The sequence below is a fragment of the Oncorhynchus nerka genome, linkage group LG25 (assembly GCF_034236695.1).
Source record: "Oncorhynchus nerka isolate Pitt River linkage group LG25, Oner_Uvic_2.0, whole genome shotgun sequence".
In the NCBI taxonomy this organism is placed as follows: Eukaryota; Metazoa; Chordata; class Actinopteri; order Salmoniformes; family Salmonidae; genus Oncorhynchus; species Oncorhynchus nerka.
The window spans coordinates 38,768,659-38,840,747 of record NC_088420.1 but is presented as its reverse complement, the minus strand read 5'-3'; the positions used below and the strand labels follow the sequence as shown (position 1 = coordinate 38,840,747).

Below are 72,089 nucleotides of genomic sequence, written 5' to 3'. Positions count from 1 at the left end.
ACTGGACAACACCAGCTACAGTACTACAGCACCACTGGACAACACCAGCTACAGTACTACAGCACCACTGGACAACACCAGCTACAGTACTACAGCACCACTGGACAACACCAGTTACAGTACTACATCACCACTGGACAACAACAGCTACAGTACTACAGTACCACAGCACCACTGGACAACAACAGCTACAGTACTACAGCACCGCTGGACAACAACAGCTACAGTACTACAGCACCACTGGACAACAGCTACAGTACTACAGCACCACTGGACAACAACAGCTACAGTACTACAGCACCACTGGACAACAACAGCTACAGTACTACAGCACCACTGGACAACAACAGCTACAGTACTATAGCACCACTGGACAACAACAGCTACAGTACTACAGCACCACTGGACAACAACAGCTACAGTACTACAGCACCACTGGCTTCATGCTGGTTTAGTATCACCTCTACAGGTACACAGCAGTGGGCGACACAGAGGACAGATGTCACAAAACAGGGTATCTGTCACCTCATGGAACAATAACAGATGTGCTATTCAGTTTTTTAAACTGGGCCTCAAACATTTTACTTAGTACAGGGGGTAAGTCAACTAATCTTCAGTTTGTAGTCCAAGCCGTAGGAAACAGTCATACATGCATTAACTGATCATAGTTCCCATCATATTCTATGGGAAGAGTTTCTTGTAGGGAACTCAGTGTCACTCCACCTCTGAGAGTCAGTGGGTTCTCCAGTCATTCCACCGCAGCAATAGACTCTGTGTGAGTTGGATAAGTATTGTTCCACAATCCACAAAACATTTTCTGTGGCAGACATGGACAGGCCTAATTAAACACCAATACAGTAATCATGCGCAGGGGATGGATAAAGAAAGAGGGGGAGAGAGAGAACGAAAGAAAGACAAATAGAGGGGTGGTGAGAGAGGAGAGAATGAAAAGGAGCACAAGAGGGAGGGATACAAAAGCAGAGGAATAATCCTAATCAAAACACAAACAAACGTTGAAAGGTGATGCATTTGAGAGTGGTGTGGATACATGTCTGTATGCATTTCTTTGTCAGTATAGTATGTAAGTGTAGTACTGAGTGATTGTGTGTGTTTCAAATTTCAAGTTGCACAACTGCAGTGAAATGCCTTTCTTGCAAGCTCTTTCCCAACAATGCAGCAATCAATATCAGTATACTATTAAAACAAGTCAAGTAGAAGAAGAAAACATAAGAAATAGAAATAAGAACACAAGAATGCAAGTAAGCTACAGTACAGTATATACAGGGTCAGTAGCTATATATAGGGTCAGTTCCAGGGTCATTGCCAATACAATATTTACAATGTGCAGGGATACTGGAGAGGTACGGTTAGATATGTATAGGGATAAGGTGACTAGGCATCAGCATATATGATAAACAGAGTAGCAGCAGTGTATATGATGATCGTATGTAAGTGTGTGTGCGTGTGTGTAGAGTCAGTATGAATGTGTGTGTGTTGGAGTGTCAGTGTGCATAGAGCGAGAGAGTGTGAATAATCAGTGCAAAAAATAACATTGAAAGGTCAATTCAGATGGTCCGTGTTGCCATTTAGTTAACTTTTTAGCAGTCTTATGTCTTGGGGATAGAAGCTTTTCAGGAGCCTGTTGGTGTCAGACGTGTTGCTCCGGTATCGCTTGCCGAGCGGAAGTAGAGAGTCTATGGCTTGGGTGGCTGGAGTCTTAAACAATTTTCTGGGCCTTCCTTTCACATCCCCTGATATAGATGTCCTGGATGACGGGGAGCTCAGCTCCAGTGATGTACTGGGCTGACCGCACCACCCTCTGTAGCGCCATGCGATCGAGACCAAGCTGTGATGCAGCCAGTCAAGATGCTCTCAATGGTGCAGCTGTAGAACTGTTTGAGGATTTGAGGGCCCATGACAAATATATTGATGGGGAAGAGCCACTGTCGCGCCTTCTTCACAACTGTTAATGTATGTTCGGACAATTTTAAGTCCTTAGAGATTTGGACACCGAGGAACTTAGTGTGTGTGCAAGTGTGCGTGAGTGTGTGTGCTGAACAAAGTGTGTGTCGGTGTCCCGTCTGAGGTTGCCTGCGGTTGAGTCAGTCACGATGCCTGGTCCAGAAATAGCATCAGTGGCAATGCAGAGCTATTTATACTCCACACACATTCTGCCCTGCCTTCAAGCTCCCCTGTATCCCCACTGTGTGTGTGTGACGACCGACTGAGCTCATTTTAATTTCAGCCTAGCCTCGCTCTACTGCTCAAAGCTGAGTCATTCACACACACATCAATATTTCCTCTCTCCTCTCCCTCCATGCCCCCCCCCCCCCCACACACACACATTAAACTTGATTCTCTCTACCTCTCGCTCTCTCTCATACTATTACCACTATACATGCTCCCAAAGACAAGTTGTCCAGCTTTTTTCTTCTCTTAACATCTCTCTCTCTCTCTCTCTCTCACTCGCACACAAACACACACAGGAGAGAAAGGTGACAAGAGACTTACTGAGGGGGTTGTTAAAAAACTCTCCTCTCTCCTGCAGAAACACAACAAAGGAACCAGCAGAGAGCTGAGACACTGGGAGATGGCCATCTGCCGATATGCATTCACACAGAGAGAGAGCCAGCAGAGAGCTGAGACACTGGGAGATGGCCATCTGCCGATATGCATTCACACAGAGAGAGAGCCAGCAGAGAGCTGAGACACTGGGAGATGGCCATCTGCCGATATGCATTCACACAGAGAGAGAGCCAGCAGAGAGCTGAGACACTGGGAGATGGCCATCTGCCGATATGCATTCACACAGAGAGAGAGCCAGCAGAGAGCTGAGACACTGGGAGATGGCCATCTGCCGATATGCATTCACACAGAGAGAGAGCCAGCAGAGAGCTGAGACACTGGGAGATGGCCATCTGCCGATATGCATTCACACAGAGAGAGAGCCAGCAGAGAGCTGAGACACTGGGAGATGGCCATCTGCCGATATGCATTCACACAGAGAGAGAGCCAGCAGAGAGCTGAGACACTGGGAGATGGCCATCTGCCGATATGCATTCACACAGAGAGAGAGCCAGCAGAGAGCTGAGACACTGGGAGATGGCCATCTGCCGATATGCATTCACACAGAGAGAGAGCCAGCAGCATACCACCCTGCATTCCACTGCTGGCTTGTTTCTGAAGCTAAGCAGGGTTGGTCCTTGTCAGTCCCTGGATTGGAGACCAGATGCTGCTGGAAGTGGTGTTGGAGGGCCAATAGGAGGCACTCTTTCCTCTGGTCTAAAAAAAAATATCCCAATGCCCCAGTGCAGTGATTGGGGACATTGCCCTGTGTAGGGTCCTGTCTTTCATATGGGCCATTATACAGGTGTCCTGACTCTGTGGTCACTAAAGATCCCATGGCATTTATCGTAAGAGTAGGGGTGTTAACCCCAGTGTTCTGGCCATCATGGTCACCTAATCATCCTCAGCTTCCAATGGTCTCATTCATCCCCCTTCCTCTCCCCTGTAACTATTCCCCAGGTTGTTGCTGTAAATGAGAATGTGTTCAGTCAACTTACCTGGTAAAATGAGGGTGTGTGTGTGCTGTAAGAATACTAAGAACAAATTAGATGTATATACACAGTAATGTATCATTACAAACAGAAAATATTACAGATGTGTGGAGCTGCTGTGGGTGGCCAGCAGGCATATGATTTTGTGTGTATGTACAGGGAGAATTCCAATATCCAAAGTGCAGTTAATAGATTTGGAGCCCTCCACGCTTTACTGAACCTCTTTTCAACATGCTTTAATAGAGAGAGAGAGCACACACACACACAAACACAAACATTTGGGATGCAAGTCTCAAGGATATTCAACTATATATCCCAGAATTCAGTGAACATCATTTGTTAATTAATTGCCAGATAAAGCAGCATATATGACACTAATAGCTCTCATCTTACCACAAGTATAGGAAAAGGAGAAGGGAGGAGGAATAGAAAGAGATATATTAGGAGGTGAGGAGAGTGAAGGGGGAATGAAGAAACAATGGAGGAGCGGAGTAGACCCCAGAGGCACAGAGGAGTTTAGATGAAGGAGGGAGTGAATAAGTGAATGGAGGGAAGGATAGTCACGCTTCCCTGAGACTGGGGCCCTGTTTGTTTGTGTGTGTGTGTGTGTGTGTGTGTCTGCGTGTCTGTGTGTGTGTCAGAGAGGGCTGGGGAGTGGCGCAGTCCCTTCCTCATCTGTATTCAACACAAACCCACAGTAAGGGAGGGAAAGAGAGAGTGAGTGAGTGATAAGACGATTCAGTCGAGGAAGAGAGAGAGTGTATGAAAAAGGGATCTTTATATATATATTAATGACAGCGAAGTCAGGTATAGAATGAGAGCAGGTGGAGCAGAAGAAGGGACCGGCAGGTAGCCTAGTGGGTAAGAGTGTTGGGCCAGTAAACAAAAGGCCACTGGTTCAAATCCTGAGCAAACTAGGTGAAATATATGTCATTGTGCCCTTGAGCAAGACACTTAACCTTTACTCCTGTAAGTCCCTCTGGATAAGAGCATCTGCTTAATGACTAAGGTGTGAGAGTAGTGGGGGAGGAAAACTCCAACTATGACTCAGAGGGATCCCAACCTTGAAGGGATAAGCAAAACTCTTTTGGTTTCATTCTCTCCCTCTATTTAATTTATTCTCTTTCTTCTTCTCCTTCTCCCCATTTCTATAGGCCCCCAGGTGAAGACAAAAATAGACCAGGCGGGCTACCTAATAACTCTTACCTTTCCTGTCTATTGTTCACCTTAATACACTCACAAGCTCATTCGATGTGGCTGTACCTTCTTGCTGCACAGCCTGGCTGTGGATTTATTTTTTAAATGAACCCCTTCATAAGGTCAGGTTTAAAAGACCAGATAGAGATTGAGTGTTGAGTGATTACGTATTGACCGTTAATATCACTGACAGAATGTTTGTTGATCAGTCATAGATCTGTGTGTGTGTGTGTGTGTGTGTGTGTGTGTGTGTGTGTGTGTGTGTGTGTGTGTGTGTGTGTGGGTGGTTGTTAGTAGGTGTTGATTAATGGTGTTTACTCCGTGATACAGGACCTTAATGAGCAAGACCGTTGCCCACAGTAAACACACATACTGAAATTGACTGTCAGTAATAGTGATGGGGCAAAAATCGATACATTTACATATCAGGATTTTATTTTTGACCACATATCGCAATATTATTTTTGACCACATATCGCAATATTATTTTTGACCACATTTCGCAATATTATTTTTGACCACATATCGCAATATTATTTTTGACCACATATCGCAACATTACTTTTGACGACATATTGCAATATTATTTTTGACCACATTTCGCAATATTATTTTTGCGCTAGTCAGCTGTACCTGCACCAAAACTTCAGTATTTTAAAATAGTGAGCCAATTAGCTTTCTGTACGTTTATTTCCTTGACTGAATAAAACTAGTTCTCATGGCTTCATCTTGTCCCTCTGCAGCAGACATAGGGTGAGCAATATGTTTGGAACATCAAATCGTAGTACATGTAGAATTGTGAGAATCGCAACACATCGTATCAGCACATGTGTGACGTGTGTGTGTGCATCTCATACACATATTCAATGATACACAGTGTCACAGTAACAGTGGCAGGGCAGGGCTGACACAGGGCAAGACCATACGGAGACACTACAGGATCTCACAGTCCCACTGTGTCCATCTGGAGGGTAGGAGCGTTGGGCCAGAAACCGAAAGGTTGCTGGATCAAATCCCTGAGCTGACAAGGTAAAAATCTGTTGTTCTGCCCCTGAACAAGGCAGTTAACCCACTGTTCCCTGGGCGCAGATGCCGTGGGGGGTGTCGATTAAGGAAGCCCCCCGCACTTCTCTGATTCAGAGGGGTTGGGTTAAATGCAGAAGACACATTTCAGTTGAATGCATTCTGTTGTAGAACTGACTAGGTATCCCCTGTCCTTGATACGGCTCACTATCTGGGCATGAATACACACACAGCAGGCACTGAGGCTTAAACAAGGTAGAGTTCACCCTCTGAAAAAACTAGGTAGAGTACACCCTCTGACAAAACTAGGTAGAGTACACCCTCTGACAAAACTAGGTAGAGTACACCCTCTGACAAAACTAGGTAGAGTACACCCTCTGAAGGAACACATGTGAAATGCAAGGATCCAGACACACACACACACACACACACACACACACACACACACACACACACACACGGTACACTGTACAAACACACACACACAAACTGTACACTGTACACTGTACACACAAACACACTCTGTACAAACACACACACAAACTGTACACTCTGCACACACACACACACACACACACACACACACACACAAACTGTACACTCTGTACAAACACACACAATCTGTACCTAATGGTTATGGAGCAATCTTGTATGTCAGGAAGCTTTCACTCTAGTTCCTGATCTGTATTCATAATAATTATTGACTGCTGGTTCTGCTGTGTTTATTATTAGCTGTGTGTGTGTGTATGTGTGTGTATGTGTATGTGTGTGTGTGTGTGTGTGTGTGTGTGTGTGTGTGTGTGTGTGTGTGTGTGTGTGCGATAGAGGGACAGATGGTGTGGTCTGCAGGGTGCAGGTGTGGGCGTGGCCGGGTTTTTGCTACCTGCTGCGTCTCTGATTGGAGAGCTGTCACACTCTCGTCCTTCCCCCAGGCCACTGACCCAACTGACACACACACACACACACACACACACACACACACACACACACACACACACACACACACAAATCTTAATAAGGTCTTAATAAACTTTATCCCCTCAGGTCACTATGACCACTCTACCCTGTCACTTTGTAATTTCTCTAGAGGCACACACACAATCACACACACACAATCACACATTCTCCGATCCTTACTCCCTACCACCCCCTTCTCAGGTCTCATAATGCAGGATGAATTGCTTCCTAGTATGAGAGAGGAAGTGTGGATGTTGTAGCCGTCATAAACTGTATGTGACAGGTTTCAGATCGAAGATCTATTTCAAAATGAGTACATTACAATGGACTACATTTTTGGAGAACACGCTTGAAAATACACTACCCACTACAATCTGACTGTATTCTGGCCATTCAATGTCACCAACAGTGTCAAAAGCAGAGGTAGGCCTATAAGTAACTTTTGAGGTTATACAATCCAAATGTGTTTTTTTTTTATGTCAGGATTTTAAAAAACTGATAAATGTGCTTTTGTTACTCATGAAAATCGAGTATTTAACTTTTGCTCTGTTGTGTTCAGCACCTGTTGCTTGGTTACAGACAGTTGCATTCTGGTCTCAGAAACAGCTACATCTGTGTCCTCAAAATTGGAATACAACACTGGTTGTGTGTGTGTGCGTGCGTGCGCGTGTGTGCGTGTCATCACAATGCTGCATTCAAATTATCTATTGTGCATCTCTGAGAGCCCATTACAGCACTCAGTCCTAGACTTACAACACACCCTCACCCACACACACACACAGATTTGGGCCTCTGTGCCAACATGATAGAGAAGCCCTAAGCCATAAAGGGCCCAGGTTTACCAAGCATTAGCACCAGTGGAAGGTTTGAGCCTGGAATTGTATGTCTGCAGTAATGGTTAAATCACACTTAATTCCCCTTCAGATCATTAGTAATGCCTTTTTTTTGTCCGTGTGTGTGTGTGTCTACCGGCTTGTGTGTGTGTGCTCCAGGTATCCTCTACTGGCCATAGCAATGTTAATATTCCACACACACTGGGCGTGGCCTGAGACCGTTAATCATGTTTGTGAATGTCTAATCTCAATGTTATTTGTGCCGGTTAGATTTTCATGGCTGTCTGGAAGATTTACAATGGCATGCAGACGAGAGGTGTGTGTGCTTGTGTGTGTGTGTGTTGAGAAGTAATAACTTTTAATTGAATATGTTGGTGTGTGTTTGTACTTTATGTGTGTTAAGATGGTACAATGTGTGAGGTGAGTGTAGGGCTGTTACGGTGACCATTTTACTGGCATTCATGTGTCATGACGACAGTTAAATTCCACGTGACCGTGAAGTCATGGTTATTAGGCTTCTCCAAAACTGTGCTCTGATGCCACTGATGGTCATTAGTAGCCTACCAAACTTGTTAATGGCCAATGGCTTCGATAATGGCCTGGTACTCAGCACTCTAATCAATCTGACATGAATGAAAATGCAATCAAAAAATCTAATCAAACACTACTTGAGAGCCCATAAACCCATGTTGCGCAAGATTTCTATAGGCTATGCAGTTGCGTGAGAAAACAGAGTTGATGGCCTCTATTAAAAAGAGGAGGATCCCATCTTTCTATAGGCTAACTCTACTATATATATTTCTAAACATTCCTAATATTAAGCACATTGCTTCGCTTTACAACCGGAGTAGCCTGCCTGCCTGGCTGGCTGGCATGAAAATGAACCGCGGGGAAAGTGTCCTCCATTCGTTATTTAAGTGGATATGGGTTACATGCATTTTTTCCCCTGCCCCTGTTCCCGACAGGAGCATGATAATGTCCCATTTTATATCCAAACTGATTTCACACAGTATTTAGCATATGTAAAGACAAAATTGAGAAAAGTCTGATGTGTAAGAATATTATCAAGCGCTTGTCAAACTGTGAATGAGAGACTGACTCAGTGTGTGCAGACTGCACAAGGAACAGCAGAGCTCATGTCTTTCATGCCACTTTTTTCAAATCATCATTAGAGTTGAATCATGCAGCTTTAGAATGAATAATTTGTTATATATATATATATATATATATAGTCTAATGTTTGTATCACAACTAAAGTGTCATAAATAACTGTAAATGAAGCATATAGGAGGGCCTGCTTCTTTGTTAACCTCTCAACACAAAATGGCCACATGTGTTCACTCCCTCAGATCGCTTGTGGAAATATCCTTTCTAATTTATTCAGCTATGTTCAATTGTATTCTTCTTACTATTTATTGTGATGGCCTAGGCTATGTTAAATGGATTTATTAGACTTTAAAATGTAGATGTTCCAAAGGTCTGCATCAGTGGCTTGTAGGCTATGCGTGGAAGCTAAGAGATACTAAACGTGCTTATGTTAATTAAAGGTCAGTTACCGTGAGACCGGCAGTTATTTACATGACAATCCCCAGCTGACAAAATGTCATGACCGCCACAGCCCTAGGTGAGTGCATGTGTTTGTGCGTGTGTGTGTGCGTGCGTGTGAATGAGTGTGTGCTCTAAGGGCTTGACCACGTTTCAGGAGAAGTGTTTCTAGCCGTTTCCATAGTGACAGCAAGTGGCCTAAGAGGTGTTCATCCTGGTGATGCTATCTGAGTACATCAGAGAGGAGAGAGAGAGAGAGAGAGAGAGAGAGAGAGAGAGAGAGAGAGGTGGTGGGAATGGAAGGCCCCCTGGGGTATTGTCAACACTAACATATCCAATGGATCGAGACCCCCGCCACACACACACACACAGTGGTGGAGGTACACACACATATAGGAAGGCTACAATAGACTATCTGTGCATCAGTGGGCTATTGTCACTATCCTTCTGTAGACTAAATTATGGAGAGGAATGGAATTTACCTAGCTATTCTTCATCAGATTGGGAGTCAGCTACACAGCATTTTTGAGTAGAGGGAAGATACAATACATATAAAAGAGTAACAACGGGTGAAAGACAATAAAACCAAGACAGACAATGAAAGCTAGAAAATGTGACATCGTGGACTATGCAAAAACTACACTGAAGGATGTACAAACTTCACTGAAGGATGCACAAAGCTGTGCATACACTTAAACGTTATAGTAGAACTACAACAGGTCACACACCAACTACAACACAGTGTAACCATGACTGTCCTCTACCACAATGCCTAAACATTAAGGACCGGTTTTCAGGACACAGATGAAGCCTAGTTGTGGAATAAACTTAATCTGTGACTAGGAAACCATCTCTAAGGGTTACTATTGTACAGTAGATATCCCAGGGTTTGTAGCGTTATACAGCTGTGTTTACCTTCCGATCCCTGAAAAACACCGTTCTCTACAGGACAGAGAGGAAGACAAGACCACATTAATGCATACAATCTGTTGTATTACAGCCCTGGTCTAAGGACTACATAAAATACCAGCTCAACTGAACCTATACACCAAACACCTGACTAGGTTAACCTAGCCACAATACTAATCCACAGGGTGCAGGCTAGCTAGCTACAGTATGCTAACAAACACACAGTAGGCTATGAGAGGAGAGTTAGAATGCAGGCCTGCTGGTTTCACCCCCTCTCAGTTCCTCATACAGGTGTTCCTCTGTTGTCACAGGATAAAGGGATGGAAAAGTGACAAGAGAAGAATATGGGTATGACACAAGGGAGAAGAGCTGTGACTGAGTTAATGGAGGTTCACAACAACAAAGTATGTCAGGGACACCATCCTACAAAACCAGGCCCTTACAAATAAAGCTGGTTGAAGTAGGACGTTGATGTTGAAAATGTATAGTACTCTTACTACCTTATCATTGTAAAAGATAGAAGGCGACCTTCTTTATTCTTACAAAGGATGTGGTTGGTGGGGGGGGGGGGGGGGGATTCTCCTATCCTTTCATGGCATACCGTCACATCTACTGGCCATGTGCTCTGGCTTCTGTCAAAGTTTTTCTCCCCAAGAATATGGCACGGCACGGTGGAGAAGCTTAATCTCTTGCCCTCTCCTCTTTTCTCCTTCCTCCCCTCACCTCCTCTCTTCCCCCAGTGTAAATGAGGCCTGTAACTATTAGCAACTCATCCATTCATGAATGCAGATGAGATGGAATGTATTATGTATCAAAGTGGAGATCATCCATCCACAGAGACGGCCTCTCCCAGTCCCAAACCCCCTCTATGCACTGTGAGGCGGACTGGTCACTGCAGGCTAGCAACAACAAGACTAGCTGGGAACTAGCAAAACTGAAGAGTGAAAAAATATATTTTTGCCTTCTAATTGGCATTCGATACAGCTTATACCCATGAACTACAGTGGACAGGGAAGTGGAAAGTACAGTTAGTCATGTTGGTTAGTATCAGACAACACTGCCAGATGACTCGGTTGGCTTGAGTGTGGTGCTGGCAACCTCAACGCTCAACGTTGTAGGTTCAATTCTAGCATGAGCCATAAGACTGTAAAGTGAGAGCATATGCCACGTATATCGTCATGTTTTTAATTCACACCTGCAGTATTCAGCATAGCGTCCACTGGTGTGAACGTTTCATATAGCCTTGCCACTGTAGGACTGCTGTTCCATTAACATGGACACCATAGTGTCCATTTCTCAGTACCGTCATGGAACACCATGTTTTAGACACAATATACACTATTACTTCTGACGTTTGTGGTTATACGAATAACCTTGAACAATGCATGGTAAGGAGGACAAATGCATAACATTGTGTGTAGGTGTGTGTGTTCGTTCCTCTGAAATGGAAGGTTCTGTGGGTGATAACATCTGTGTCAACGTTATACATATCAGTTCTCATATCAGACTGGGTCACTGAGTTCCTCTATTCATAGTCATGACTCACGACGCAGTTGTTTGGCACAACATCTGCCTAGGTATCATAAACAACAACACTTTTCATCACACACACACACACACACACACACACACACACACACACACACACACACACACACACACACACACACACACACACACACACACACACACACACACACACACACACACACACACACACACACACAGGGTGGGAGTGTATCAGACCATATAGCAAAGGGGTACGTGTAGCATCCGTGCCTGTCGGGGAGAGGTGTATGTGTCTAAGAGCCTGTAGGAGAGTAAACAGTGACAAACATTTCATCCTGTAGGCATGCATAGAAGAGGGAAGATAAACTACGTCGCACTCAGGAAGAATCACTCTGAAGAGGAAGTACGAAGTGAGTGTATGCTCTTGCCCAAACTTTATTTAGCCCCTAACCCCTATGCACTTGTTGAGATCTGTCAGGCTTTGAGAGGTGTAAGTGTAAAAGGACATCGCACTGCTGGCTTAGCATGTACCGCTTCCTCCTGAATCATCTCACACCCAGGCTCGAACCCAGGACCTCTGCCTCGCAAACACACGTGACTGCCCTCCTGAAACATTATACCCAGTCGCTAGCTATTCGGCAGCGCAGACACTTCAGGCTGAGGAGTGACTTTCACAGATCTTCATCTGCTACATAAGCAATATGGTGGCACATTCAGTGGAGCTGTTACCATATTGCCTCCACCTATATAACATCCTATCAAATGTGCATAAGGGGTAGGAGTCAATTTGGGATTGGGCAATAGAGGACCATGCACTTACATAGGCAGCAACTCATGTAGAATACACACACTCCCTCCTCAACCAACAACCAAGCACTAGAGTTGTCTGGGGAAGGAGAGGGGTGGGTTTGGATATAGAGGTGATTGGGAGAGAGAGAGACAGGCTGACAGTCATGTTGAAGAATGTTGTAGCATTTTACCTTCTAGGTCATTAGAGTCGTAGTCTGGAGTGAGGCATGGATGGAGAACAGAAGACACACACATGACACCGTAACCACAGCACCATTAGGATTATGAGTCAGAATATATAGACATCCTGTAGGGCTGAATCCTAGCTCGAGATATGCACACGTAACACATAACTCAAAATCATTGCGGCATTTATACGTAGACATCACACGTTAGTTAGGATTCAACCCATGACAATGCTGGTGAAGTAGCACTAAAACAGAGAAACATTGTTCATGTCAGACTGACTTTGACAACACTTCAGATGCATTAGATGACAAATGTACCACATTCCAGTGGTGAAGTGACATTACAGAGGCATGAATGGAACGAAAACAGTGGAGTGTCCTTTATCTATGTACTGTACTGCATAATGTATGCATGACCCATCCTTTTAGTGTTGTACTGCCTCTACAGTTAAACACACCTTCTGTCACATCCATTTACACCTGTGACAAGAGTGACACACTCTTGTGATGGCTGACCTTGCCTGAGACTACAGACTAGACCCAGACTTACTCAGCACATAGTTATCACATTCTATAGACGCAATACAAGTTTGTGATCCCAAGGCAAGTTTCTGGTGTCCTAGTGGGTTCCTGGTTTCCTAGAATGAGATATGTCATTTACATCTTTCTAGGTTCCTTCCCAAATCTGAGACCTGTCAAGTTTCATAATACACCTGTCAAAAGAGGTCAAACCACTTTATGAACAGTCATAGTGTACTAACCTTTGACCCTCTCTCCACGGTTCAGCTGGATCTCTCCCTCGCCCTGTGGCGTGTACGGTTTGACCACAATGAAGGTGCGTCCTGGCACGGCACTGTAGAGTTTCCGCTTGGGCCCGCTGGCACCGGTAATGGCAGGGGGGGTGTGGGTGGGGGGCTTGGGTCCCGCTGTACCGTGCCCGGGCTGTAAACAAACACATAGGTTACAGTGGTGATGCCAGGCAGCTGGTAGCTGAAGCCTGTGGTCACCGACATGGTCGGGTCGCCAAGGGGACAGTAACCCAGCAACAACCTGACACAGGTTGTAAGATAAGTGCCACTGTCTGTCCAATCGGCCAACAGTCAAAGATCCCAAAGCAAACCCTGAAGGAAAGTCATGGGACGAGAGATCGCTCTTCCTACCCTCCACCTCTAAATCCTTCTGTCTTTTCCTCTGTTACAGCAAACACAAAGTCCCCCTGTCCCCCTCCCTTCACCCCTCTTTTCCTCTCCTCCTCGTCCTCTCCAAGGCAGGAGCAGTAGTGTTAACGGTTAGAGGTAACGGAATCTTCCCCGTTGCTGTCTCTCAGATCCGTCTGGCAGTCCCCCTGAGTCACACATATCCTGAGCTCCCGCTCCCACCGAACAGCCCTCCAGAGAGGGGGAGAGAGCTCCCCAGCTTCCAGTGCTCCAGGCTGGGCTACAGATCCACCTAGTCCCCTGGCTCTGGAGGTCCAGGTCCTGCTGTGGAGGAGAGGGAGAGAGGCTGGCTCTACACCCCGACCAAGACTCCTTCTCCTGGGAGTCCCTCTCCGCTCCCCTCCACCCCTCACACACACACGCCCACTCACACACACTCACACACACACTGGCGACGATGCTGCTGCTAGCCCTGCTGCTGTTACCGCTACTGCGCTTGGAGGCTCCCCTCCCCTCTGACGACTCACACACACAGCTCTCTCTGAGCATTCTAACCAACACACATACTCTCCCAGACACACACAAGCAGGCTGCCCCCTCCGCTGCTGCTAATGCTACATCTCCGCAAGCACAACATACGCCAGCGACACCATGTCACAAACACACTGAACCGACATATACACGCACACACACGCACACACACGCCCCCGGGCACCATTGATCTCCTCCTGCCTGTCTGCCTGCGTGTGTGTGTGCATGTGCCACTGATACCCGGGACAGGTTGGTGCGTGAGTGGGGGGGCAGGAATGAAGCACCGGCCCATTTGGCTTAATTGTCGCTGGCACTCCAACTCCTCTTCGCCTTGAATCACTTTATCTTTTTCCCCCTTTCTGCCTCCATCTCTCTCTCTCCATTCCTTCCATTTCTCTGATGGAGGTGGCTGGTGAATTCTAATAGAGCCAAATCACAGCTTCTCCTGGTCTTCATTCATCACTACTGCTGCAGCATTGTGTGTGTGTGGATCACACTGCTGCCTGTTTGTCTGTGTCCTCAACACTCACTCTCCCATCCTTCTAACAGCTGCTTTTCTCCTTACTTCCTCCACCCCTCTCCCCTGCTCTCTGTTCTCTCTTTGTTCCTGCAAAATCATGGAAACTATACAGTGATTCAAATATCAATGTGTTTTTATATTGCCTCTGTGTGTTAATGTATGTGTGTCTGAATTTACGTGTGTGTACATTATGGGTATCACGTCAAGTGTGTCTGTGAGTACACCCCTCATTCTCTATCTACCCCTTCCCTCTCTCCTCTCTCCCTCCCTCTCTGTCTGTGCCATCTCAATTACTTGGAACCCTTATTTCATTCGTTCATTCTCCATCTTTCCCCCTCCCTTCTGTTTATCGCTTCCTTAAGAGGAAAGGAGGAAAGAGGCTGGGATGGCTGCCTGCCGCATGTTAATGTTTGAGCCCAGGACACTCCACCCTCCGCAAGCGGAACACAACACAGAGAGGGAGGGAGTGAGGGATGGAAGGGTGGAGCGAGGGAGCAAGAGAGGAGAGCAGAGAGATGGATGGAGGAAGGAGGAGAGAGAGAGGGGGTGGGTAAAAGGGGAGAAAGAGCGAGGGACAAGAGAGATGAAAGGAGCAGCTAGAGTGGGCAGGAGAGACAGGGATACAGGCAGATTGAGATGAAGAGAGAGATATGAGGCTAAAAGAGGACAGAATAGGGTAAACAAGGATATAGGGATTCTGCTTTAATTAAGCCTAAAGCTAAACTAATTCAGCTTCAGTTAATGCAGCGTTAGTGGATACAAATCCCAAATCACATAATTCTGTACATACATTCACAGTCATTTACTACTGCCATCAGTTTTATAACAGACAATAAAACTACATATCTCAATGTTGCTACAAGCTGGTCTGGAACATCCATATTTGCACCGACACATGCGTGCGCACGCACGCACGCACGCACGCACGCACACACACACACACATACACACACAGAGCTGTAATGGTATGTTAGATGGTCTGACCTCTGTGGTGGCAGATGCCCTGATTGCTCCTTGCAGGTGGTCTGGAGGAGGATGTTGCTGGTGTGTGTATGTGTCCCTGTACACTCCAGATTGATCTCTCTTCCTCCCCTTTAATGAACTGTGTTTATAATGCCACGATGGCCCCCTCTCATTGTGTGCGCGTGTGTGTGTCTGTTTCCTAGGACACCGCTTCTGTAACCGTGGTAACTGTCTATACCAGAAAATAGAAAATACACTACATGCTCGTAGAACATCTCATTCCAAAATCATGGGCATTAATATGGAGTTGGTCCCCCCTTTGCTGCTATAACACCCTCCACTCTTCTGGGAAGGCTTTTCATTCTTGATGTTGGAACGTTGCTGCGGGGACTTGCTTCCATTCAGCCACAAGAGCATTAGTGAGATCAGGCACTGATGTTGGGCAATTAGGCCTGGCTCTCAGTCGGTATTCCAATTAATCCCAAAAGTGTTTGATGGGCTTGAGGTCAGGGCTCTGTGCAGGCCAGTCAAATTCTTCCACACAGATCTCAACAAACTATTTCTATATGGTCCTCACTTTTTGCACGGGGTCATTTTCATGCTGAAACTGGAAATGGCCTTCCCCAAATTGTTGCCACAATGTTGGAAGCACAGAATCGTCTAGAATGCCATTGTATGCTGTAGCATTAAGATTTCCCTTCACTGTAACTAAGGGGCCTAGCCCGTAACATGTTAAACAGCCCATCCACCAAACTTTACAGTTGGCACCAATGTTCCCGCTAAGCTGCGTGCATAAGTGGCATTCACTTCCCCGGGACTGCCATGCAGAAGAAATATCAGCACATGCAGAGAAGCACGAGATTGAACATCACTCAACTTTCTAGTTTTCCATGTTAGCTAACGCTATCAACGTTTACCTTTACTGTGGGAATTGTAATCGAATCAACGGAATATTAGCCACTTTCAAAGCAAAACTAACTACGCAAGACTTATTTGATAGAATAGCGCCGGAGGAGATGGCTGCTGTTTCTGCCACCGTCTCTTAGGACAGAAAAGAGATTCTGGATACCAAAACAGCGATTATTCCAGAGTTGCCTCTTTCAGGGAGCGGACGCTTATAAGAAATCCCGGACGACTGTGTGATCACGCTCTTCGTAGCCGATGTGAGTAAGTCCGTTAAACTGGTCAACATTCACAAGGCCGCAGGGCCAGACGGATTACCAAGGCAGGAGCTATTCCTCCTGGGGTCCAGCAAAATTAGGCAGTTTTTAAATGTTTATAAAATATTACAATATGCCCCCTTGAGCCCAGACGTCACATTAGTTGTCATGGACCACACTTTTCTACTGAAACGTATAAGACCCACTCCTGATGAAGTTCACACCAGACCACGCAAACCCCGGTGTAAGCTAAGGTTGCAAATGGTTGAATTTCTAAGACCAAAACATGCCGGGTGACGCTGGTGTGTGAAGTAGTTTAAACTACAACTCTACCAAAGGGCAAGACTATACCACGTGGAGCATTGGCTACACGGCTGGAAATGGTTCAACTCTGAGACTATTGATCCCTACAGAATAAGAGCAAATCTTAGACATATAATTACTATTCTGCAGCTAGAAATGACGTAAACCTAGGATGAGAATACAGACAAACGCCAAAACATCTATTCTATGAGAAGATTTCCGAATGGTACTCTAAAGTATCCAATCTAACAACCACAAAATAGTTTGATCTTTGGGGAAACGCAACCAGAGAGATCCTGATGAACTCTCCAGCAGATGGACCGGATTCCAACAGAGAAGACAATAATGACATACGGGCGTAAATATAAATTGCAATTTATTTTCATATGAGCGGTCGTTCATGTAAAGTATTAGCAATTTCTACGAGTGTACTAATCCTCTGAGTTTCGTGCTCTTGAACCACCCTCCCCTTTCTTTTGTCTTGGTAGCTGTCATATCGGTTTCGTTCGCTAGGGACTTTTCTTTGTATCATGTAGCAACCCAATCTATAATATCTACTGTTTGTTTGTTATGTATGTATTTCTGTGATTTGATTAGTTAGTAAATAAATAATTAAGCCAATTTGTATATCGCTGATTCAAAATTTATGCTAGGGTTCGTGCAGATAACCAATAATTTTACGACATTCAGATGAGACTGATAGAAGGTAAATAATAATTAGTGACTGACTGCAATTGATATAAAAAATCTTCAGATCTTTAAGAGTGGATTTGGGAGATAGCTGCTCTATATAAACTAATGCTTCCGTGGTGCCCCGAATTCCTAATGAGTTAGTTATTGCCTGATTATTTTTTGTATTGTATTGTAGAAATGTGGTAGTAGAGTAGTGGCATGAGGGCACACACTTAATGAGTTGTGAAAAGTGTTATGAAATGTAATGTCATGTAATATTTTTAAATGTACTATATATAACTGCCTAAATGTTGCTGGACCCCAGGAAGATAAGCTGCTGCCTTGGTACCAGCTAAAGGGGATCCTTAATAAATACAAATACACATTTAAGTGAAGCATTTGTGACACGCTACAGGTTGGCAGGAGTGCTCAGTATTTTAACACCACATCAACAACAACACTTCAACATGCCTATACAGTTTGCATGTAGGCTGTATAAAATTACATTAAAAAAATGATGACTTAGAATTAAAAAGTAAAGACATGAAAAATGCCTTGTTAGGCTGTACAGTCATTAGGCTATACCGTGCCTTTGAATTTACTTTTAGAAACACGGGTTTGGCCAGTATTTGGTGTGAGGACCATGTGTTGAGCTATGCTTGCCTAGTTTGTTAATTTAGCCCAGCATATGCTCTTCTATTCCCATGCCCTAATTCCCATGCGCTAACAGACAACACAAATCTACTTTGTAACAAAAGTATCATGGAATAAATTAGAAAATGATAGTTTGCGAATGAAAACAAGTTACAAGTGTATTTAGGCCTACCTGATGATATGGGGCTCCTGTGTTAAAAAACAAATGGCTTTTTCTCGAATTCATTGATGATCAAATACTTGTCACGTCTCTCGTCGAAAGGCATGGACCAAAGCGCAGCGTGGTAAGTGTTCATGATTTTTATTGATCAAAACACTCCAACAAAATAACAAAGTGAAAAAGTTCTGTAAGGCAAATAAACTATACAGAAAACAACTACCCACAAAATACAGGTGGGAAAAAGGCTGCAAAAGTATGATTCCCAATCAGAGACAACTATAGACAGCTGCCTCTGATTGAGAACCATACTCTGCCAAAGACAAAGAAATAGAAATCATAGAAATAAAGAAACTAGAATGCCAACCCTAGTCACACCCTGGCCTAACCAAAATAGAGAATAAAAGCCTCTATGGCCAGGGCGTGACAGTACCCCATAGGTGCGGACTCCGGCCGCAAAACCTGACTCTAAAGGGGAGGGTCTGGGTGGGCATCTCTTCACGGCGGGGGCTCCGGTGCTGGACGTAGACCCCCTCCGCCCACAGGTCCCTTCGCTTTGGTGGCGGCCCTGGTGCATGGACCTTCACTGGAGGAACTGCGCCGCAGATCATCGCCTGAGGAACCAGACCTCCGATCACCGCCAGAGGCGCCGGACTGTCGCTGGAGGCTGCGCACCGAAGGCATGTTGTGCAGAACCGGATAACACGGTGCTTGACCAGTCATTCGCTCCCCACAGTAACCACAGGGAGTTGGCTCAGGTCTGAACCCTGACTCTGCCAATCTCCCCGTGTGCCTCCCCCCAAAAACTTTTTTGGGGCTGCCTCTCGTGCTTGCCTTGTTGAGCCAACTCCTCGTAACGTCGCGTTCTGCCTTAGCTGCCTCCATCTCCTCCTTCGGATGGCGATACTCTCCAGCCTGCGCCCAGGGTCCTTTCCCATCTAAGATCTCCTCCCAGGTCCATTTCTCCTGACCACGCTGCTTGGTCCTTTGGTGGTGGGTAGTTCTGTCACGTCTCTTGTCGGAAGGCATGGACCAAAGCCCAGTGTGGTAATTGTTCATGATTTTTATTGATCAAAACACTCCAACAAAATAACAAAGTGAAAAAAAAAAACAGTTCTGTAAGGAAAATAAACTGCACAGAAAACAACTACCCACAAAACACTGGTGTGAAAAAGGCTGCCTAAGTATGATTCCCAATCAGAGACAATGATAGACAGCTGCCTCTGATTGAGAACCACACTCGGCCAAAAACAAAGAAATAGAAAACATAGAAATAAAGAAACTAGAATGCCCACCCTAGTCACACCCTGGCCTAACCAAAATAGAGAATAAAAGCCTCTCTAAAGCCTCTCTATGTGACAATACAGTTGTAACTGCTTCTGTTGAGCACCATTTTTACAGTTGATAGACAACTTTAGCACTGTTCCAAACTTAGACTACCCTCTTTTTTAACAATAGGCTTCATAGATATCCAAACCGCTCTGGTGCTACAGCATGAACTCATTCATTGTCATGTTCTTTTGTGGTATTAAAATATTCTGCTTGGCCTCCCAAGGCACTGCATCGTAGTGTTGTGGCGCCACTACAGCCTGGGCTGTGTCACAACCGGCTGTGACCGGGAGTCCCATAGGGCGGAGCACAATTGGCCCAGCGTCTTCCGAGTTAGGGGAGGGTTTGGCCAGGGGTGCTTTACTCGGCTCAATGCACTCTAGCAACTCCTTGTGGCAGGCCAGGCGCCTGCAGTCGTCAGTCGTCAGTTGAATGGTGTTTCCTCCGGCACATTGGTGCAGCGAGCGGGTGTTAAGAAGCATGGCTTGGCGGGTCATGTTTTGAAGGACTCATGACTCTACCTTCACCTCTCCCGAGCCCGTTGAGATGGTTTGGGATAAGTTGGACCGCAGAGTGAAGGAAAAGCAGCCAACAAGTGCTCAGCATATGTGGGAACTCCTTCAAGACTGTTGGAAAAGCATTCCAAGTGAAGCTGGTTGAGAGAATGCCAAGAGTGTTCAAAGCTGTCATCAAGGCAAAGGGAGGCTACTTTGAAGACTCTCAAACATAAAATATATTTTGATTTGTTAAACACTTTTTTGGTTACTACATGATCCCGTATGTGTTATTTCATAGTTTTGATGTTTTACTATTATTCTACAATGTAGAAAATAATAAAAAATAAAGGAAAACCCTTGAATGAGTAGGTGTCCCAAACTTTCGACTGGTACTGTATATGATTATGATTGTCTCCAATCATATAAAATATGTAGAATTGCATGATATGCATTTATAAAAGGTGATTTTTTCTCAGACTGCAAATAATATTATAGATTCATGCAGTGCTTTTAATATAATGGAATTTTCCCTTCCCTTCCGCATTGGAATGTGAACCCACAACCTTCTGACCACCTGCTGGCTGATGTCCTAGGAGTGAGGGTAAATGGTGCATTAGGCATGTTCTCTGCTATCCACAATGTTTACATTTTTATTTTGTGTATGGGGGGGGGGCACCTGTTTAGTGTTTTCAAGCGTTCAGAGGGGTCAGGTGACCATTTATGTTATTGGTCTGTCTGTGTGTGTGTGTGTGCATGTGTGTGTGTGGCCAGACAGTGTTCCAAACAAAGCGAGGGATTAGCAGCCAAACGGACCAATGAACTGTCACCTTTTGATGATGTGGATTATGCTGTGTAAGGATTGATGTTGGTTCCGCCATGTACTCCTTTGATGTGGATTCTCCACGCTGGATTCACACCGGGCGAAAAGGGTCCATATCAGGGAATATGTTTACATGACACTTTTACATATTCTAGAGCAGTGGTTCCCAAACTTTTTTATAGTCCTGTATCCCTTCAAACATTCAACCTCCAGCTGCGTACCCCTTGCAGCACCAGGGTCAGCACACTCTCAAATTCTATTTTCTGCCTGACACACACACACACTATACAATACATGTATTTAACATAAGAATGAGTGTGAGTTTGTCACAACCCGGCTCGTGGTAAGTGACAAAGAGCTCTTATAGGACCAGGGCACAAATAATAATATAATGATAATAAAAAGTTAATTAAAAAAATCCCTTTATTTAACCATCTTACATATAAAACCTTATTTGTTAATCAAATATTGTGAATAACTCACCACAGGTCAATGAAAAGAGTATGCTTGAAAGGATGCACCAATGTTGGGTTGTATTGGAGAGAGGCTCAGTCATTTTACACAAACAGTCTGTGCTTGTATTTAGTTTTCATGGTAGTGAGGGCCGAGAATCCACTCTCACATGGTTGCAAAGGGCATCAGTGTTTTAACAGCGCGATTTGCCAAGGAAGGATACTCTGAGGGCAGCCCAATCCAGAAATATATCAGTGGCTTCTGATTAAATGACATTTTCACAGAACCGCTTGCTGCAATTTTGATGAGGGTCTCTTGTTCAGATGTCGGTAAGTGGACTGGAGGCAGGGCATGAAATGGATAACGAATCCAGTTGTTTGTGTCATCCATTTTGTGAAAGTACCTGTGTAATTGCGCACCAAGCTCACTCAGGTGCTTCGCTACATCACATGACATTGTCCGTAAGCTTGAGTTCATTTGCGCACAAAAAAAATCATACAATGATGGAAAGACCTGTGTGTTGTCCTTGTTAATGCAAACAGAGAAGAGCTCCAACTTCTTAATCATAGCCTCAATTTTGTTCAGCACATTGAATATAGTTGCGGAGAGTCCCTGTAATCCTAGATTCAGATCATTCAGGTGAGAAAAAACATCACCCAGATAGGCCAGTCTTGTGAGAAACTCATCATCATTGAGACGGTCAGACAAGAGAATATTATGGTCAGTAAAGAAAACTAAGCTCGACTCTCAATTCAAAAACACGTGTCAATACTTTCCCCTTGATAACTAGCACACTTCTGTATCTTGTAAAAACGTTACATGGTTGCTGCCCATATCACTGCATAGTGCAGAAAATACACGAGAGTTCAGGGGCCTTGCTTTAACAAAGTTAACAATTTTCACTGTAGTGTACAAAACGTATTTTAAGCGGTCAGGCATTCCCTTGGCAGCCAGAGCCTCTCGGTGGATGCTGCACGGTACCCAAGTGGCATCGGGAGCAACAGCTTGCACGTGCGTTACCACTCCACTATGTCTCCCTGTCATGGCATTTGCACCATCAGTACAGATACCAACATGAGCAGCAGCTACGTTTGGCTACATACGGACCATTAGTGGAATTCCCACGATAGAGTAACAGTTAATGTGATTGGATGTTAATTATTTGACAAGGCTACCTGTATTTGACATTGTGTTGCTATTTCGCTAGATGTTTTAAATGGATTTTTGGCAGTGAAACGTGGCTAATCAGGCGAGAAAAGCTCACTCAAATGTATAACCCCGTTGGAAAATGTTTGAAAACGTGAATTTTTTTTTTTATATAAAAAATGACAGAAAAACAAGTATTTTCCTGTGGCCGGATATGGACTCATTTAATATCCTGAGATACAGTTGAAGTCGGAAGTTTACATACTCATAGGGTGGACTAATTAAAACTCTCAAGCTCTCCACAAATTTCTTGTTAAAAAACTATAGTTTGGGCAAGTCGGTTAGGACTTCTACTTTGTGCATGACACAAGTAATTTCTCCAACATTTACAGACAGATTATTTAACTTATAATTCACTGTATCACAATTCCAGGGGGTCAGAAGTTTACATACACTAAGCTGACTGTGCCTTTAAACCGCTTGGAAAATTCCAGAAAATTATGTCATGGCTTTAGAACCTCGGATAGGCTAATTGACAAAATTTGAGGCAATTGGAGGTGTACCTGTGGATTTATTTCAAGAACTACCTTCGAAGTCAGTGCCTCCTTGCTTGACATCAAGGGAAAATCAAAAGAAATCAGCCAAGACCTCAGAGAAAAATTGTAGACCTCCACAAGTCTGGTTTATTTTTGGGAGCAATTTCCAAACGCCTAAAGGTACGACGTTCATCTGTACAAACAACAGTACGCAAGTATGAACACCATGGGACATCACAGCTGTCATACCGCTCAGGAAGGAGACTCATTCTGTCTTCTAGAGATAAATGTACTTTGGTGCGAAAAGTTCAAATAAATCCCAGAACAACAGCAAAGGACCTTGTGAATATGCTGGAGGAAACAGGTACAAAATATCTATATCCACAGCAAAACGAGTATTATATCGACATAACCTGAAAATCCGCTCAGCAAGGAAGAAGCCACTGCTCCAAAACTGCCATAAAAAAGCCAGACTACGGTGTGCAACGGCACATGGGGACAAAGATCGTACCTTTTGGAGAAATGTCCTCTGGTCTGATGAAACAAAAATAGAACTGCTTGGCCATAATGACCATTGTTATGTTTGGAGGAAAAGGTGGGATGCTTGCAAGCCGAGGAACACCATCCCAACCGTGAAGCACGGGGATGGCAGCGTCATGTTGTGGGGGTGATTTGCTGCAGGAGGGATTGGTTCACTTCACAAAATAGATGGCATCATGGGTATGGAAAATTATGTGGATGGAAAATTACGTGGATATATTGTAGCAACATCTCAAGACATAAGTCAGGAAGTTAAAGCTTGGTCACAAATGGGTCTTCCAAATGGACAATGACCCAAAGCATACTTCCAATAAAGGTATTGGAGTGGTCATCACACAGCCCTGACCTGAATCCTATGGAACATTTGTGGAAAGAATTGAAAAAGCGTGTGCGAGCAAGGCCTACAAACCTGACTCAGTTACACCAGCTCTGTCAGGAGGAATGGGCCACAATTCACCCAACTTATTGTCGGAATCTTGTGGAAGGCTACCCGAAACGTTTGACCCAAGTTAATCAATTTTAAGGCTATTCTACCAAGTACTAATTGAGTGTATGTAAACTTCTGACCCACTCGGAATTTGATGAAAATCACTCTCTACTATCATTCTGACATTTCACATTCTTAAAATAAAGTGGTGATCCTAACTGACCTAAGACAGGGAATTTTTACTAGGATTAAATGTCAGGAATTGTGAAAAACTGAGTTTAAATGTATTTGGCTGAGTTGTATGTGAACTTCTGACTTCAACTGCATATATATATATATCCATTGATTGTTGAAGAATATAACTTAACTTCAACTGTATGTGACATCCTATTTTCTCTCTTCATGTTGACAAATACTGACTGCATACATCGCATATCTGTGTTTTCTCAGCACATTCAAAGCAATATTGATTCCAGATAGCCCATGCTTCTCTTGGCTGAAGTCCATATCTGGATCTTGATATGCTTTTTGATATGCTGAAAATAGGATGATGGATTTCTGAGTTTTAAGAACATGGTCAATAATTTGACAAATACAAAATCCATATTTTATTTTATGCACAGATCATTTTGGGATTCCCTCTGGATATCATACATGGCATGGCTGGATATTGAGTCATTACATATCCTGAGATAGGACTATGTGGACATGTTATTTTCTCTATACGATGACAAAGACTGACAGTTGGCATAAATAGTATATTTTCTCAGCACGTACAATGCATATGCTCCATATCAGACCCATATCAGGATCTTGAAATGTTTTTTGATATGCTAAATAATCGCACTTCCTGATTATTATTTGATTTTTGAGGACATCTTTCATAATTTGACAAATATTAAATTCATATCATTCTTTCAGACACTAGCTATAATTTGTTGAATTCCCTCTGGATAAAGGTGTGCCAAACCACAAGCTAAAAGCACAGTAACTGGTAGCCTAGCAACAAGAATCATGTATTTTCTGCTGTGGAATTTCAAATGTCATTTTTTAATTTGGGCGCCACAAATGAACGTGTCAACAGTGTGTGGTCGAATTGACAAAAGGAGAAACAAAGTAGTGAGACGCTATTGAGAAAATGATTCAAAGAAGTTAAAGGTGCAATATGCAGAAATCGCTCTGCTATTTCCTGTTTGCTAAAATTCGAATAGTTTGAGTAATGTTTGTTCGTGACAAAACAAGCAGGCAATAGTGTGGAGAATCATTGTACCATCTAAACCGCTGTCAAATAGATTTTCAATAACCTTCATGTGTAGAAGCAATCATTTTTGGCACCTGAACAGGTAAAATTATTTGGGCGTTGGACATTTGTGACTTGTTTCAGGAAACTAGGCATATGTCACGGGTCACTACCTCACAAAAGAGCCATTTGAACTAAAACTTTTAAATGTTTTATCAAAATTAGTTGTTTTTTTTCAGAAATGCTTTCTGGAACATGTGAACTTTCATGTGCCATCATAATGATATTTTATGCCATCTGTAAATACAAATACAATTGTTCAATTATGAGCCTAGTTGGTTTAGCCACAGAAAAAGTGACAGCAACCTTCCCCCTAGCCATGATTGGCTGAGATAATGAGTGGGCTTGACATGCTGAGAGATGAGTTTGGATTGGCCTGCCATAATTCACGCTTCTGTCTATTTGAGCTGGTCAGTATGTCTAGGTAATACCGTCTAACACGGCTTTAATATATATATATATATATATATATATATATATATATTGCATTGTAGATCTTCACTTTCTGGAGGACCGAGTTTTGAAATCAGTGGAATTAGAGTATGATAGCTAAGTGTAACCGATGTGAAATGGCTAGCTAGTTAGCGGGGTGCGCGCTAATAGCATTTCAATCTGTGATGTCACTCGCTCTGAGACATTGAAGTAGTTGTTCCCCTTGGCTTGAAGTAGTTGTTCCCCGCGGGTTTTGTAGAGCGATGGGTAACGATGCTTCAAGGGTGGCTGTTGTTTATGTGTGCAGAGGTTAGTTCGAGCCCAGGTAGGGGCGAGGAGAGGGACGGAAGCTAAACTGTTACATAAGGAGATGGAGAAAACACCAGTCTCTGGATTACATCTTCAATCTAAGGAAAACCATGGCATCTGTGACAGGGAAAAGCGTCCATTCCGTGTATATGTGTAAGATATCCTAGCTAGCTTCATTTTCAGATATTACGCATTTCTAATTTTGACAAAGTCATTTTCAATTCAAGTTCAAGTGTACTGTTAGCTAGTAGTAAAATACTCCATTTCAATAGAATGTCACTGCAACAACTGTTGATAGACATAGCTGGGAAATTCACTCTGGCTATCTACTCCAATTTCAGATCACTCTCGTCTGAGTGTACCAGAGCGCAGAATAACTGGCACATTTACAAACGCTCAACACCCGTTGAATATGGCCAGTGTCAGTAAAAGTTCTCAAAAAAGCGCAAATTGTTGCCAGCAGCACAGTTGCAGTCACCAACGCTCTGGATAACATAAAAACAGCTGAACCAGCTCTGCTAGGGCGAGTAAAATGGTCAGTTCTCTCATTTGTGTCTGGAAGTAGCTAGCAAGTTAGCCAACATTAGCCAGTTAGCTTGGGTGCTTGACTGCTGCTGTTAGCACAGAACGCTCAGATGGTTGGGGCTAAAGCTTAAGAGTGTGTGAACGATGCTGAATGGGTGTAGACAAAGAAGAGCTCTCCAGTAGCTACCAAAACATTCAAAGTGAGGTTAGAAGTTTATCTACATTACTTTCACATTGTTCCTCAAATATGCAGTGTATGATATACCATTTTTTAGATCTGAGTCTCTACTTATCCAATATAAAAAAAACACAATTAAAAGTGTTGCTACATAAGACCTATATGAACCGGTCGGTCACATTTCATGACTTAAATTAAATTTATAGACCATTTTCCATCAGACTTACAGTACAAGGATGATACAGTAGCAGGGAGATTTCTGAGTTCCGGATTGGATGCATGTAGAAACTGTCCAATTATGGAGAATATCCTAGCTCCGTATATGACATTAAAGACATGCGTATCTGGAGATTGGCTACTCCTTATACCTAATAAAATGTCAGATATCCAGCAATATATAGATATCCCCTGATATTGACTGTTTTCGCCCAGTATCAGGAGATTTTCTCTCTTTCTTTCCCTCTCTCAGCCCTTTGGAAAACCATGGATAATCTACACTCCAACAGACCCTGCAGTTAGAGAATGAAGGAAGATATCAAGACAGAGAGGAGTGGGGGGGGGGAGAGGGAGAACAGGAGGTGACTGGAGAAGAAATGAAAGAGAGGATGTGCGAAATAGAGAGAAAGGTGAACGAAAGGTGAGAAAGAGAATGACAGAAAATTTGTAGGGGGACAGATGGAGACAGCAGAGAAATGAAGGAACAAGGCCTATTGCATTACCAACCTCTATAACCAATAGTGTTATATTGGTTTTCTATGGTATAGATAACTCACTCACACACAACCATTCCATGTGTCCAAATTCCAACCTTTTCTCAACCATTCCCAGTTTCCTCCTAGAAACAGTGTTTCTGCCCACTCTGGTTTGAGAGGAAGTGATGGCATGTTCCACGGGAAGTGGTTATATTGGCCATAGGGGCGGGCCACTGACCGGCCAAACTAATTTCACACTCCCCTTGTGCTCAGAATGCCCTGGGAGCTACCACAGGGCAGACAGATGGTCACAGAGAGAGAGAGAGGTAGTGGCCAATGAGAGAGAGAGAGAGAGAGAGAGAGAGTCCAGTAGTGGCCAACAACAGGGAGGGAGAGAAGTAGGGAGGTAAGGATAGGAGGGAGGGGGGCAGGTTGTGTAAAGGTGTTTCTAATGTTTTCCTTGCACCATGTCATTTGAGGACAGTCACTCTCTCCCTCAAGAGTCCTCAGGCCTTTACAGTTGTGTCAATAACATGAGCAATTTACAGACCTGTCACTTCTTACACAGGTTAACCTCTTCAACCTATGGGGGCGCTATGTCATTATTGGATAAAAAAACGTGCCCGTTTTAAGCGCAATATTTTGTCACGAAAAGATGCTCGACTATGCATATAATTGGCAGCTTTGGAAAGAAAACACTCTGACGTTTTCAAAACTGCAAAGATATTATCTGTGAGTGCCCCAGAAATGATGCTACAGGCGAAACCAAGATGTAACCTCAAACAGGAAATGAGCTGAATTTTTGAAGCTCTGTTTTACTATCGTCTCCTTATATGGCTGTGAATGTGCTGTGAACGAGCTTATGCTCTCTGCCGTTCGTCCAAGATGTCTGCAGCATTGTGACGTATTTGTAGGCATATCATTGGAAGATTGGCCATAAGAGACTACATTTGCCAGGTGTCCGCCCGGTGTCCTTTGTCTAAATTGGTGCGCAATTGTCAGTGGCATTCATTTTACCATGCGATACAGAAGGAGAAGCACACTTCCAGGAACGATACATCATTGAAGAGATATGTAGAAAAACACCTTGAGGATTGATTCTAAACAACGTTTGCCATGTTTCAGTCGATATTATGGAGTTATTTTGGAAAAAGTTCGGCGTTTTTATAACTGAATTTTCGTTTTTTTTTGGTAGCCAAACATGACGCAGAAAACGGACCGATTTCTCCTGCACAAATAATCTTTCAGGAAAACTGAACATTTGCTATCTAACTGAGAGTCTCCTCATTGAAAACATCCGAAGTTCTTCAAAGGTAAATTATTTATTGAATGTTTTTGCTGGTTTTTGTGAAAATGTTGCCTGGTGATGCTAACGCTAAATGCTAATTCTAAATGCTAATGCTAAATGCTAAATGCTAGTTTTGCTATGGTAGAGAAGCATATTTTTGAAAATCTGAGATGACAGTGTTGTTAACAAAAGGCTAAGCATGAGAGCTAGCATATTGATTTCATTTCATTTGCGATTTTCATGAATAGTTAACGTTGCGTTATGGTAATGGCCTTGAGGCTGTAGTCATGATCCCGGATCCGGGTTGGCTCGACGCAAGAAGTTAACATGCTAATTACAGCAGAAAAAGAAACAGTAGAAGAACACAGGCGGGCATCTAGGACAGAACACAGTAGGGAAACTACCCCTCCCTCCCTCTAGCGAGTCCTTTCATTATCCCTCGTTGGTAATACTTTACCCAGCATCATAACACATTATGACACAGTCATAACCATGCCACAATATGTCGTAACAGCTGCCATAACTGTCAAAACCTGTTTTAATATGGTCTTAACACTGTCATGTCACACAGTATATTCAGACCTGTTGTGATATATATTGTGTTATGTTATGGCTGGTTATGGCACCTACATAAGAGTGTAAAAACTCACAAAACCTGCCACAGAAGTTATTTTATGGCACATTAAATTAACATTGCAATTACGCACACATTGATGTCTGTAACGGTTCTCTTGTGGTGAAGGAGAGTCGGACCAAAATGCAGCGTGTAGATTGCGATCCATGTTTAATAAACAAACGTAAAACACGAATCAATTATAAACACTACAAAACAAAGAACGTAATTAACGTAACGAAATCCGAAACAGCCTATACTTGTGTAAACTAACACAGAGACAGGAACAAGGACACTAAGGACAATCACCCACGAAACACTCAAATAATATGGCTGCCTAAATATGGTTCCCAATCAGAGACAACGATAAACACCTGCCTCTGATTGAGAACCACCTCAGACAGCCATAGACACCCCACTAAGCTACAATCCCAATACATACACACCACATACAAAAACCCATGCCACACCCTGGCCTGACCAAATAAATGAAGATAAACACAAAATACTTCGACCAGGGTGTGACAATGTCAGACATGCACCTACCCCAATGCTCTGTTGCTGATGACTGGGAATAAAGCAGGAGCAGATTTCAGGAGCAGGACAACACACCCTCTTTTTGACGGATATAATGGCATGTACGTGATAGGCCTATCTGGCTTATATGTTTATGATGGTAGTAATGCTTATTGACAGTGTCAAAGTGTATTTTCTTAGCTCAAGTAAAGTGACACAGGATGGTCATAATATTTCATGACAGTGTCATGAAGTGTCTTTTCTTCAAGTTATTCAAAATATTCTGAAAAAAACATAACCGTAAAGATTTAATTACAACTACAAACGATTTAAGAATCACACTTTCGAAAGAAAGGGAACTTCTTCTCAGTTTCCTTTCTTTATATAGGTGTCATAACCAGCCATAAAGTAATTACATATATGTCACAACAGGTGTAAATACATGGGTCATGACAGTGATATGACATATTATGACATGGCTATGACCTTGTCATAATGTGTTATGAAACTGGGTGTCAAGTAAAATGTAACCCCCCTCTTTCTGTACAGTCTCAATACTACTGATGCAGGACAGAGTGTCACTGAGCATCTCATATGAACTGAAAACTAAGGTATCACTGTACCTCTTTGTGGAGACCTAGGTACGCTCGCATATATGGAAGCTACACTACCGATACCACCCTATTTTAAGCACACTGATGCTGCTTGACTACCATGGCCTTCTTTTAAGACAGAGTGAAGGGAGGGAAGAAGAGACAGAGCGAGCGAGAAAGAGAGAGTGAGGTCTGAGAAGCAGCCTGTGTGATGGATGGAGTGAAGAGACAGTATAGAGCATTACAGAGGAAGAGAGGGCTCGAGTCTTGTCTGTATTGCAATTGCCCTGTCAGACATGAAACTGCTGCTGCTTCTGGAGAATATCGGTAAGTACAGTATTTAGACCCCTTTACTTTTTCCAAATTTTGTGACGTTACAGCCTTATTCTAAAATGGATTAAATATGACATTTTCTTCATCAATCTACACACAATACACCATAATGACAAAGCAAAAACAGATTATAATTATTTTGTTGCAAAAACAGAAATACCTTATTTATTCAGTATTCAGACCCTTTGCTATGAGACTCGAAATTGGGCTCTGATGCATCCTGTTTCCATTGATCATCCTTGAGATGTTTCTACAACATGATTGGAGTCCACCTGTGGTAAATTCAATTGATTGGACATGATTTGGAAAGGCACACACCTGTCTATATAAGGTCCCACAGTTGACAGTGGATGTCAGGGCAAAAACCAAGTCATGAGGTCGAAGGAATTATCCATAGAGATCCGAGACAGGATTGTGTCGAGGCACAGATCTGGAGAAGGGTACCAAAACATTTCTGCAACACTGAAGGTCCCCAAGAAAACAGTGGCCTACATCATTCTTAAATGGAAGACGTTGGGAACCACCAAGACTCTTCCTAGAGCTGGCCACCCAGCCAAACTGAGCAATTGGGGGAGAAGGGCCTTGGTCAGGGAGGTGACCAAGAACCCGATGGTCACTGACAGAGCTCCAGAGTTCTTCTGTGGAGACGGGAGAACCTTTCAGAAGGACAACCATCTCTGCAGCACTCCATCAATCACTCCTTTATGGTAGTTTGGCCAGATGGAAAAGGCACCTAAAGACTCTCAGACCATGAGAAACAAGATTCTCTGGTCTGATTACATCAAGATTGAACACTTTGGCCTGAATACCAAGCGTCACGTCTGGAGGAAACCTGGCTCCATCCCTACGGTGAAGAATGGGGTTAGCAGCATCATGCTTTGGGGATGTTTTCAAGGGCAGGGACTGCGAGACTAATCAGGATTGAGGGAAAGATGAACGGAGCAAAGTACAGAGAGATCCTTGATGAAAACCTGCTCCAGAGTGCTCTGTACCTCAGACTAGGTTCACCTTCCAACAGGACAATGACCCTAAGCACACAGGCAAGACAATGCAGGACTGGCTTTGGGACAAGTCTCTGAATGTCCTTGAGTGGTCCAGCCAGAGCCCGGTCAAACATCTCTGAAGAGACCTGAAAATAGCTATGCAGCAACGCTCCCAATCCAACCTGACCAGTTTTTGCTTTGTCATTGCTGGGTATTGTGTGTAGATTGACAGGGGGGAATTACAATTAATTTAATTTTAGAATAAGGTTGTAATGTAACAAAATGTGGAAATAGTCAAGTGGTCTGAATACTTTCCGAATGCACTGTACATGCACTATATGACCAAAAGTATGTGGACACATGCTCGTCAAAACATCTCATTCCAAAGTCATGGGCATTAATAAGGAGTTGGACCCCCTTTGCTGCTCCTCTCTTCTGGGAAGGCATTCCATGACTAGATGTTGGAACATTGCTGAGGGGATTTGCTTCCATTCAGCCACAAGAGCATTAGTGAGGTTGGGCATGCATTGTGCACAGGGGCCTTGTTATGCTGAAACAGGAAATGGCCAAACCCAAACTGTTGCCACAAAGTTGGAAGCACAGAATCATATAGAATGTCATTGTATGCTATAGCGTCAAGATTTTCCTAAGGGGACTAGCCCAAACCATGAAAAACAGCCCCAGACCATTATTCCTCCTCCACCAAACTTTACATTTTGCACTATGCATTGGGGCAGGTAGCGTTCTACTGGCATCCGCAAAACCCAAATTAGTCTATCGTACTGCCAGATGGTGAAGCGTGATTCATTCATCACTCCAGAAAACACGTTTCCACTGGCGGCGAGCTTTACACAACTCCAGCCGATGCTTGGCATTGTGCGTAGTGATCTTAGGGTTGTGTGCAGCTGCTGGTTCATTAAAATCCATTTAATGAAGCTCCCGACTAACAGTTTTTGCGCTGACAATGCTTCCAGAGGCAGTTTGGAACTCGGAAGTGAGTTTCAGCACTCGGCGGTCCTGTTTTTGTGAGCTTGTGTGGCCTACCACATTGTGGCTGAGCCGTTTTTGCTCCTAGAAGTGTCCCCTTCACAATAACAGCATTTACAGTTGACCGGGGCAGCTCTGGCAGGACAGGAATTTGATTAACTGACTTTTTGGAAAGGTGGCATCCTAAGATGAAGCCACGTTGAAAGTCACTGAGCTCTTCAGTAGGGCCTTTCTACACTGCCTATTATGTTTGTCTATGGAGATTGCATGGCTGTGTGCTCAATTTTATACACCTGTCCACATACTTTTGTATATATAGTGTATATATAGTGTTGTATTCTAAAGTGTTGTATTCTACACTATGGCCAATCGCCAAAAATACTCAAATAGAGGGGCACTTATTATTCTAAACTGAAAGTCGTGGTTGCAACACATATTTCCCTACTTTAATCAACCAGACCATCTTGAATTTGTGATAAAGCTGTCGTGATTCAGCAAAGAATATATATAGCTTGTCTACAGTTTTGTTTGTGTTTTATAGGCAGTCATTTCTGAAGGACTAATGCACAGCACGCGTGTGTAGAGGGAGCGGTTGGATGGAAATTGAGTGAGAGAAAAAAGAAAGCTGGGAGAAGAACAGTGATCACTCGGCTAGTTGAAAGTTTTGTTGTGAGTCGCTAACAAACGGAAGCAACACGAATCAACGTGAATTAACGGTTGTCTTCGTGAGAACATTTCAGATGCCGCCTGCTGTGTGACTGAGATAGAACTTTATTTCTCCCTAGTGGTCAAACTACGCAATAGGATTTGACGTGGAATTTTATGAGTTTCTCATCGTTTTAACGGAAAACCGTAACAGAAATATACTTTAAACGTTAAATTTGTCAATATACTTTAATAGTCAATTTGTCAATACCCTAGTACTGACACATGATCACAATAAAACACTTAGAAACCTCAGCAATCTGCTCAATTTATCCCAATGCACTCCACAAGCATGGACTGGATATCTGAGTGTAGCTCATGTACGTCTCCAGTCCAGCTCCTTATGCAAACCACCCTACTAGACATCTATTACAATTAATAGTAGCCAGCCCGCTGACCAGCACCCCCCTGACAAACACATATATCACAGTGTGAACCATTCTTTATTTGACCAGGCAAGCCAGTTAAGAACATGTTCTTATTTTCAATGACAGCCTAGAAACAGTGAGTTAACTGCCTTGTTCAGAGGCAGAAGGACAGATTTTTACCTTGTCGGTTCAGGGATTTGATTTTGCAACCTTTCAGTTACTGGCCCAACGCTCTAACCACTAGGCTACCTGCCACTCTGTGAGTAAGACACTTGAGAGACAAGGACAAGGAGGAGAGAGGAGGAGCTGGCCTATTAGAACAGACAACAGCACAGTTCAATGTCCCCCAAGGTATTCGATATATGATTGATTGATTGTCCGTCTCACCTGAGGCGTCCTCGATGGACATGTCCCAGAGCGTGTCCGTGTGTCCTCCTGACGCTCTGATCGCCCTCATGCAGATGACTGTGTAGCGAGGGAGAGCGGGAGTGGGAGGAGCGAGAGCTGCCTGTGCTCTGGAGACTGCTGTCTGGCACCTCTCCATGATGAGTCTGGAACACAGCACACACACTGTCACACACACATGTAGGCACACACACACACGCACACACACACACACACACACACACACACACACACACACACACACACACACACACACACACACACACACACACACACACACACACACACACACACACACACACACACACACAAACTCGCTTTCTCGCCATTCAATTCAAGGGTCTTTATTGGCATGGAAACATATGTTTACATTGGAAAAGCAAGTGAAATGGATAAACAAAAAGTCAAATAAACAAGTTCCAAAAGAATAAAGACATTTCAAATGTCATATTATGTCTTTATAGAGTGTTGTAATGATGTGCAAAAAGTAAAAAAAGGTGAAAAAATTCAACATAAACATGGGTTGTATTTACAGTGGTGTTTGTTCTTCACTGGTTGCCCTTCCCTGACAACAGGTCACAAATGGTCACCCACCAGTCTATTTTTTTAATTATTTGTGGGTCTGTGTAATCTGAGGGAAATATGTGTCTCTAATATGGTCATAGATTTAGCAGGAGGTTAAAAAATGCAGCTCAGTTTCCACCTCATTTTGTGGGCACATAGCCTGTCTTCTCTTGTGCATATAGCCTGTCTTCTCTTAAGAGCGAGGTCTTCCTATGGCAACCTTTCTCCAAATCAATGCTCACTGAGTCTGTACATAGTCAAAGCTCTCTCTCTCTCTCTCTCTCTCTCGCTCTCTCTCTCTCTCTTTAGTACAGGGTTTCCCAAACTCGGTCCTCAGGACCCCAAGGGGTGCACGTTTTGATTTTTGCCCTAGCACTACACAGCTGAATCAAATAATCAGCTAATCATCTAGCTTTGATCATTTGAATAAGATGTGTAGTGTTAGCGCAAAAACCAAAACACTCACTCACCCACTCACTCACCCACCCACTAACTCACTCACTCACTCACTCACTCACTCACTCACTCACTCACTCACTCACTCACTCACTCACTCACTCACTCACTCACTCACTCACTCACTCACTCACTCACTCACTCACTCACTCACTCACTCACTCACTCACTCACTCACTCACTCACTCACTCACTCACTCACCTCCCCCAGGCTGGCGTGTTGTTGGTGTTGTCCCAGTGCAGGCAGGCTCCTCAGAGAGGGGACAGGAGACTGACCCTGTCGACCGTGACCCTGCCGCAGGCCCTGCCCCAGACCGTGAACGCTCTCCCCGTTGAGGTTGTTGTCGCTAGCGGAGCGCAGAAGGGAGCGGGGCGAGGGCAGTCCTCCCACCAACACACGTCTACGGTTAGTGTAGGAGGGGGTCTCCCTGAAAGGCACTGGGAGAGGGTGACACAACATGTTGCTAGTCAAATCAACATAACAATGTGTACAGGGGTCGGGTTAAATGGATATTTCAGTTTGATGCATTCAGTTGTACAACTGATTAGGTACCCCCCATTCCCTTACTACATTCCCTGAGGTAGTACCAAGGCTACATAGCTTTATGTGTACATACATCTTACTGCATTGAATTAGGAATCTGGGATATTCTTTCTGTCTAACACTAGATGGCAGAATTTTCACATGTAGCATATTGACTCCCAGTACACTGAATCACACAACAAAGTGCACATGATCAGGGATAATTACAGAGTGGGTGATTACAGTGGCTACAGTACGAGTGCTTCAGTCACTTGGCTCTTACCCTCTCACACTCTCACACCACTATGGAGGTGAGATTTACTCAATTAAAGTCCAATGACCACATGCTGTTAGCCACGTACCCATGGCATGTCGCCTACTCACCAACGTCTGACACTTTGTGGATCTTAATGATTTCGGCCAGGTCAAAGTTTCCTGCTATAATGGCAACCTGGAGGAGGAAAGAGGGAGGAGAGAGGTGGGAAGGGGAAGAGAGAGAAGGAGAAGAGAGCAGAGGGAGGGAAGGAAGGAGAGGAGTAAGTCACATATGTTGTGTGTTTGTTCCCTTCCCAAAAACAGGTTAGTATCCTGCTTCTCAACACAAGTGTTCTGTAAAACAAGGCTCCCATAGGAAACTGCCATTCTCATGGGGGATAACAGAGCCCTGCTGAAACATGCTGTCTCAGTCTCTGCGTCTGTCTGGAATAAACCTTAGCCTCTGTTGTTTCAAGAAAATACATGTTGGGAACCAATTATCAGATGTATGCTACATCTACTCTAACAGCTAACAGGCAACAGGGGAACACATTCCATCCACATCTCCCTCCCTCCCTCCCTACTGTGCTCTCTCTCTCCCTACTGCACACTCTCTCCACTACTGCGTTCTCTCTCTCGCTCTCTCTCTCTTATTGGCCACTACTGCGCTCTCTCTCTCGCTCTCTCTCATTGGCCACTACTACTCTCTCTCGCTCTCTCACAGACACAACAAAACTAGCATTTCAAACAAAATTAACAAAATTATATTGTAATTTGTTATCCTTTTGTTTGCTTTCTCTCTCTCTCTCTCTCTGATTCATATTTCACACATTAGTAATCCTTCATTAAAAGGCTGCTTGTAACAGATGTCTGATAGCAGTGTGTGTTTCTGATTTCTGGCACTGTGTGAGCGTGTGCACGTGTATGTGGGCAAATGTGTGTGCATGCGCTGGCGCTGTGTGGAGCCAGCTATCCCTCTGTACAAACAAATTAACTTTGATGTGTTGAGGAAATCTGTGTCAATGTCAATTTGACACAGGCTTAATCACACATCTTGCCACAGAGGCAGGCCAGAGTACAGAAACAGTGTTTCAAGTGGAGTTGCCTTCAAGCCATGTAGTTATGGAAGAACAATTATTAATACATTATCTTTGACGTCCACCTCCCTTGACCTCCAAGAGTTTCTGAAACCTTCTCCCATATTAAGTCATATAAAGTTTTCCTTATGGCATGTGGTTATTGTAGAGCTAGAACGTAATGTCTGATAGAGGCCAGCAGAAGGAAGGAGAGTCTCACCTGAAAGGCCGTCTGGCTGTTGTAGTTCTTGATCTCTTTATTCACTCCCCGAAACAGTAGAACTCTGGTACAGCTATCCTGGAAGAGGAAGAGAAAGAGAGCATTTTCTTTACTTTTTTTTTTACAATCAGTTGTAAAATGTTGGGATTTTGGTTGCATATAGCTGGGCAATTCATCAGCACACACACGAACCAGCACTCACGCACAAGCATGCACAAGAACACACACACACACACACACACGATATATGAGGCTCTATTGTGTGCCAGCTCTATTCTCTAATTGGTCCCAATAGAGCTAAGTCTGCTAATTACACTGACCAGAGTTAGAGAGAGAGAGAGAGCCTTCCACTCCCCTTCCCTTCCTCTGCATTCTCATCACCCTCCTCTTCCCCAATCTCTCCCTCCATTCATAGCCTAACATAGCGTGTCTGTTGCTGTGGATGTGTGTGTCATTAGGCTATGCCATTGGTGCTGTGTGTAAATGTATAGTCCCCTCCCTCTCTCAGGAGGGATCCATGGGTTAGGGTTATGTGTTTACAGGGTATAGATCGATATTTAATTTAAAAACACAGAGTAGAATTAACAGCTCTATGATTGATCTTCTTAACCAAACATGCTCTCTCCCTGGACCCTATTGAGTCATTATCACGCATACACACACGCACACACACGCACGCGCACACACACACAGGAACGTACATCTCTGTTCAAATTACATTGATCTCACAGGAACCTATAGTAAGAGTGCTGTAGAGCCTTCTTTTGGTGACAAACTACATGAAAGCAGTGCGACCCTGCATTGAGTTGTGCATGTGCCTGTCTCCGTGTGTGTGTCTGCGTCTGTGTGTGTGTGTCTGCCTCTGTGTCTGTGTCTCTGCCTCTGTGTGTGTGTCTGCCTCCGTGTGTGTGTCTGCCTCCATGTGTGTGTGCCTGTCTCCGTGTGTGTGTCTGCGTCTGTGTGTGTGTCTGCCTCTGTGTCTGTGTCTCTGCCTCTGTGTCTGTGTCTCTGCCTCTGTGTCTGTGTCTCTGCCTCTGTGTGTGTGTCTGTCTGCCTCCGTGTGTGTGTGTCTGCCTCCGTGTGTGTTTGTGTCTGCCTCCATGTGTGTGTGTCTCTGTGTGTGCGTGTCTGCCTCCGTGTGTGTGTGTCTGCCTCCGTGTGTGTGTGTCTGCCTCCAGTGTGTGTGTCTCTGTGTGTGCGTGTCTGCCTCCGTGTGTGTGTGTCTGCCTCCGTGTGTGTGTGTCTGCCTCCGTGTGTGTGTGTCTGCCTCCGTGTGTGTTTGTGTCTGCCTCCATGTGTGTGTGTCTCTGTGTGTGCGTGTCTGCCTCCGTGTGTGTGTGTCTGCCTCCGTGTGTGTGTGTCTGCCTCCAGTGTGTGTGTATTTTTAAGGTAAGCAGAGGTAGACATAAGGAGTCAGCAGAACATCCTCTACCTAACAAGGCTGTTCAATAATGCATTGCCTCTCCTGTAATAGCCCCGTAATCACATCATGTTAATGCTAGTACGCTAATATAGCTAAAAACCTATAGAGTTGAACCCCTGAGGATGTTAGCTAATCACTAGTCGCTTATGTGGTACCACTCATTCTTTCTCTCATTTAAACGTCTCTTCTGGTTTACACTTAAAGGTGAGAAGCATAATTGTAGCTGTACCACATAAAGGCTCTGACGGTGAATTAGCTAGGGTGGTTAATACATATTGAGGAGGGCTGTGTCTGTTGTCCATTAGGCATGAGACTCTAGCAGAATAATCTACAGAGAATGAGAAAATATCCATTAAGGAGGGTGACATGCATGAGACAGGAGTGAGAGAATAAGAGAAGGGAGAGAGGGACGAGTGTAAAAACAGAGAGAAAGTGATGGAGAGAAAGAAAGAGAGGTTGTTCAGTATCTCTCCCCAATCTTGACCCTCCATGAGTGTGTCTTTCTGTGTGCATGCTCTTTTTAATTGGAATGGGGGATAACCTATGCATCAACAAACAAACACATACACACACACACACACACACACACACACACACACACACACACACACACACACACACACACACACACACACACACACACACACACACACACACACACACACACACACACACACACACACACACACACACACAAACGCTCCAGGAGACCAATTATAGAGAGGGACATCCCTCTCCCTGCTCACAGCACTAGTCATATTATAGGAAACATTTAAGCATCCAGCAGACTTCGTCACCACGTTTCTTTACCACAATATACAGCACCAGTCAAAAGTTTGAACACCTACTCATTCAAGGGTTTTTCTTTTTACAATGTTCTACATTGTAGAATAATAGTGAAGACATCAAAACTATGAAATAATGTATTAACCAAAAAAAGTGTTTTAACAAATCGAAACATATTTCATATTTTAGATTCTTCATAGTAGCCACCCTTTGTCTTGATGACAGCTTTGCACTCTCTTGGCATTCTCTCAACCAGCTTCACCTGGAATGCTTTTCCAACTGTCTTGAAGGAGTTCCCACATATGCTTGTTGGCTGCTTTGTTGGCTGCTTTTCCTTCACTCTGCGGTCCAACTCATCCCAAACCATCTCAATTTGGTTGAGGTTGGGTGATTGTGGAGACCAGGTCATACATTTACATTTACATTTAAGTCATTTAGCAGACGCTCTTATCCAGAGCATCTGATGCAGCACTCCATCACTCTCCTTCTTGGTCAAATAGCCCCTACACAGCCTGGAGGTGTGTTGGGTTATTGTCCTGTTGAAAAGCAAATGATAGTCCCACTAAGAGAAAACCATATGGGATGGTGTATCGCTGCAGAATGCGGCTGTAGCCATGCTTATAAAGTGTGCCTTAAATTCTAAATAAATCACTGACAGTGTCACCAGTTGGTGGGAACCACACATGGGGAACCACACATGCAGAGACCATCCATTCACCTACTCGCCGTCTCACACAGACACAGAGGTTGGAACAAAAAAAATCTCAAATTTGGACTCATCAGACCAAAGGACATATTTCCACCTGTTTAATGTCCATTTCTCGTGTTTCTTGGCCCAAAGTCTCTTCTTCTTATTGGTGTCCTTTAGTAGTGGTTTCCTTGCAGAAATTCGACCATGAAGGCCTGATTCATGCAGTCTCCTCTGAACAGTTGATGTTGAGATGTGTCTGTTACTTGAACTCTGCGAAGAATTTATTTGGGCTGCAATTTCTGAGGCTGGAAACTCTAATGAACTTATCGTCTGCAGCAGCGTTACCTCTGGGTCTTCCATTCCTGTGGCGGTCCTCATGAAAACCAGTTTCATCATAGCTCTTGATGGTTTTTGCGACTACACTTGAAGAAACTTTTAAAGTTCTTGAAATTTTCCAGATTGACTGACCATATCTTAAGGTAATGATGGACTGTTGTTTCTCTTTGCTTATTTGAGCTGTTCTTGCCATAATGTGGACTTGGTCTTTTACCAAATAGGGCTATCTTCTGTATCCCCCCCTACCACAACACAACTGATTGGCTCAAATGCATTAAGAAGGAAATCAATTCCCCAAATTAACTTTTAACAAGGCGCACTAGCTAAAAAATTGAATTGCATTCCAGGTGACTACCTCATGAAACTCTTTGAGAGAATGCCAAGAATGTGCAAATCCGTCGTCAAGGCAAAGGGTGATTATTTTGAAGAATCTCAAAGATAAAATATATTTTAATTTGTTTAAAAATGTTTGGGTTACTACATGATTCCATATGTGTTATTTCATAGTTTTAATGTCCACTATTATTTTACAATGTAGAAAATAGTAAAAATAAAGAAAAACCTTGGATGAGTAGGTGTGCCTTTTCACATTTAGAATCTTCCTGACGCCATTCTGTTCCTTCTCCATGTCTTGTCTGACAGGTGTGTGATTCCACCTGGGTTCCACTCATTCCCTCAGATTCCTGTTATCCCATTCTCAGCTGGTGTTGTGTCTGCTCAATCACTCCCCTCTAGTAGGGGCATTAACCAGTCTACTTCTGACTGACTGATTGACTGACTGGGACTGTCTCTTTATTGACTCATCAATCTGGAGGCTGCCTGCCTGTCATGTCCTTCTCTTTCATCCTCTTTTTTTCTTCCCTATCTCTTTTGTATGGCTCTCTACATTTCTCTTTCCCTCTCTCTCTCTCTGTCTCTCTCCGCTCTCCATATCCCTTCCCTCTGTATCTCTCTCATATGAATCTATGTCACTGAGCTAGTGTCTCTGTGTTGATTCCTCGATAATCATCCAGACCACCTGTCCCCCATCCGTCCCCGTCCCTGCATTTACTCCTTTAAGCCCCATTTAAAAGTTCTGTCCATGGGATCGATCTGCTCAGCGGTGGCCTCCTGCATCTCTAAACACTGGAGGGATGAAACATGTCTGTGACGATAGGACCCTGCAGAGACAGGGTCTATGAAAGGGAGGAGTAACACCTTTTCCCCTAACTTTCCCATTTGTCCACGAATATTCATTAGCATAACTCAGAGAATTAAATCTGTGTTGTTTAAGGTAACATGGTAGGCAACCAATTTTAAGGACCTTTGGATCACCTAAAATATGCCACTTAATGCCATTTTATTCATGATTGTATGAGCCCTAATTTCCTATTAAGTTTTAAATGCACATGTCTACAGTTTCCTTCTTTCTCCTCCTCTCTCCTCCTCCCCTCCCTCTCTCTCCAGCCGTGCATGTGTAACAAACAGCCTTGATGAAGTATTGATGTTCTTCTCCTCGACCCTCTCAGACACACTTGTGTGTGCATGTACACACTCTCTAGAGACTGTAGTGTTCTAGAGCCTTGGAAACAGGTCATTGCACATGAATATAGTCAGCGGAGAAGGTTTCACTCTAACACACACACACACACACGCCCCATGCTGTTCACTTAGTGGTTAAAAGTACAGCAGGATTCTGGCACAGAATCTACACACTGTCACACAGTGTTACATCACAGTGTGTGTGTACATTTCACAGACAGAAATCTTTACAAAAACACTTTTATACGAAGCCATATTCAGTCGACATGGCCCGTACAGGAAACAACTCCACAACCCTAGTGCTCTGCTCTCAACACCTGAGCCATCGCTTTTCAATTAGACACTTAAGGCTCAGTCCCCAAACTCAGAAATCAATGTTTCATTGGAGCCTATCAATCTCATCTCTAAATCACTTGCTACTATCAATATGACTCTTACATTGTCTCCATTCAATCTGACAGTCCATCCACTCAGCGCCCTCCTAGCACCAGTACACTGCCTGAATTGACCAGGTAACTTGTAACCTTTATTTAACTAGGGAAGTCAATTAAGAATGTTTATTTACAACAATGTCCTACCAGGGAACAGTGGGTTAACTGCCTTGTTCAGGGGCAGAACAACAGATGTTTACCTTGTCAACTCAGGGATTTGATCCAACAACCTTTCGGTTATTGGCCCAAAGCTCTAACCGCTAGGCTACCTGCCACCCCAAAATGCAAGCAACATTAGAAAAGTGAAAGCAACATTAGAAAAGACAGCTTTAATACACACAGACATATGTCAAACCCTTCTAAACCACTTCTTACTCACCACTACTTATCTGACAACACACACCATACAGTGTCTTACCTGGTTGTAGAGGGCACAGACGTGCAGGGCGGTGTTTCCAGAGGCGTTCTGGGCGGCCATGTCAGCTCCGTAAAACAGCAGGTGCTCCAAGTGCTGAACGTGACCATGACGACACGCCTTTATGGGGAGACAAACAAGATGGCCGCCTTAGAGCCACATGGATGCCAGTTTGGGTTATTAAGATATTTTGGGTGATTGTGGTATCATACATTGTGTGATATTGGAGACAACCCATTTCTCTTCTCTATTCTCTTCTCTATTTCTCTATCCCACACAGGCACTATATTAATTGTTCCCTCTCTCTTTTGTTTTGTCTTATCTGTGTGTTCCAGCAGCACACATGGTAATTTTTATTATCACTCTTCATTTGTGTTTCCTATTATTCACAGACAGACAGACAGACAGACAGACACACACACACACACACACACACACACACACACACACACACACACACACACACACACACACACACACACACACACACACACACACACACACACACATTTCTAACGCCATGGAAGACAGAGGGAAGGTAACATATAGAGTATATAGTCGTATAGTAATGGAGAGCTCTGGAAAGCTGGCCTGTAGGCCCAGATTTAGTGTCAGCTTCATCTCCCCCCAATTCAAAATGGGTAAGAGTTCCTTTCTCAAACACATACTCTTTCTCTCATACTCCATTGTCATCCCTCTCTTTCATTCTCTTACCAACAGCCTGTCAGTTTAGCCTGATTATACTGTAGGTCTCCAAGCCTCGAGACTAACCCTTCATTGAATTGTGTGGTGACGGCACCATGCTACCCCAGAAACAGAGGCTGTTGGTGGGGGAGAACAAGACAGGAGTGTGGAGTAACCATGGATTTCCCCAGACATGCTGGTGTGAAGAGGAGAGGAGAAGAGAGAGCAGTGGGAACAATGGAACACTGTGGACACAGTACTGTTAACAGTTATTGTGTTCCAGTCCTTTAAGGGGCTCTCTCATGCCGTCCCTGGAGGGGGTGCGTCACCTGAGTGGGTTTATTCACTGTTGTGGCCATCCTGTCTGGGTTGGCACCCCCCCCCCCCCTGGGTTGTGCCGTGGCGGAGATCTTTGTGGGCTATACTCAGCCTTGTCTCAGGATGGTAAGTTGGTGGTTGAAGATATCCCTCTAGTGGTGTGGGGGCTGTGCTTTGCTGTGGCAAAGTGGGTGGGGTTATATCCTTCCTGTTTGGCCCTGTCCGGGGGTGTCCTCGGATGGGGCCACAGTGTCTCCTGACCCCTCCTGTCTCAGCCTCCAGTATTTATGCTGCAGTAGTTTATGTGTCGGGGGGCTGGGGTCAGTTTGTTATATCTGGAGTACTTCTCCTGTCCTATTCGGTGTCCTGTGTGAATCTAAGTGTGCGTTCTCTAATTCTCTCCTTCTCTCTTTCTTTCTCTCTCTCGGAGGACCTGAGCCCTAGGACCATGCCCCAGGACCACCTGACATGATGAATCCTTGCTGTCCCCAGTCCACCTGGCCATGCTGCTGTTCCAGTTTCAACTGACCTGAGCCCTAGGACCATGCCCCAGGACTACCTGACATGATGACTCCTTGCTGTCCCCAGTCCACCTGGCCATGCTGCTGCTCCAGTTTCAACTGTTCTGCCTTATTATTATTCGACCATGCTGGTCATTTATGATCATTTGAACATCTTGGCCATGTTCTGTTATAATCTCCACCCGGCACAGCCAGAAGAGGACTGGCCACCCCACATAGCCTGGTTCCTCTCTAGGTTTCTTCCTAGGTTTTGGCCTTTCTAGGGAGTTTTTCCTAGCCACCGTGCTTCTACACTTGCATTGCTTGCTGTTTGGGGTTTTAGGCTGGGTTTCTGTACAGCACTTTGAGATATCAGCTGATGTACGAAGGGCTATATAAATACATTTGATTTGATTTGATTTTGATATAATGACAGGGTCTGCAGGGTTTCATCAAGCCTTGTAGTGCTACTCCCATTCCGTCCATATAAAACCTTATTAAGTCTGCAGTGCTTTTGTGCCCCATCAAATTAGGAAATTAATATTGTACGTCTCCCTCGTTGCTCGCCCCCTACATTTTCTTCCTCATAAAACCATCGGAAAGGTTTCCTCACAATTTCACAGTCTCAGTCTACAGTAGTGTCCATGTCTGGGAAGAGCATTCGCCCTCTGTATGTGTGTGTGTGTGTTTACCTGGTGTATCTCTTGCCATCCGTTCTCGTCCACACAGCCCACCTGAGCGTGGTCATGGAGCAGTAGTTCACAGCAGTACGGGTCTCCTCCTACCATAGAGCTGTGATAGAGCGGACTTAACCCTCGACTGTCCTTATAGTCAGGAGACGCACCCAGGTCCAGCAACGTCTGGCAGAGAGTGAGAGAGAGAAAAGAGGAGAGAGAGAAAGTGAGAGAAAGAGCTAGAGAACTCACACACATCCAATGCACACACTCACAGAAACAAGCCCAACAGGACCTATTAAAACCCATGTATGAAAACACTATGTTTCCTTTGTGTCATCTATATTTCCTATCATCGGCTGCCGCACTCATGTAGATCAAGAAGAGGGTCATGGTCCATCAAGATGACGGGCTTCTCTCCGCTAAAGCTATAGCTCTCAAGATGAAAACAATTATATGAGTCATATCAGAGCCATTCAGTGATGACACATCCATTCACTGAGTACATGCCCATGCGCGTCTGTGTGTACTCACTATGAGCGCTGTATGGTTCTTGGTACGGACAGCCTTGTGCAGGGCAGTGATGCCGTCTTGGGTCCTGAAGTCCAGGTGAGCTCCTCCACTCTTCAGCACCTTGATGAGGTCTGCACAGCCCTCCAGCTGAGATGCCATGGTCAGAGGACATTCTACAGCACACAGGGGGAGAGAGGAACCCTGTTTAATATGCAACAGGGAAGCTTTCCAGTTTACATTGTGGACGGTACTGAGACAGAAGCATGTGTTCTGCATTAGGGTTGACTTTCAAATGTAGTATGGTAGAGGAATGCAGTGGAGTGTAAATGTCCATACATTAACCCTCCCACCCTATGGATGACCTCAGATTAGGTTCCATTAGATTGGAATCATGTTTTTAATCTCATCATATCCCATTAATCTCATCATATCTCATTCTCATTTAGTAAATGCTGTCCTTCTCATACCAGTTGATGAATAAATGTCTATTTGGTGCTTTCCTCCATCCTTCAAATGAAGTCCCTGTAGATCCCATATCACATGAAACTATCAGACTAACACTAGAATAGAGGTGTTAATCCCAGTATTCAACCTGGCAATCATTACATTATGGCCACCTAATCATCCCTAGCTTCCAAATGATTTCTACAAAGCTACACTATATATACAGAAATATGTGGACACCCCTTCAAATGAGTGGATTTGGCTTTTTCAGCTATACTTGTTGCTGACAGGTATATAGAACCCGAGCACACAGCCACACAATCTCCATAGTCAAACGTTGGCATTAGAACGACCTTACTGAAGTGCTTTTATTGTGAAGTAGAAACGTCTAGGAGCGACAGCAGTGAAGTGGTAGGCCACTCTGGAGCAGTGGAAATGCGTTCTCTGGAGTGATGAATCACGTTTCACCAGCTGATGGACAGGAGAATGCTACCTGCCCGAATGCACAGTGCCAACTGTAAAGTTTGGTGAAGGAGGAATAATGATCTGGGGCTGTTTTTCATGGTTTGGGCTAGGCCTCTTATTAGTTTGAGTGAAGAACAATCTTAACGCTACAACGTACAATGACTTTCTAGATGATTCTGTGCTTCCAACTTTGTGGCAACAGTTTGGGAAAGGCCCTTTCCTGTTTCATCATGAGAATGCCCCCGTGCACAAAGTGAGGTCCATACAGAAATGCTTTGTAGAGATTGTTGTGGAAGAACTTGACTGGCCTGCACAGAGTCCTGACTTCAACCCCAGTGAACACCTTTGGGATGAATTGGAACACCAACTGCGAGCCAGGCCTAATCACCAAACATCAGTGCTCGACCTCACTAATGCTCTTCTGGCTGAATGGATGCAGGTCCTCACAGCAATGTTCCAACATATAGTGGAAAGCCTTCCCAGAAGAGGTGAGGCTGTTATAGCAGCAAAAGGTGGACAAACTCCACATTAATGCCCATGAATTTTAAATGAAATGTTCGACGAGCTGGTGTCCACATACTTTTGGTCATGTGGTGTATATGGAATTGTTTTAAGAAGGACATACAAAGGATCATTTTGCTATTTGATTTTGAATTTTAAGAACCCCTGAAAGTATTTTTAAAAAATTTAAAAACTATTTGATCAAAACATATATTTGGCCTTATTGCTACAGTATGTAAACACATTGATATTGTTATTGTTATATTGTTATTATTTTGTTTATTTGAAAAAATTGTATACATGTATTTAAACCCTTATTTTTGGCACTGAACAGTCTCCATATATACTTCCATCCATTTTTTCAACTGGTCCCGGTGGACCTTCAGACGAGTCTTGTGTCAAGAGCGTGTTAGTGGGAGTCTCATCTTTCCGTAGAGGGGTCATAATAGTTTGTAGACCAAACCGTTCTGACGCTACAGACAATTTTAGATGCGGAAGTGCAACATAGATGGATATGGTGGATATTTATGGGGATCAAAAAAAAGTTGAATAGATTTTGCGGGGGTGCGGACATCGACCGTATGGGGTTAACTTGTAATATAGCAAAAATAAAGAATAACAATGACTACAGAATCCCTATTCTGTGCTTGAGAAATCAATTAGTTGTATACAAATAAATCAAAACATTGGATTAAGAAGGCCTTCCCCTTTTAAATTACTTTGATTAGAGTGATGAGGGAAAAACTATTTCCTTTTCCAGATGAATCCACTCTCATGCCTTTCAAGTGATTCATTTAAGAAGACAAATATCGTGCCTTTGATTTGCCTCGTCAGTGAAATGACTTTGTGTGAAAAACATGATGGAGTTGATATTTATAAAAACCAGACAGAGACAGAGAAGAGATAAGATATAGAGAGAAGAGTGTCCGAGTTAGCAAACAGTCTGTGTGTGTGTGTGTGTGTTTGTTTGATTTGATGAAGATGCAACAAAACACTAAGAAGCAATTAATGTCATATATTTTTTACATTTCTTCATCAAATACACCTCTTCATCAAAGAAAGTGCATGGGATGAACTGTGGGTTTAGTACATGGTTTCCCAAACTCGGTCCTCAGGCCCCCAAGGGGTGCACGTTTTGATTTTTGCCCTAGCACTACACAGCTGAATCAAATAATCAGCTAATCATCTGGCATTGATCATTTGAATAAGATGTGTAGTGTTAGGGCAAAAACCAAAATGTGCACATCTTGGTGCCTGAGGACCGAGTTTGGGAAACTCTGGTTTAGTATATTCAAAAACACGTGCACACACAGACAACGAAACTAGCATTTCAAACAAAATTAACAAAATGTATTTTCCGTTTGCTCTCTCTCTCTCTCTCTCTCTCTCTCTCTCTCTCTCTCTCTCTCTCACTCTGAGGTCACCTCACTGGAGGCTCTCAACAAATGGCTGCATAAACATTTGCATAAACATGAGGAGATTAGCATGAAATAATCCAGCTTTACCCAGCATGCATTGGTATGGAGCAGAAAGGGTTAGACGGAAATCGCTCAGCAGGCAGCCAACCAGAATAATCACAGCCGAGCTTGTTATCTACCTCTATCTGCCCGTCTAAGTGTTTACTTCCGTCTAAGTGTTTACGTCTATCTGTGTATCTGTTTGTCTGTTTCTGTGTCAGTTTCTGTGTCAGTCTGTTCCTGTGTCAGTTTGTCCGTCCGTCCGTCTGTCTGTAGTAGTCTGTCTGTATAATATCTCTGTATCTGTCTGTATGTCTCTGTATATATCTCTTCCTCTCTTTAACACTAGCAGAGGCAAATTAGTTATCACTGGCATTTTTTAAGTCATGCCCCCTTCCATCCTTAACATTTGCAGGGACGTTTTTCTTTTTTACATCTAGTCAATGTTTTTATTCATGTTTTTTAACACTGTTTTGTTTGATCTAAATGAACTCTGCAGGTGTCTTTGATTCCATCATTTCCGGGGCCTCATTTTTAAATGTTGCGTACTTACAAAATATACCCCAATTGCCATGAGAATTTCCTTTCCTCCACCCAAACATTAGACCGTGCGTATGCACATGTTCTAGTGAGTGTTGTATTACAAACGAGCAAGTATGTTTTGGTGCAAAAGGTGGATATGATGAAAAGCTTATTCATAAAAACATAATAACAAGATGCAGAGAAGAGCGTAAATCGGCTATAATAATTACACATAGTATGTTATTTCCAATTTATTTTCATAACAATTGCAGAATAAATTCCTCATCTTTTGTGGCTTAATTTGACTCAACACGGGAAACCTCACCCGGCCCGGACACGGATTGAAGGGTTGAGGAAAAGGATTGAGGAAAAATAAGATGAGGAATTTATTCTGCAAATGTCATGAAAATAAATTGGAAATAAAATACTATGTGTAATTATTATAGCCGATTTACGCTCTTCTCTGCATGTTTTTATACCTACACATACATCACCCATGTCACACCCTGACCAAACCAAACCAATAAAGAAAACAAAGAATACTCAGGTCAGGGCGTGACACCTCCACCCTACCTGACACCCTAGACCCACTCCAATTTGCTAGCCGCCCCAATGGTTCCACAGATGACGCAATCACACTGCACACTGCCCTAACCCATCTGGACAAGAGGAATACCTATGTAAGAATGCTGTTCATCGACTACAGCTCACCATTTAAGACCATAGTGCCCTCCAAACTCATCAATAAGCTCGAGACACTAGGTCTCGACCCCGCCCTGTGCAACTGGGTCCTGGACTTTCTGACTGGCTGCCCCCAGTGGTGAGAATAGGAAACAACATCTCCACCCCGCTGATCCTCAACACTGGGGCCCCACAAGGGTGGGTTCTCAGCCCTCTCCTGTACTACCTGTTCACCCATGACTGCGTGGCCATGCACGCCTCCAACTCAATCATCAAGTCTGCAGATGACACTACAGTGGTAGGCTTGATTACCAACAACGACGAAACGGCCTACAGGGAGGAGGTGAAGGCCCTCGGAGTGTGGTGTCAGGAAAAATAACTTCACACTCAACGTCAACAAAACAAAGGAGAAGATCGTGGACTTCAGGAAACAGAGGGAGCACCCCCCTATCCACATCAACGGGACAGTAGTGGAGAAGGTGGAACATTTTAAGTTCCTCGGTATACACATCACGGACAAACTGAAATGGTCCACCCACACAGACAGCGTGGTGAAGTAGGCGCAACAGCGCCTCTTCAACCTCAGGAGGCTGAAGAAATTTGGCTTGTCACCAAAAACACACACAAATGTTTACAGATGCACAATCGAGAGTATCCTGTCGGGCTGTATCACCGCCTGGTATGACAACTGCTCCGCCCACAACCGCAAGGCTCTCCAGAGGGTAGTGAGCTCTGCACAACGCATCACCGGGGGCAAACTAAACTACCTGCCCTCCAAGACACCTACACTACCGGAAGTCACTGGAAGGCCAAAAAGATCATCAAGGACAACAACCACCCGAGCCACTGCCTGTTCACCCCGCTATCATCCAGAAGGCGAGGTCAGTTCAGGTGCATCAAAGCTGGGACCGAGAGACTGAAAAACAGCTTCTATCTCAAGGCCATCAGACTGTTAAACAGACATCACTAACATTGAGTGGCTGCTGCCAACATACTGACTCAAATCTCTAGCCACTTTAATAATGAAAAATGGATGTAATAAATGTATCACTAGTCACTTTAAACAATGCCACTTTATATAATGTTTACATACCCTACATTACTCACCTCATATGTATATACTGTACTCTATACCATCTATTGTATTCTGCCTATGCCGTTCGGCCATCGCTCATCCATATATTTATGTGTACATATTCTTATTCATTCCTTTACACTTGTGTGTATTAGGTAGTTGTTGTGAAATTGTTCATTGTTAGATATTACTGCATGGTCGGAACTAGAAGCACAAGCATTTCGCTACTCTCGCATTGACATCTCCTAACCATGTGTATGTGACCAATACAATTTAATTTTATTTGATTTGGAAGGCCAGCATACCAGAGTCACCTTTTCACTGTTGACGTTGAGACTGGTGTTTTGGGGGTACTATTTAATGAAGCTGCCAGTTGATGTCATAAGGTGAATGCACCAATTTGTAAGTCGCTCTGGATAAGAGCGTCTGCTAAATGACTTAAATGTAAATGTAAATTACTTGTGAGGCGTCTGTTTCTCAAACTAGACACTCTAATGTACTTGTGCTCTTGCTCAGATGTGCACCGGGGCCTCCCACTCTTCTTTCTATTCTGGTTAGAGGCAGTTTGCGCTGTTCTGTGAAGGGGGTAGTACACAGCGCTGTACAATATCTTCAGTTCAGCCTTAATTTCTCTGAAAAAGAATAGACTGATGAGTTTCAGAAGAAAGTTATTTGTTTCTGGCAATTATGAGCCTGTAATCGAACCCACAAATGCTCCAGATAATTAACTAGTCTAAAGAAGGCCAGTTTTATTGTTTCTTTAATCAGGACAACAGTTTTCATCTGTGCTAACACAATTGCAAAAGGGTTTTCTAATGGTCAATTCACTTTTTTTTTTTTTTTACTTGGATTAGCTAACACAACGTGCCATTGGAACACAGGAGTGATGGTTGCTGATAATGGGCCTCTATACACCTATGTAGATATTCCATAAATAATCAGCCGTTTCCAGCTACAATAGTCATTTACAACATTAACAATGTCTACACTGTATTTCTGATCAATTTGATGTAATTTTTATGGACAAAAAGGTTGCTTTCTTTCAAAAACAAGGAGATTTCTAAGTGACCCCAAACTTCTGAATGGTAATGTATTTTGATAAACAACAATTTGCCTTTTGCATAGTGTGGGCTGTAGCATTTAGCCTACTTTTAAATTGTTTTGAATATAGGCTACAATAAATCTTGCAGAACTGCTATAGGCAACATGAATGTTTAGTTTGAAAAAGTCACTGCAAAATATAAAAAAATATGTTTTATTTTATTTTTTATTTTATTTCACCTTTATTTAACCAGGTAGGCTAGATGAGAGGAAGTTCTCATTTACAACTGCGCCTGGCCAAGATAAAGCAAAGCAGTTCAACACATACAACAATACAGAGTTACACATGAAATAAACAAACATACAATCAATAATACTGTAGAAAGGTCAATATACAGCATGTGCAAATGAATTAGGATTAGAGAGGTAAGGTAATACATAGACCATGGTGGCAAAGTAATTACAATATAGGAATTAAACACTGGAATGGTAGATGTGCAGAAGATGAATGTGCAAGTTGAGATACTGTGGTGCAATGAGCAAGATAAATACATAAATGAATACAGTATGGGGATGAGGTAGATTGGATGGGCTATTTACAGATGAGCTATGTACAGGTGCAGTGATCTGTGAGCTGCTCTGAAAGCTGGTGCTTAATTAATGCTAGTGAGGGAGGTAAGAGTGTCCAGCTTCCGAGATTTTTGCAGTTCGTTCCAGTCATTGGCAGCAGAGTACTGGAAGGAGAGGTGGCCAAAGGAAGAATTGTCTACGGGTGGGCGCGCGTGCTATGGGTGCTATGGGTGGGTGCTGCTATGGTGATCAGTGAGCTGAGATAAGGCGGGGATTTACCTAGCAGAGACTTGTAGATGACCTGGAGCAAGTGGGTTTGGTGTCAAGTAGGGGGCCAGCCAACGAGAGGGCCAGCCAACGAGAGCATACAGGTCGCAGTGATGGGTAGTATATGGGGCTTTGGTGACAAAATGGATGGCACTGTGATAGACTCCATCCAATTTGTTGAGTAGAGTGTTGGAGGCTATTTTGTAAATGACGTCGCTGAAGTCGAGGATCGGTAGAATGGTCAGTTTTACGAGGGTATGTTTGGCAGCATGAGAATCGGAAGCCGATTCTAGATTTAATTTTGGATTGGAGATGTTTAATGTGAGTCTGGAAGGAGAGTTTACAGTCTAACCAGGCACCTAGGTATTTGTAGTTGTCCACGTATTCTAAGTCAGAACCGTCCAGAGTAGTGATGCTGGACGGGCTGGCTGGCAGGTGCGGGCAGCGATCGGTTGAAGAGCACACCTTTACAAAAAATGAGATCAAATTTGCCATTGCTCTTTCTTTTAGAAACTGACGTGATCTAATTCCAATAGTTCCAAATTATAAAGGGTGTTACAGTCAACATAAAAGGTTAATGGAGGGTGTTTTCCAGGCGGAGTTACAATGCTCGTTCACGTTCGCACAGGAAATTTATAAGGAAAATGACGTGTGTATTATTTTCAGAAATGGCACATGGCAGATACTTAGTGTGAAATTTACGCAACGGTTATAAAGGAGATGCAACAGGCTCCTCACCTCCCGATTCAGGGTCGTGGAAGTTGGGGTCCAGACCTTTCTCCAGGAATTTGGACACCTTCTCAATGTTCCTCTGCTGAACATACTCCATAAACTTCTTCAGGTTCGCCTGGAGACAGACAGAGAGAGAGTCCATGTCATTCAACTAGTATCAAAAACACATTTAAATGTATTTCATGCAAATGAAATTCAATTAAATATTGAGGAAGGGGCAGAGGTGGAGAATAGAGAGAGAGATAAAGAGAGAGAGGGGCCAGGATGCAAGAGCAATAGTTAGAGAGGAAGAGAAATAGAGTGGAGAGGCCAGGATGCATCAGGGAAGAAGGGGAGAAAAAAAAGAGAGGCAGTGAGAGAGAGAGCACGCTAAAGACAGCTTTGGAGATAAAGAGAACTCTGTGATTGGGTGATGTAACACTCATGTGAATAGAGATGTTTAATAATGGAGGTGAGAGATGAAAGCTGAAGCACACTGCCGCGCGCGCGCGTGTGTGTGTGTGTGTGTGTGTGTGTGTGTGTGTGTGTGTGTGTGTGTGTGTGTGTCCAAGTGGAAGATTTAGGTGGATACAGTAGTGCATTAGGCACCTTTGGGTAGAAAGCACTATTCCATCTCTACTGTACTTCAACACAGCAACAAAAAAACCACTCCTTTTATCCAAAACAGCATATCGTACAGAGCACTTCTCTTCACAGGATCAGACCATTTTCCCCAGGCCATTTCCTGTAACCAACTAGTTCCTACGTATACTGTGCATTGTTAGTTAAGGATTATTTCTATCCAACAGTTTTCAACCACTAAGCAGCTGATTCTTACTGGATTGTTTTGAGTAAAGAACACTATAAAGACAGTACTCAGGTTTGGGGTCCATTTCCATTTCAATTCAAAACATTCAGTAGATTAACTGAAATGTAAATGTCCAATGTAGCTGTTTTTATGGTAAAAAAAAAACAAAAAAAACAATGACAGCTTCTTGGCAAAGAACAATTTCTCTAGCAATCATTTTACTAGTCCTGTCTGGGAGTGGTCTGAGTGGGGAACGGGGAAACAGAACATTTGCTGTTATTTCCAGAGATGTCACCAGGTAGGCCAAAACTCTATTCCACCAAAACTGGCTGAAATTGCAGGTGGTCTTTTCAAACAGTTCTTGCACTAAAAGGCATTATCATAATTGTCCCAATTTCACAGTACTCATAGTGTGGAAATATAAAACACAGAAATATCACGTTTTTGGGCCTTTAACATACGGCACAAAATGGAAAACATCTGTAATGTGGATTGGGTGTCTGTACGGTCATTGCTCATCGAAAGAAGAGGAGTTGAGGTCTTTCCTCTCAATATTCAGTTGTGCACTACAATTCCACACCAAAGAGGGAATTTAGGATATCCTTATTTTTGTGTCCACGTTGCAGTGAAGCGTGTCATCCAATACACATGACTATCTCACTAAGCTGTTTAGAGTGAATAAGGACACATACACATCTGCATCTGCAGTACAAGGCTGGACAGCTCATTCATAAAATAGCACCATGCACACGCACGTACACTCATGTCTGTTATTGATTGATTTGGCCATGACTTTTTTTCTTCGCTTTTAAAGGAAAGATTCACCCATTTTGAATGTTATGTCGTTTTTGTGCATCTCTGAGTGATGTTCTATCGATTCCTAGGGTAATTTCATGTTTTCATGTGTATCTGAGGTGTTCACCGTTAAAGCAGAAATACAGCTGGTATGACGAGTTTTGCATTGTATGACTTTCACACCAATTGCGAAATATCATCCTGCTGCAATCCGTCAAATATTTATTTGGAACAAGTTGATTTATGTGGGGGTTTTGCATGCCAAAATAGGCTGTTGACCAATAGAAAGTGTTGTCTGGGACACGTGTTCTGCCACTGACTGGCCGCACACTGACACGTGCGTTGCTAGAATGAATTAATCAGTTTCTTTCTGCCTGTTTTGTATGTTTGCAATGCCTCAGTGCAGTAATGTAGCCTATCAATTCATCACCACTTGCCAATGTGATCACACCACGCTCTTGCCATTCAAACTTCCCCACCAGCTCACTGCCAATGCTGTAGCCTAATTTATATTCAGCAAGCCAGAGCAAGGTCACCTACATCTCTCATCAAACATGCCTATATTAGTTTTTTTTTTAAATTGCTCGACATGTGACCAAACTATATTGTTATTCCTGAGACTCACATTGTTCTAGGTTACTCGTTCAAGAGCTGTAAAAAGAGGGACAGAGAGGGAAGAGAGAGTGCTCAGTGGAGATGCTGGCGAGTAGAGAACAACTGCCCCCTCTCATTGAAGCCACAGAAGTTCAAGGACCACCGAGGTACTGCAGGCATTGTTACCAGAAAACAGAATCCCCCATCATCGTGGAATGGAAAAATGGCAATCTTTTTAAAAACATGTTTTTATTTTTACCTTTATTTAACTAGGCAAGTAAGAACAAATTCTTATTTTCAATGACGGCCTAGGAACAGTAGGTTAACTGCCTTGTTCAGGGGCAGAATGTCACGCCTTGACCTTAGTTATCTATGTTTTATTTTGGTCAGTTATCTATGTATTATTTTCGTCAGGTCAGGTCAGGGTGTGACGAGGGTGGGTATGTGTGTTTTTGTCCTGCCTAGGGTTTTTGGAACTCTATGTTTTCTTTCTATGTCTAGGCAATGTAGGTCTATGGTGGCCTGAATTGGTTCCCAATCAGAGGCAGCTGTTTATTGTTGTCTCTGATTGAGGATCCTATTTAGGTTGCCATTTCCATTTTGGTTTTGTGGGTTATTGTCTATGTGTAGTTGCCTGTCAGCACTCGTGTCTTATAGCGGCATGTTTAGTTAGTTTGTTTAGTGTTCTTCGTGTAATAAAATAAGAATGTATTCTTGTCACGCTGCGCCTTGGTCTCCTCGTTATGACGAACGTTACAGAATAACCCACAAAACCAGGACCAAGCAGCGTGAAAAACAGGAACAGCGCTTAATGGGGAAATGGACCTGGGAGGAGATATTAGACGAAGCAGGACCCTGGATCCAGCCGGGGGAGTATCGTTGTCCTAAGGAGGAGATAGAGGCAACGAAAGCGGAACGGCGATACTACGAGGAGAAATACCGGAGAATAGAGGAACGGCGAGGATATGAGGGTACACGGATAGCACGGAAGCCCGAGAGGCAGCCCCAATAATTGTTTTGGGGGTGGCACACGAAGAGATGCATGAGTCAGGTTGGAGACCTGAGCCAACTCCTCATGCTTACTGTGGGGAGCGTGTTACTGGTCAGCACTGTGTTATGCGGTGGAGCGCACGGTGTCTCCAGTGTGCTATTCTAGCCCGGTGCACTCTATTCCAGCTCCTCGCATTGGCCGGGCTAGAATGGGCATCCAGCCAGGAAGGAAGGTGCCGGCTCAGCACTCCTGATCTCCAGTATACCTCCTTGGACGGCTCTGCGTACTGTGTCTCCGGTGAGTCTGCACAGCCCAGTGCGTCCTGTTCCTCCTCCCCGCACTCGCCCTGAGGTGCGTGTCACCAGCCCAGTACCACCAGCACCCAGTACCACCAGCACCAAGCACCAGGCCTTCAGGGCACCTCCAGAGTCCAGTACGTCCTGTTCCTCCTCTCCAGTATACCTCCTTGGACGGCTCTGCGTACTGTGTCTCCGGTGAGTCTGCACAGCCCAGTGCCTCCTGTTCCTCCTCCCCGCACTCGCCCTGAGGTGCGTGTCACCAGCCTGGTACCACCAGTGCCGGCACCACGCAAACCTGAACTTGCAGGGGAGGGTGCGGGCGGGAGTCCGGTACTGTCATGCCCTGATATTAGTTATTTATGTTTTATGTATTATTTTGGTCAGGTCAGGGTGTGACGAGGGTGGGTATGTGTGTTTTTGTCCTGTCTAGGATTATATCTATATATTTTTTGTATGTCTAGGTATATGTAGGTCTCTTGTGGCCTGAATTGGTTCCCAATCAGAGGCAGCTGTTTATCATTGTCTCTGATTGGGGATCCTATTTAGGTTGTCATTTTCCATTTTGGTTTTGTGGGTGATTGTCTATGTGTAGTTGCCTGTCAGCACTCGTGTCTTATAGCGTCACGTTCGTTTTGTTGTTTTGTTAGTTTGTTTAGTGTTCTTCGTGTAATAAAAGAAGAATGTATTCTTATCACGCTGCGCCTTGGTCTCCTCGTTATGACGAACGTGACACAGAACAACAGATTTGGTCAATCTTCGCGTAAATCAAGAACAAACAAATCCAAGACAATTATGGTACCAATAAATGATTCTATTATGCCAGATGTACAGTATGTCCTTGAACCGATTATTTTCAAATCGCACACAGAAGTTACCAGGATAATTTAGTTGCATCCTGCAGTACCCCGGTTAGCCTGCAACGTCACTTCCTGTAGTAGCTCAAACTTAGTTGTGCCTGTTGTTCACGTATATCTGCCCTCTCATTGGCAAAATAGTCCCACCTGATCTCTCCTGCCTTCAACCATCTAGAAAATGTACTTCCATTGTTAGAGCGGTCACTCTGCTAACTTGTCATTATAATAAATAATATTTTTGCAGCAATTACAACCTTGAGTCTTCTTGTATGACACTACAAGCCAGAGGGGTGAACTCGAGTCACATGACTAGTACTCGAGTCAGACTCGAGTCACAAATATGATGACTTGCAACTCGACTGACTTTAAAACCAATGCCTTGGATTTGAGCTTTATGACTCGACCTGATTGATACCCTCCCCAAGCCCAGATATTAAAAATGATGCTATTAAAAAAGTGTGCAGCGCATTAACTCTTCATTTAACGGATTACAGTTTGAATCAGACAGCAGCCAATCAAATTGTGCCAGCTGAGAAAAAGTTGTGAGTGGCAGGGCAGAGGAACGTCGGCGGGTGAATTCAGATGGAGCCCTTGGAAAGAAGACGACGCTGTCTCAACAAAACCCGGATTGCAACTTTCAAAACATGCGGAAAGAACATTTCAGATGAAGGTGCAACAATTTCCAACTTTGTTTGACATTTGAAGCTGCACAAAGAACGGTAAGTCGTGGCTAATATAGCTGACAGCTATATATTTTATTACTTTAATAGTGTATAATGTAGGCTAGGTAAGGATCATGCGCATTTTCGCAGCTTTTTGTTAAAAATCGCGCAACATTTCAGCGCCCTGCTACTCATGCCAGGAATATAGTATATGCATATGATTAGTATGTGGGGATAGAAAACACTCAGACGTTTCTAAAACTGGTTAAATCACGGCTGTGACTATAACAGAACGTGCGTTTCATCGAAAAGTGCAGGAAAATCTGATCACTGAAAATGTGAAAATATATCCATGCGCTACTTCAACCCATTGTTAAACGTGACCCACATTAAATGGGGCCGAGGTTGCAATACCTACAGCTTCCACACGATGTCAACAGTCTTGTCATTTGTCTCGGATTTGTTTCTTGGTCAAACGGACACAAGGCAGGGAATTTCTTCCGGTCTCCGACCGGATGTTTTGGTTGAGAAATATTTGGACATCATATCAGGACGTGGAGCTATTGAATATACATCGCCCAGTGATCATTTTCATAGATTATTAACGTTTACTAATACCTAAAGTTGCATTACAAAAGAATTTCGAAGTGTTTTGTGAAAGTTTATCGTCGACTTTTTTAATTTAAAAAAATGACGTTGCGTTATCAAACTCAGTTTTTTCCTTGATTACAGTCTTCATAGATCGATATCTAGGCTATATATGGACCGATTTAATCGAGAAAAAAAGACCCAATAGTGATGTTTATGGGACATCTAGGAGTGCCAAGAAAGAAGCTCGTCAAAGGTAATGAATGTTTTATATTTTATTTCTGCGTTTTGGGTAGCGCCGGCTACCGCAAAATCTGTCGTGTTAGGTGACGTTGGAGTATTTTGAGGGTGCATGCTATCAGATAATAGCTTCTCATGCTTTCGCCGAAAAGCATTTTACAAATCTGACTTGGTGGATAGATTCACAACGAGTGTAGCTTTAATTCACTACCTTGAATGTGTCTTTTAATGAAAGTTTGAGTTTTATCAAAAACTATAGGTGGTGCTCTGAATTTCCGCTGATTGATGTTCCTGCATGGGAACTATATTCTGCGTCATCCTTAAGAAGTTTTAAATCAATGAGCCTAGACACAGTCAGTCAGTGCGGGAACGTGATCATTGCACCTAAGATTGAGCTACAACTGGCTAGGCAGTTGGTAGCCTAAATCCTGCCTGATGTTACTGCTGTTCCTAAAATCATTGACATACTTCAGCCTACTGTAACCACACAGTGTGAGTGTGTTAAAGTTGGGCGATTGTGTACAAGCCTACATAGCCCGATTGCGCCCCATAGCGATCCTCGATAGTCGATCACTATTGGGGGTCTTTCTCATGGCTACCCATGTATTTCCATGGAAGTATAACATTTATTTGGAAAGTAATAAATATACACATATTTTTAAAAGCATCCATGATTTGGGTAAATGTAATATACTATTACACTTGTTAAAAATATTAAATGGTATTACATTTGGTGAAGAGCACATTATGACTTGTTTTGAACTCAAAATTTTACAACTCGAAAGTTTAGGACTTGAGACTTGACTTGGGACTTGACTGCTAAGACTTGAGACATACTTGTGACTTGTAAAACAATGACTTGGTCCCACCTCTGCTACAAGCTTGGCATACCTGTACCTGGCCCAGCGCTGTCAGGATTTCGCCGGGGTAGGTCGTCATTGTAAATAACTGAATTGCCTAGTTAAATAAAGGTTACATTTTAATCTCCAATCCAAGGTTATCATTTTAAAAGGCTAATTGATCATTAGAAAACCCTTTCGCAATTATGTTAGCACAGCTGAAAACCGTTGTTCTGAATAAAGAAGCAATAAAAGTGACCTTTAGACTAGTTGAGTATCTGGAGCATCAGCATTTGTGGGTTTTCTAATGATCATTTAACCTTTTAAAATTATAAACTTGGATTAGCTAACACAACGTGCCATTGGAACACAGGAGTGATGGTTGCTGATAATTGGCCTCTGTAAGCCTATGTAGATATTCCATTAAAATCAGCTGTTTCCAGCTACAATAGTCATTTACAACATTAACAATGTCTACATTGCATATCTGATTATTTTGATGTTACTTTAATGGACAAAAAAAATTGTGCTTTTCTTTAAAAAAAAAGGACATTTCTAAGTTACCCCAAACTTTTGAACATTAGTGTAGGTAGAGGTAAAGTGACTATGCATGGATAATAAACAGAGTCGCAGAAGCAAATAGCCCGGGTAGGCATTTGATTAGCTTTTCAGGAGTCTTATGGCTTGCGGGTAGAAGCTGTTAAGAAGCTTTTGGACCTAGACTTGGGGCTCTGGTACTGCTTGCTGTGCGGCAGCAGAGAGAACGGTCTATGACTAGGGTGGCTGGAGTCTTTGACAATTTTTAGGGCCTTCCTACTCTATGCAGTGCCTTCCGTTCGGAGGCCAAGCAGTTGCCTTACCAGGAGCTGATGCAACCAGTCAGGATGCTCTCGAAGGTGTAGCTGTAGAAATTGTTGAGGATTTGAGGACCCATGCCAAATCTTTTCAGTCTCCCGAGGGGGAGTAGGCGTTGTTGTTTCCTCTTCACGACTGTCTTGGTGTGTTTTGACCATGATACTTTTTTGGTGACACCAAGGAACTTAAAGCTCTCAACCTGCTTCACAACAACCCCGTTGATTAGAATGTGGGCGTGCTCAGCCCTTCTTTTCCTGTAGTCCACAATCATCTCCTTTGTCTTGATCATGTTGAGAGAGAGGTTGTTATCCTTGCACCACACTGCCAGGTGTCTGAACTCCTCCCATAGGCTCATCATTGCCGGTGATCAGGCCTACCACTTTTATGTTGTCGGAAAACTTAATGATGGTGTTGGAGAAGTGCTTGGCCATGCAGTCATGGGTGAACAGGGAGTATAGGAGGATCAGCGAAGCACATGTGTTGTCACCTACCCTTACCAACTGGGGGCAACCCGTCAGGAAGTCCAGGATCCAGTTGCAGCGGGAGTTGTGTAGTCCCAGGGTCCTTAGCTTAGTGATGAGTTTGAGGGTACTATGGTGTTGAACGCTGAGCTGTAGTCAATGAATAGCATTCTCACGTAGGGGTTCCTTTTGTCCAGGTGGGAAAGGGCAGTGTAGAGTGAGATAAAGATTGCATCATCTGTGGATCTGTTAGGACGGTATGCAAATTGGAGTGGGTCTTGGGTTTCTGGGATAATGGTGTTGATGTGAGCCATGACCAGCCTTTCAAAGCACTTCATGGCTACAGATGTGAGTGCTACGGGTCGGTAGTCATTTAGGCAGGTTACCTTGGTGTTCTTGGGCTCATAAATCTAGGCGACCACACGTGCTATGAAAGAGAGAAAAAAAATATATGCCGGTGTTTACCCTTATCGGTGGTGGTCATACTTGAGTAAAAAAAAGATACCTTAATAGAAAATGACTCAAGTAAAAGTCACCCAGTAAAATACTACTTGAGTAAAAGTCAAACATTGTTTGGTTTTAAATATACTTTAAAAAAGTCACCCAGTAGTCACCCATCAAAAGTAAATGTAATTGCTGAAGTATACCTAAGTATCAAAAGTAAAAGTAAAAGTATGAATCATTTCAAATTCCTTATATTAAGCAAACCAGACTGCACAACTTTTTTTATGTATGGATATCCAGTGGCCCACTCCAACCACTTAATTTACAAACAAACATCTGTGTATAGTGAGTCTGCCAGATCAGAGGCAGTAGGGATAACCAGGGATGTTCTCCTGATAAGAACGTGAATTTGACAATTTTCTGTCCTGCTAAATCAATCAAAATGTAACGAGTACTTTTGGGTGTCAGGGAAAATGTATGGAGTAAAAAGTAATTATTATTTTTCAAGGGTTTTTATTTTATTTTACCTATTGTCTACATTGTAGAATAATAGTGAAGATATCAAAACTATGAAATAATGTAGTAACCAAAAAAAGTGTTAAACAAATCAAAATATATGTTAGATTCTTCAAAGTTGCCTCCCTTTGTCTTGATAACAGCTTGCACACTCTTGGCATTCTCTCAACCAGCTTCACTTGGAATGCATTTCCAACAGTCTTGAAGGAGTTCCCACATATGCTGAGCACATGTTGGTTGCTTTTCCTTCAATCAGCAGTCCAAGTCTTCCTAAATCCTCTAAAATGGGGTGAGGTCGGGTGATTGGGGAGGCCAGGTCATCTGATACAGCATCTCCATTCCTCTCCTTAGCAATTACACAGCTTGGAGGTGTGTTGGGTCATTGCCTTGTGGAAAAACAAATGATAGTCCAACTAAGAGCAAACCAGATGGGATGCCATATTGCTGCAGAATGCTGCAGTAGCCATACTGGTTAATAGTGTAGTGTGCCTTGAATTCTAAAAAAATCACAGACAGTGTCACCAGCAAAGCACCCCCACACCATCACACCTCCTCCTCCATGCTTCACGGTGGGAACCACACATGCAGAGATCATCCGTTCACCTTATCTGTGTCTCACAAAGACACGGCGGTTGGAACCAAACATCTCAAATTTGGACTCATCAGACCAAAGGACAGATGTGTAATGTCCATTCTTCGCCCAAGCAAGTTAATTTTTGTATTTTTTATTTCAACTTTATTTAACCAGGTAGGCTAGTTGAGACCAAGTTCTAATTTACATCTGCGACCTGAAGTCTCATCATCTCATTGGTGTCCTTTAGTATTGGTTTCTTTGCAGCAATTCGACCATGAAGGTTTGATTCATGCAGTCTCCTCTGAACAGTTGATGTTGAGAGGTTGAGGTGTGTCTGTTACTTGAACTTATTTGGGCTTCAATTTCTGAGGCTGGTAACTTTAATGAACTTATCCTCTGCAGCAGACGTAACTCTGGGTCTTCCTTTCCTGTTGCTGTCCTCATGAGAGCCAATTTCATCATAGCGCTTGATGGTTTTTGCAACTGCACTTGAAGAAAATGTCAAAGTTCTTGAAATTTTCCAAAATGACTGACCTTCATGTCTTAAATTAATGATGGATTTTCTTTTCTCTTTGTTTATTTGAGCTGTTACTACATGATTCCATATGTGTTATTGAATAGTTTTGATGTCTTCACTATTATTCTACAATGTAGAAAATAGTCAAATAAATAAAAACCTTTGAATGAGTACATACATGTATATACACTGCTCCAAAAAATAAAGGGAACATTAAAATAACACATCCTAGATCTGAATGAATGAAATATTCTTATTAAATACTTTTTTCTTTACATAGTTGAATGTGCTGACAACAAAATCACACAAAAATGATCAATGGAAATCAAATTTATTAACCCATGGAGGTCTGGATTTGGAGTCACATTCAAAATTAAAGTTGAAAACCACACTACAGGCTGATCCAACTTTGATGTAATGTCCTTAAAACAAGTCAAAATGAGGCTCAGTAGTGTGTGTGGCCTCCTCGTGCCTGTATGACCTCCCTACAATGCCTGGGCATGCTCCTGATGAGGTGGCGGATAGTCTCCTGAGGGATCTCCTCCAAGACCTGGACTAAAGCATCCGCCAACTCCTGGACAGTCTGTGGTGGATGGAGCGAGACATGATGTCCCAGATGTGCTCAATTGGATTCAGGTCTGGGGAACGGGCGGGCCAGTCCATAGCATCAATGCCTTCCTCTTGCAGGAACTGCTGACACACTCCAGCCACATGAGGTCTAGCATTGTCTTGCATTAGGAGGAACCCAGGGCCAACCGCACCAGCATATGGTCTCAAAAGGGGTCTGAGGATCTCATCTCGGTACCTAATGGCAGTCAGGCTACCTCTGGCGAGCACATGGAGGGCTGTGCGGCTCCCCAAAGAAATGCCACCCCACACCATGACTGACCCACCGCCAAACCGGGCATGCTGGGAGGATGTTGCAGGCAGCAGAACGTTCTCCACGGCGTCTCCAGACTGTCATGTCTGTCACATGTGCTCAGTGTGAACCTGCTTTCATCTGTGAAGAGCACAGGGTGCCAGTGGCAAATTTGCCAATCTTGGTGTTCTCTGGCAAATGAAAAACGTCCTGCACGGTTTTGGGCTGTAAGCACAACCCCCAACTGTGGACGTCGTGCCCTCATACCACCCTCATGGAGTCTGTTTCTGACCGTTTGAGCAGACACATGCACATTTGTGGCCTGCTGGAGGTCATTTTGCAGGGCTCTGGCAGTGCTCCTCCTGCTCCTCCTTGCACAAAGGCGGAGGTAGCGGTCCTGCTGCTGGGTTGTTGCCCTCCTACGGCCTCCTCCACATCTCCTGATGTACTGGCCTGTCTCCTGGTAGCGCCTCCATGCTCTGGACACTACGCTGACAGACACAGCAAACCTTCTTGCCACAGCTCGCATTGATGTGCCATCCTGAATGAGCTGCACTACCTGAGCCACTTGTGTGGGTTGTAGACTCCGTCTCATGCTACCACTAGAGTGAAATCACCGCCAGCATTCAAAAATGACCAAAACATCAGCCAGGAAGCATAGGAACTGAGAAGTGGTCTGTGGTCCCCACCTGCAGAACCACTCCTTTATTGGGGGTGTCTTGCTAATTTCCTATAATTTCCACCTGTTGTCTATTCTATTTGCACAACAGCATGTGAAATGTATTGTCAATCAGTGTTGCTTCCTAAGTGGTCAGTTTGATTTCACAGAAGTGTGATTGACTTGGAGTTACATTGTGTTGTTTGTGTTCCCTTTATTTTTTTGAGCAGTGTATATATATTTTAGTTTAATATGTTCTTATTCACAAAATGTGTGCACTGGTCCTTTACTAGTCCTGCATTAGCTGACCTATATAACCGTCTGTAGGGTGGGGGGAAAGATTGTTTTGTTGAAAATAGATTTTTTTCACAACGTAGTGCACTGGGCCTTTACTGGTCCCTCATTAGCAGACCGATATAGCCGTCTTTAGGACAGGTCACCACTTTTTCCCTGCTACCCCTCAAACATCTTCCAGCTGCTATGATACAGTTGCTTGCTGTATAACTCTGGAGCTAAATGTGCGCAATTGTTTTGCATGGAATAATCAGACATTTGTATGTCTGACTATGCTCTTCAAAAGGTGATATTACAACCAAATAGTTAACATTTAATTTAAAAAATCACTTGAAAACGGCACACGGTTGTCAATGGTTTTAGTGGAGCTAGGGGTCTCCTTGCCCCCCAGCAGGCAAATCGAATATGTTACACCTTCATGACATTTTATTGAAAAGACCAATAGAACTACCTAACTAGGGATTTAGAACAGAACCTTTCTGGTCCTTACTGATCTAGTTCCATACTACAACTGAAACAAGGAAGTGTGCAAGCAAAACCCCACAGCCGTATGCAGTACAATGTGAGGACAATGCATATTGAATACTTATCTAAATAAAAGGTTGGGGTAATTTCCACTTCAATTCAACCCCTGAGTGATTCAGTTTGCATTTTGTTTACTTTCTGAATTGAAATGATCCCAACCCTGACCCTTCAAAAATTAGCCTCATCAACCAACCTGTAAAATATTCTCCATCAATACTATTGATTTAGAAACCTTGTGTTACTTGAGAGATTCCGTATGCCGACTATAGTTTCTGTGAACTATGATTAGGACAATTTCACACCAAGACAACCCAAAAATATTTTGGGCATTTCATATTGTTCTGGAAATTGTCAGACAGAACATAAACTTATTCAGGAGGAGGGATGTTTGCTTTTTAGATTTGTATCACAAAAAACTGTTGAGATGAAAGTGACCCTTTTATAACCCTTTGAGACCCATGTCTCCTATGACCCTATGACCTGTGAACATAATACAGTGTCGGGTATGTATGTAGAAATGGACCAAGGCGCAGCGTATGTTGAGTTCCACATAATATGTTAATAGTGAAACTTAGCAACAACAAAACAATACACTAACAACGAACTGTGACTAAAGAGGTGCTACGTGCACTAACTCAAAACACAGTAACACAAACAATATCCCCTAACCCACAGGTGGAAAAATGCAACTTAAGTATGATCCCCAATTAGAGACAACGATTACCAGCTGCCTCTAATTGGGAATCATACACAAACCCCAACATAGAAAATTAAACCTAGAACCCCACATAGAAATAATAAACTAGACTAAAACCCCTAGTCACGCCCTGACATACTCTACCATAGAAAATACAGGCTTTCTATGATCAGGACGTGACATACAGACAACATCTTGGTGTCATTATACTACTTATAATGTGCTCTAACATATGGAGTATGTCTAGATTCTGACAAAAAGTATATCCTATTCATGTATTCAACATTCAAATATTAAAATGAATATCTCAAAAGTACTCTTTTTGATTTAGTTAATTTAAAGAAAAATGTATTGGCGCAATACACTGTACAAATACCTTACATTCCCAGAGTGGGCTCTCTGCTAATTTTGAAGTGATGATGCCTTTTTTTAGCACAACCAACATGGCAAAATGGATTTAAAAGGAACTCCCTGTGCTGGTGATTTGCTGAATGTGCAATCCTAAAGGGCTGTTATTGGTTACCGACCCATGATGTCAATTTCTATGTATCAAAATGCATCATGTCTTCAAATGTACAAGAGAGCCCACTCTGGAAATGTGATGTGCTTGAAGAATTTTTTTTCTGAACAATATGTAAACAACAATAAGCAAAATCAATGTTTTTATGTGAAATAAATGAAGGTGATTTTAAAAACAATCTGAATGGAGACATACTCCATATTGGAGAGCACACTATGGGGATTATAATGACACCAATATGTTGCCTGTATCATGTATGGTTCACGGATCATAGAGTCTTACAGGAGACTTATAGGTCTGAAAAGGGTCTAAAATATCAAAAGCAAATCAACATCCTTCCTCCCAATGAAGGTTCTATGAGAGAATTGCCAGAACAATCTGAGATGCCCACAATGATTTTGGGCTGTCTTGGCATGGAATAGCTCTTTAACTTCATTCCAGCTAATATCGCGGAGGAATAGGAAATAGGTAATACAATATCGATACAGAATCTGACGTTTTCAATACAGTATTAACCCTCAGTATTGGAAGTAGCCAAGAATATATTAACATAGTATTTACCATAGTTTTATGGTGAGATAAAGAGATGGTATGAAACATATCGGCTAAAAGAGAGGTAGAGCTGTGTTCAGATATACCCTTCTGCAACCCATCTGGCTAAAAGAGAGATATCATTACTCTCCTACCCTTTCAAGGTTTCTCTGTCTCACTTGTTACATAAGCACTGCATGCACTGAAACCTACAGTACACACACACACACACACACACACACACACACACACACACACACACACACACACACACACACACACACACACACACACACACACACAAAGTAAAAGGTACAGCAAAGTAAAAGCATGCGTGACACAAACAAAGGATTATTTTGACAGACATACACACGCTCGCACATATTTACACAAAATAACACGCACACACAGACACGCACACCAAACACACACACCTTGTCTGTGGCCAGCGTTGCTGATTAACATAACATCATGTAGAAGGCGTGTGCAACTCACCATGCGAGGCGACAAATATATTCCGCCTTCCAGAATCCCTCTCTTTAACTCCTCCACAACTTGACAGCTCTCTCTCGCTCCCTCACTCACAGCCATCTCCTCCCTTCTCGCCCCTACCAGGCTCCCCCTCGCTCCCTCAAACACAGACACACACACTGGCACTGAGAAACACCGCTGACTGCTCCTCTCACCATCCTTAGCCATACTGAGGAGAAATTCACTCCGGCTTTTTTCAGCTTATCTGGAAAGCAGTTGTTATGGTGATAGGATACAAAGACTGAGCTCTGACTGTCAGCAACATACATGTGTGGGAAGAGCAGTCTGTGCGTGCATGTGTACGATGAAATTCATTACTAGAAGGGTCAGAGGGATGTTTAGCTAGCGATGTGTTTTGTTTGATGTGTGTAATATTGCGGGTTGAGCGCGGAGGAAAGGAGACATGTTTGTTATGGCTAATCTACTCAAGTACACAAACACACACAGATGCAAGAATGCATAAACTCACACATACTACAGAACTACTCACACACGCTACAGAAAAGTATACTATAGATTTTCCTGAGAGAGAGAGAGAGAGAGAGAGAGAGAGAGAGAAGCTCAGTGTGTAAATACCCAGGGTTTCTCTAAATTTACCTTAACATTAGAGAGATATTACCACCTCTGGCTGCTGCAAATACTGAGGCGGCTTATTCTAAAGCTTACCAATAAAAATGCACAAAATCACAGATTTGGCACACCATTGCGCACACATCATAAAATATATTGAGACAAATGACAGACAGTAGTCTACAAGTAGAACTCAATTTATTGAACATAAGTAAAGCCTGCTATATTTAATGCCTGCTATATTTATATTTGAGTTCATTTATCTCAGTTTTCATTTGAAGCATATTTTTAGACATTGTTTTTCTTTGTATCAACTGCAAAGACACTGGCACCTTTATTTACTCGTGAATTCTGAAAGTGGTCACAGAGAGATGATAAAACATGTGATTCTGAGTTTATCGGAGATCTTCTGTGTATAAAGGGATGCTGGAATAGCACCTGTTCTAAGAGGCAGGCGTTACATTAAGAGCCTTTTCAAGGGCAACGTTAATATCGATGGTTTTAGGAAATAGTTTGGAGATGTAACGATGCTCCTATGAAGGCTCTAACGATGAACTTAGCTTTAAGATGCTCTTGGGAAACCTGGCCTAGGAGTGGTTCCAGCCGCAGCAATATGGTAGCACAAATCCCTTTATTGAAATACCAGCGCACGTACACGCATGCACACACCATTGTCTGTCTGCTAAGGCAGGTAGCCTCATGGCTGGAGCGTTAGAAAGTTGGTATTTCGATTCACCGAGTAAACAAGGTGAAACATCTGTCGATCTGCAATGGAGCAAGGCACTTAACCCTAAATGCTCCAGGGCCACCAACAATAATGGGTCCGGGGAGTTGGGATAAGCAAAAAATACATTTCCATTTTCACACTCGTACAGGTTACCCACCTATGCATGCAGTAAACAGGACAAATATAAGCACCCCCTATTTGACCTTGAAGAGTGAGTGTCAGTCAAGGCCAACTCAGAGAGTCTGGCTCCTCCAAGCAGCTCTTGGAGAGGAAGGAGGAAAAGGGAGTTGAGGGATACAGTATGAAAGAGATGAAGGGGAGGTGTGAGATTGACAAAAAAGGTATGAGAAAGCAGTAAAGAAAAGTGAGAGTGAGAGACAAATAAAATCAGATCTGTGTTCAGATATACTATAATAACAGAGAAGTGACCCCGGATTCAGACAATAGCAGGGACGGTCCTTGCTGTTCTGCCTCCCTAGGCGAGACCAAAAAGTGCTGTCCAGATTGTTGTGTCGACCGGACCAAAAATCACTGTCCATGGACGTTGAAATGAAGGCCGGTCTGGACCGCACCAAATCTGAACCAAACATAGAAGTCTATGATCGGTTCAGATTCATGTATCTGTGGATGTGTAAATCAAGGCCGGTCCGGACTGCCCTAAAAGGCATCGGCCCGTGCTTGAGGTACCTACAGTTTTGCCTGAGATAGAATTTTATGAAATGCTCATCTGTGGTAAGCTTAATGTTTGTCAAACACAAAAAAAAGATGTCTGGTTCGGACATGACCCCCCAAAAAACATCCAAAAGATGTTCGTGCTTACTGGGGTGTAGCCTACCATGTCAGCCACAATGGATTGTTATGTATGCCCATTCATGTGTTAGGATCATCATTTGCAAAACAGGCCGTTGCATTTGCTTTACTAGTCCTGATTCCTATGACTAATCAATTTGGCTATTTAAGCTTTGAATATCAGCTACCCAACTTTATCAGGAGTTATCGTGAGCCTATTTGCAATGTGTTTACACAACGGGAAATGCAGAGGTATTTTTCGCTATGATCAGTACAAACCTGAAACCACTGATTAAGACAATGAGGTGAAACTCCTAGACAACGGTTGTGGTTGTCCATTCTATATTGTCCATGGTACTTTGACCTGTCCTGTTTTTAGGATATGTTGTTTGTTAAAATTACAGCACATATTTTATTTGATTTAGCACCATTGAGGTTAGTTAGGCAATTTGACCAGAGAAACCTGCATGATGTAAAAAAAGTGTCCGTCTCATTACATTGTCTTACATTTTATCTCCATTCTTTGGCCTACACAAATGGCTACATACCCTGTCTACCATATCCTATATCTGCTACATGATTTATGTTGCCCCTACCTTTGACAAAGTGGGCACTGCTTATCACAGGGTGGCATCAGTGATCACCTAAAAAGCCCATATGCCACTGGTTGAGATAAATTATCATTGTTTTTGGGCAGAATTATGTGAGTTTTTATGTGTTGTTGTTGGAGGTGCATCTTGGTCAGTTTAGCTTAGAAAAGGCCGCTCTCGTCAATCTGCCGCCTTAGACCTAATGAGTGGCCTAATCCTGCCTAATGAGTGAGCCGGCCGTGCACTATAGAGCCGTCCAGAATCCTACTGTGCTGGCTCGCATGGGTTATGTTCATAGTGTCCTTTCCAGCATGGTTCCATCAACCGTGGTGGATGTGTAACCAGTCCAGCCCAGTACAGCTTGGGTTGGCCCTATAGTGGGAATCAGGCTTGTGAGTGTCAGCAGAGACAGGTTAGGTTGACGCATGTTAGCAAGATTTTGGGGGTTATTTCATTTTTGTGGTCAGGTTAAGGTTAGGTTAAGTCATGCCAGAAAGCAGAAGGTTAGAAACCATGCTTGAGGGTGCAGCATTGCCAAATGTAAAGATCAGACAAAAAATGGCTACAAAACAATCGGTCTACTGTTACATTTCTGGTGTGATTTCAGGCTGCCTAGTGTCCAGTTCAGTGTAATTCACAACTCAGGTTCAGGGACTTGAGGGATCAATATGACCCACACACACCGGTCATAGTAAAGTTATTACCAAGGGAACCCATGTCGTAGCAACGAGAAGACCTCTCCATGGTAACAAGGTATGCACACAGAAAAATATTAACCAGCAAAAGAGAACTGAAAGATATGGGGCAAAACACACACAGGTGTCACACACGCAAACACACACAACCACTGTCTACCTAACAGTAAGAGACCAATCAGCACTGATTGCAGAGCCAGGAAAGAATTTGACTTCTCTCAAACAGCCCATACTTTTCTCTCCACTGTAGAATAATATGTACTAACACAGCAGAGCCAACACCCAGCAGTGGGATCCTATATTCACTGTCAGAGCATCAGAGCACAATCTGATATCAGAGAACATTA

The 72,089-nt window shown here is 43.3% G+C and overlaps 1 protein-coding gene across 1 annotated transcript; it reads right to left on the bottom strand.

The window, feature by feature from the left end:
• Nucleotides 1-34,577: 34,577 nt before the first annotated feature.
• On the bottom strand, nt 34,578-55,292 carry LOC115109802 (SH3 and multiple ankyrin repeat domains protein 3-like). The gene is made up of 9 exons (XM_065009937.1): nt 55,287-55,292; nt 53,747-53,855; nt 46,007-46,158; nt 45,491-45,658; nt 43,300-43,416; nt 37,694-37,771; nt 36,527-36,593; nt 35,822-36,057; nt 34,578-34,745 (listed from the first exon to the last, which is right to left on the bottom strand). The coding sequence occupies exons 1-9, from the start codon at nt 55,290-55,292 to the stop codon at nt 34,578-34,580; spliced, it is 1,101 nt and encodes a 366-aa protein (XP_064866009.1).
• Between the last annotated feature and the right edge of the window lie 16,797 nt (nt 55,293-72,089).

Bases quoted from the DNA above. Each gene is read 5' to 3' on its own strand.
- LOC115109802 (XM_065009937.1), bottom strand. The intron at 46,159-53,746 runs GTGAGGAGCCTG...TGTGTGCTGTAG, and splicing joins CCACGACCCTGAATCGGGAG to AATGTCCTCTGACCATGGCA. The intron at 43,417-45,490 runs GTAAACACACAC...CTCCCCATAAAG, and splicing joins GATGGCAAGAGATACACCAG to GCGTGTCGTCATGGTCACGT.